At 38.6% G+C, this 64209-nt stretch overlaps 2 protein-coding genes and 2 long non-coding RNA genes across 4 annotated transcripts; all 4 read right to left on the bottom strand.

The window, feature by feature from the left end:
• Nucleotides 1-7512: 7512 nt before the first annotated feature.
• On the bottom strand, nucleotides 7513-16196 carry LOC105443321 (adhesion G-protein coupled receptor G2-like). The gene is made up of 8 exons (XM_030988629.1): nucleotides 15750-16196; nucleotides 14776-15175; nucleotides 14085-14281; nucleotides 11927-12091; nucleotides 10953-11062; nucleotides 9861-10123; nucleotides 9333-9402; nucleotides 7513-8885 (listed from the first exon to the last, which is right to left on the bottom strand). Exons 1-8 carry the CDS (start codon nucleotides 15936-15938, stop codon nucleotides 8375-8377), a joined length of 1905 nt encoding a protein of 634 aa, XP_030844489.1. The 5' UTR covers nucleotides 15939-16196; the 3' UTR covers nucleotides 7513-8374.
• Nucleotides 16197-19854: 3658 nt separating this feature from the next.
• LOC115925018 lies at nucleotides 19855-21919 on the bottom strand (the record flags this gene model as incomplete). Its single annotated transcript, XM_030988153.1, has 2 exons — nucleotides 19855-19889; nucleotides 20503-21919. Coding segments are annotated over 2 exons (1452 nt in total), but the record flags the coding sequence as incomplete, so codon positions are not given.
• Nucleotides 21920-35666: 13747 nt separating this feature from the next.
• LOC115925183 lies at nucleotides 35667-49484 on the bottom strand. Its single transcript, XR_004064586.1, has 5 exons — nucleotides 49414-49484; nucleotides 39416-39506; nucleotides 38810-38946; nucleotides 37374-37490; nucleotides 35667-36621 (listed from the first exon to the last, which is right to left on the bottom strand). It is a non-coding gene; the product is annotated as an uncharacterized LOC115925183 (long non-coding RNA).
• An 8845-nt stretch (nucleotides 49485-58329) lies between these two features.
• On the bottom strand, nucleotides 58330-63411 carry LOC115925182. The gene is made up of 3 exons (XR_004064585.1): nucleotides 63006-63411; nucleotides 60137-60363; nucleotides 58330-58699 (listed from the first exon to the last, which is right to left on the bottom strand). It is a non-coding gene; the product is annotated as an uncharacterized LOC115925182 (long non-coding RNA).
• Nucleotides 63412-64209: the final 798 nt, after the last annotated feature.

Here is a 64209-nt window from a genome sequence, read left to right as displayed (position 1 = left end):
AGTTGTGCTGCAGGCCGGATGACTCCTCATATGGCAACGACTTGGACAATTATCACCAGCTCGATCACTACCAGGCTGAACGTAACAACAGACACTTTCAAGAAAAAAATTGTCGCCCTCTGTGGCAAAGGACATGCAAATCGAAACTCAATTGACTAGCAGCACTAGAGGGCTACCCATCCCCAATTTGAAGAAAACAAAATAATGATAACTCATTTCCCGCACAACAGAGACAACTAGATATCTCTCGAGTGAATACAACACGTATGCCCTTATTTTCCCTGACAATTTTTCTAGGGCATGGACCTAGTTTAACAAGGTAAAATGTAATTCGATAATTTCATTCAGTGAATGTACTTTTTCGTTTTATATGTAATATATTGATAACAATATGGGTATATATATACACAGAGTGGTAGACGTAAGCTTATTCAGCTGGATGGTTGTGCAGGTACAAGGAGATCCGGTTCACCTTTATGGAAAGCTTATAAACAAACAGGCAATATAGCGCACGTTGCCATGTTTGGCAAACTCACAACTAACATGCCCGGCGATTTCTTTTCATGACCGGGGAGGGGGGGGGGGGGGGGGGGAGTGACGTCATGAGCAAAAACGTTTTTTTTTTTTAGGGGGGGGGGAGAAAAACAATCTGAATCATCACTGCTTTTACATGTTAGAGCAGGCCCCTCGGAACGTTTTTCGAAATGAGAAGGGGGGGGGGGGGCTAAAGTATTTACGATCAGATAGGGCAAAGCAAGAGCGTAAATCGGCGTGGGGTCCTGGGGCAAAGCCCCGGCGGGGGTCAGGTTCTTAGGCATTTAATAAGGGTCAGATGAGCATATTTTTATACCTTATCAGATGATCATCCAGGGGCCGCCTTAAAGCCCTTGGTGGGGTGTAGGGGGCGGAGTCCCCGGAAGCTCAGGGTTTTAGGTCTTTAATTATGGTCAGCTGAGCAACCAGGGGGGCTTAGGGCCCTTTGTGGGTCTAAGAGGGCAAAGCTCCCGAAAGCTCAGAGAAAATCATGCCATCACTGGTATCGAATTAGAAATAAACCACGTTTGAATTTTATCGGGGGGGGGGGGGGGGTACTGCCCCAAGCCCGAGTGAGTGAGCATAGTAAACGAGAGGGGTGAAGGTGACGAAAGTGACTACTCCCTCACAGGTTTTGTTGTATTACAAAATTATATTCCTTAGAAAAACTTTATATGAAAACAAACAATATACTTTTTTCACACTTTACTTTCTACAATATTTACTTGAACATTTTAAAGGATTTTTATGTCTAAACGCTTAATTTTTAAGTGTAAACGCTGCACTCTTGGACCCTCCAAAGCCTAATAGTGTGTTGCAGTCTTTAGTCAGTATTTGCTGTACATTATTTGTTTGCACTTTTACCAAATTTGCCGGGGGGGGGGGGACGATCCCCTCTACAAAAATCGAGGGGGGGGGGGGGGACGTGTCCCCCCCCCGGATCGCCGCCCCTGCCCATTACGCTTCTAAATGAAATGGGTTGGCCAAAATAAATGGCTCTTTTTATAGTTTCGTAATACCTCCCTCTGTCGTTCATTTATTTATATTTACTTATTTATTTCATTTATTTGTTATTTATGCGGTTTAAAGATATCAACACGTAAAGTTCAGGAACTCATAGGCCCGAATTCACAAAGGAGGTTTGTCGACAAACCTCCTTTTGTTTTTTTTACAAACCAAAGTTTGTAAAAACGCGTCGAAACGCGTCGTATGACGCACATAAACCTCGGCTTGTCGACAAACTTCCTTTGTGAATTCGGGCCATAATGGTTGACTGATTTACAACGAAATTGAAAAGTTTCAACAAAATTGAACCAAAATTCTCGATCGGTTTGATTTTCGTTATGAAGTTTTTGAATTTAACAACAAATTGTAGACTTTTCCACACAAACAAAAAGCGAGAGAGAGGGAGGTGGGGGGGGGGGGGAGGGCTCCCCTTACCCAAATTTAAGGCACATTTTTGAACAAAAAACGGTTTTGCTAATAACTGTATCCTGCCTATGTTTATACTGTTGCATCGTTTCCTTTACCTATAACACACAAAGCATCATCCTCCTTGGATGGCTCTTTCGAAATATGTCTACTACCTCCTCCAATTTGATGATCATGTCGGAATGAATTTGCATACATGGTGTAGTGTGGCTCAGACATTGGGAGCACCAGTTTTGAGTGTACTAGAGCAGCATTTTTCAACTGCTTTTTATTATAGCCACGGCTCCCTTTAAGGAGTTACAAAGTTAAGCGTCAACCCGATCCGAATTCTATCAGAGAGTACTTTTTTCCAATCCTCGTATACATATTAAACGTACGAGCACATTTTCGCGTGAGGTCCTCTTGCCCGAAAATATAATATCTGAAACCAAAAATTGTGAGCAAGCGAAAAAAGTTATACTTTTATTATTGCAGAAATGTTATTTAGTTATCAACATGCACTTGATAAAATGTAAAGTTATATTGTTGGTCATCTTGTTGCAGGGAATCATCCCGATTTTTTAATTTTGCGAGAAGTGAAGCTAACGGGGAGAAAAAAAAGACAGGTTGTTGTGGTATAAATTCCATTTATATATGCAAATACAATAATTGAGGGTATCGTTAGGTAACATTCCGCCCGAATCATGACGATATTTGGGCATCGAGGTACCCCAATATCGTCATATCATTATATGGGGATATTCATGGACCTCGTTGCCTGAAACTATCCCGTTTCCGAATTTCGCATGGGACCGAAGTGCGCAAGGAAATTTCAACTTGACCATCTCTGAAATGTTATTTCCTTTTCAAATTACCCAAAGTAATATATATTTGGTAATCTTGCGGTTACTGATGCTTTGTTTCTATCATGTTTATTCTATTATTGCAAAATATATTTTGAATGTAACTAAAATACTCTCGCGGCACCCCGGTTGATAAACGCTGTACCAGATGGTCAAAGGGGGCGTAATGACTAGGCCTGGATGGGGATAAGTGCCCCTTTGAAGTGGGAATTTTTTAAAATTGTGAATGTGAAACGGACACACATACATACTCTCTCTCTTTCTGTTTCTTTCCTTGCATGTTTAGTCATATTTTCAGTTTTTTTCTTATCTGCGGTATGCTTTATCAATGACGCAGAACGGATCACCCGAAAGAAATTTGAAGCTATGATTTCATAGCACACCACGTTACTGATTCACATAATATTATAATCTTTGAAGAGCGTCTCCACCAATCTTTGTCATTATATTATCCCGCGTTCTTTTTCCCTTTCCGTCATCTCTTCCCTTACTTTCACTCTTTTTTAGCGGATATCTCGTAACTATCTGGTTGGAAAATTGCTTAGGCACTATGTTTTTTGTTTCTGTTGATAGAATCTTTATTCAGATACAAAGTCATGGATGTAACCATACATAATTATTTACAACAAGCATATCATCTGATATTGAAATTCCTATAAATCTTTAGCTATCTACATACACTTAGTAGTACTCGCATCTATTTCATTTTCTTCAACTTCTAGTCTGTATTATAGCAGAAGAGATCACCTTTTCCTTATTACTTTTGTTGCTACATTTTTATTTAATTTATTTACAGCACTCGCTTTCTAAATCGCAAATAAAGCATAACGAAGTAGTAATTAATATGTGTTACATTTTCCTTTGCGTAATAAAAACCATATACACTGTAAAAAAGAATTTGTTCATTGGTAATTTTTACGTATTTTTTCCATGTAGAATTTACTTGAAAACATTAGTTTTGCCACTTACGCACTAAATTTAAGTCTTGCTAACTCAAACTTTCAATTTAGTAAAACATACGTGGAATATTTAAGTAAAATCAAATACATAAGAACTTTAAGTAATTTCAGCTTGTATTAATTTAGTAATGTTAACTCAAAATCAGAAATTATACGTATTACTCAAACAATTTATGTTGATTATTCTTATCTTTTTAAAGTAAGGACCGATGCAGTGCGTAATAGAAATATGTACATAATTTATGAATATTCATTAAGACCAAATTAAACTCTTTTTTAAATAAAACAATTCTTTTTTGTGGTTGAATGAAAATTTAAGGACTTTAAAACATTTACTAATTCATTTAACATGGCTAAACAAAGACAAGACAATTTTTAATTGTTACCCAGTTCAAAACAAATAAAAACTTGATATTTCAGGAAATTGTCAACCAATTTTCCTTTTAAGATGCTACGATCAAGTATATATAAAATTTGGAGCCTTTCAATGTGTCGAATTGAAGCGTATGTAATAGTTTGTGATGGTGGTAGATATATATATACGGTTAAATCTTAAATAGAAGTAGTGTTAGTAATGGGTACCAAATCGTGCAATATGTAATCCTATCATAGCTTTTTTTTAAATTATCTAAAATGATTACAATACTTAAATTATTTACGTTAATGTAACTCGATTTAACAGTAAAAATTTATTCAGCAAAATAAGTAAATTCTACTTAAGATGCCGTAGGTAATATTTACTTAATAAAAATAAGGCAATTCTTTTCCTCAATTTTATTGAGTTATTTCGACTATTATTTTTTTTACAGTGTACCATACAAATGGGTGAGAATTTAAAATTTCTAAAAAATGAATTACATAATAACATTTCAATAACATTGCAAAATGGATAAAACTTTTTGCGCATTAAAAAAATACATGCATTGTGGTACCAGTTTTGTCACAGTATAAACACATATCGTTTTCTTTGAGATTCCATTTGAATAAATTAACAGGTGTTTGTAAAATATTATACGTAAATTTAAAGCTGAATTAAATCAAGTAATTATCACGAACATATTTCAATTTAGATAACCTCAGAGGATCCCACTTGATAAGAATCAAATACTAAAAAACAATAGTGCATTTTCCTTTTTTTCATGGAGTTTTTTAAAACTCTGGAAACTACACAACAATTTTAACCATCTAAATACATAAAATGTGAAAACACGTCAACCATATTCATACCTCCATTTGATGAGTATTTATCATGTATTCCTTGTTCACTTTCGCTCTATTACCCCATGAAAATTGTAAAATAACTTTTCATACGCTTTCATCATGACAAAACTTGAGCTGTATAACTTAATTTTGAAAATGACAAATTTAAAATTCCTCCTTTTTCCAAGAATTATTTTTTTTCAATCATATTTATTTTCCTTCTATCCGGATTTTACGCCCTGTACATATCGTCATATCATCAGCCTGTTGAGCTATCTTAATTTATGTAGTGTGTTTTCCGATAATAACAATTTTTTGTGTGCTAATACGCAGAATTATATATCATCATAAATGACTACTTTGGAATTAATCATGCCTTAATTAGCAGTCTTTGATGTGTTACAGAGGATGAATACTTGGAATTTGAACGTGAGGCTCCTTGGAATCCCACATTATTTACACAGCAAACATTGAAATTGAGTTCGATCGGGAGGATTTTTCTCGTTCCTACAAAACGATCTCTCACGTCCAAAGAGATTCGATCATACATAGTCAATAAAAACACAATGTCAATTTTGTTCTTCCATCGCGATATTATGCTAACAAGTGGAAAAGAGCTCATTAATATCAAAGACGTCATTATATTTATGGAAAAATGTGTGTATTTCTCTCAATATTCATCAATTTTCTTCTACATTTTAATATATTGTAGTCGAGGCAATTGTCTACAAGATTAATACAAATTTATTTTCATTTTAATGATGTCCTCATAGTACAAACTTCGATTAAAGGCCCATGTCAGAATTTTCTTAGTTTGCGTGTTATGTCTATGGAAGGTGAATTTGTTCACATCATGAATCTACATGACATTCTTCTTTGAGCACTATCTATCTTATTTGTGCTCTGTTTTCTCCCAAATTTGGGTATGTTATAGCTGAGACCATGGGCTATAAAAACGGTTTTTTAGTTTTTTGATCAGATGATGAGATCATGTCACAATTTTCAGTTGAATGTTGAAATGATGAATATGTCACGTATGTCCTATTTGTGAAACTTAAACGTTAGCAGTGTCCTCGTATTCATATTATGTAAGGAAACCCTTTCACTTTCTAGACTTTACTGTCAGACACTATTGAGTGACTGACTAACATCTTTTTTTTTCTCTGGTAATAAAATACATAAAATGAGCGTTATAGGGAACATGAGCATTTGGCTACATTAATAACCCACTCTGTTCTCATTGAACTTCATGCAATATTTGGTAGTAATACTACAGATACTTATACTGATATCAATGATTTAAACTATTTATCCGAAAAAGAATATGAGTTTCATTTCAGTAGGTTTCTGAACTGTAAATATTATATTGATGAGGATTTTACGACTGAATTCAGTAACATTGACTATCATTTTAGTATTTTACATTTTAATTCGCGTAGTTTAAACATACATTATAATGCTTTATCCAATTTCATCTGTACGTTGTGTATAGATTTCTCTGAAACTTGAATCAATGACAGTACGCCACTATTATTCAATGTGTCTAGTTATTCGTTTATACATTCTAATCGCCAAGTAGGAAAGAGTGGAGGTGTTGGTCTATTGGTCGCTGACAATTTTGAATATGAAATACGCAATGATATGTTTATATTATACCCATCATACAATTATGAATCACTGTTTGTTGAAAGCAACTTGCCGAGACATAAGAAAATTATTGTAGGTGTCATATATAGAAAACCCCAATCAAATATCAATGATTTCATCCCTGTCTTTGAAATGTTTTACAGAAAACTTATATTGAACATAAACAGGTTTATATAATGGGAGATTTTAACATAGATCTCGTGAAATTTACTGGCAATGCTGTATGTAATTTCTTGAGCGCAATACATTCAATTTTTTGTATTCCTTTAATTGACAAGCCTTCGAGAAAGACCGACAGATCAATATCCCTCTAATCCACATTCCTTATACAGTGACAGTATATATCCATCCGATATTTCAAGACTTTATTTTCAAGCAACTAGCGAATTTCACGTCAACTCCAAATGATCGCTAATGTATTCCCACATTAATTTTGACTTTTCATTTACGCCGGGACATCGTGACGTCCTACACTATTCACTTTTAATTTTTCAGGCATAAGCTCTTATTTATCAATTACATTTTCATTTCTTTAAATAAGATAAAGTCGTCAAAATGCGTTCGTCATGATGTAAATTAGAGTCAAAGGTGTAACTGGTTACTGCACAGAGTCAATGGTCATATATTGTTTCAATCTATCTTCCCTAGATCCATAATGATCAAGGGATCGACACAATTTAAACTTGACATATGGATAGATCATTGTTGGAGGAGCATTTTATAAAATAATATGATATCGTGTAATGCATTCTTCGTTATGTAAACCAATATCATACGTATCACCTAATTCGTCCAAGTGACGAATTCATTCTATTTTTCTTTTCTTCTCAAGTTCACTCTCCTTGTACGTTTCCAGGATCTCATACTATACTACTCCGTTTTCGCCTTCTATAATACCTTTTAAATTCCGACCTACTATATTGTGTTTTTTAATACTCAGTAGGGGAGCCTATTCGCATACAAGCTATGCTTTTTATTTATGCTCCCCACATTTAACATTGTTTTACCTTGCCTGTCACATCTGTATATTTCAAAACTTTGTACGACCTATTTTCCGTACATTTTACTTCATTTGAAATCTTTAATTTTTTAAAATGTGAAATCTACTCTTATCCGCCTGTATAAAAAATATTTAAAAACTTCAAACTACAAACTGCAAGCGTAAATGTATTAGCTCATCAATATCAGCGCAGCACAATACACGTCATATAGTGTCCTATATAGACACTCAACGATTCAAAGTTAGCTAAAACACGGTAATTAGCTTTGACAATTCTTTAAACTGCACTGAAACCAGCAAACAATCGCTGATGTAACTTGCTTTGTTTTCTTGGTAAGCGCTGGAGCAGGATATATTTTTTCATAAATCTTATTATTCTCTATGCACAATACAACATTTCAATCGTTGAAGCAACTAAATAAATGAAATTGATAGCGGTTAAGTTTCTGGTAAGATTCATGTTTGTTAACGTTCATGTAAGCCTTTAGATTAATTTTAATCTTTTGGCTGAATCATAGACCTAACAAAAATATAGAATTAAATGAGAATTACGTTTTTTAACTATACATAATTTTTCGCTTTCGATAAACAACATTGTATGATTAAATAACATTAATCACTAATGATATGATTATAGAATTTAAAAAGCTCATATAAGGATATTACTAAAAAATACTATCAATCCCATTTTATTCTCGTGTTTTTCACTGGTCAGCTGGTCTAACAATCTATTCATGTCAAATGTATTACTTTCCTGGAAGTCACAATGTGGCATCGGTGCTGACTGTCCCTCTACTTGACAGTTGGATATCTTGCCTGCTCGAAGTCGCCAAGGACGTGCGACCATCCTGCGACCCAGTTTTTTTGTACTTTGCCCTGACGAAATCGTCGCTGCGACGCTGACCGCAGTGCATCCATCGCACCCACTGCTCACGGACCTCCTTCTGCCGGACGCAGAACATGAGGAAGACGAGGAACCCCTGGAGGGAGTTTAAGACGAGAAAGAGGATGTTGAAGACAACACGTGCACCACCAATGGCGAGGAAACCGAACAACCATGTCAGACCGAGCAAGACAGAGATGGCGACGGCGTTCTGGACCCGTCGCCACATCTCACCGCGACTGGCTTGGTTGGTCTTGTTGTCAGCGACGGATTTGCGGCATGACAAGCGTTGCATGACGATACTAAAGATGGTGAAGTTGGCGGCAAGTAAGAGAGCGACGATGAGTAAGACGCCGTAATACAGGGCTGGACCCGGCTTGACAAAGCAACTGTTAAGCGAAGAGAGAAAAACACACCATACTTAAGTTTGAGAACAGAGAGGCCATCTTATCACGGTGTTATTCTCTTCAACAAATATTGACGAATTATAAGATTGATAATAATAACAATAATGCACATATAATGATAGCGATAGTGACAACTCAACAAGAAGCAAATAAATCACAATTCATTATTACTTTGAAATAAGTACATGCTCAAAGGGCCTATACAGTTTCCATGAAAAGACGTAAAATGACGAACTTGTCGACATAGGTTTTTAAGATTAAAACAACTCATCAATAATTGCACATACAATGAAACTACACGGGCCGACACATTTTCCATGAATAATACAAAATGGCGAAATTGGATACCTTCAACATCGTTTTCAAAAATATTATTATGCCTTTAAAACAAGATGACGATTTATGAGAAAATTTAAATATTTAACTTACTAAGTCCCGTCTCCCAAGTAGAGGGAGCTATCAAATGCTACTGTTACGACACACACGAGAAGAGGCAAACCTGTAAACAAAAATATATTATCTGAAAGACTTAAAGATGTCAACAAATCAATATAGGTGAAAGGGTCTAATTTTCTCAAGAAGACTGACTTCCCGCTGCCTGAATGTTAACTTTTTTCAAGTTTTTTCAGATCGTTTGCGCTAGGGAAGTAACCACTAGTTTACATGTCCTTTAAAAATCTGATAATAATGATAATTTTGTTTAAACAGGAAATTTTCATCAGCCTCAATGCTGTTCTTCATGAAGGTCGTGTAATTATTAAATTAGTATCCCCCAGCAATTGCCAGGTACCCATTTACACCTGGGTGGAGAGTGGCAAGTGTTGATTAATGTCTTGCCAAAGGACCATGATGCTGGGATCGGTCTTGAATCCCTAACCCTAGGATTGCGAGTCAAGTAAACAACTCTCTATACCACGACACCCCCACATTATTTTCTTAGTAGACCGAGACACTCACCATAAGCAAAAAGCGCGGCCTTAAGCATAAAATGAGACACGGTGGCGGCTAGGACCTTGACGAAGAGGAGGTACATATTGATAGCTTCCACCAACATCCACGACATCGACGACAGCAGAAAGAAATGGATGAGAAAACCGACCACCACGCAACCCGCGGTCGTGTAACGGCGGTCGATACCGATGACGAACACGAGATAGAGCCCGAGAAGCGCGAAGCAAAGGTTAATCAGGATCCGCTGAGGTTGCTTCGAGCGTAGTTTTCTGTTTATATTAAAAAGGGTGATTATCAATATTCGTTTACAGTTTGTAGAATGATACGGGCCGACATGATGGCAGCATGGTCCCTAAAAAGAACATCTACCTCGTGGATGTTACCTTTCGGGGGTTTGTTCTCGTAATGTCCAGATTGTAATGTCGAAAAGAAAAACATCTAAAGCTTTGGGGATTGGGAACAACTCAATATGATTTTAGCATACATTTCAGGGAGCTGCTTCAGAATTTTGTCCAGTTCCGAAAAGTTTCACAAGCGAAAGATAATAATTATCAAGTATGAAAAGTGCTGTCAAATTCAATTAACGCAGACTTACACCCATATAAATTGTTCTTCTGGCATATGACCTACAAATGCAACATTTTAAAGTCGCAAAATTTCATATACAACTTGAAATTTTGTAGTTTTGTCAATTCCTGCCAAATTGTGTTTGCAGAATAACCATCATTTTTGCTTACGATAATACTGCTATTAATAAAAATCGATCACATTTTATTTACTCATATGAAAGTAATTCAATGAGTAACTTATTCCACATATTAAAAGTTTCGTCATTTCCTGAGTAATAGTAGGCCTGTCTTTTGTTATAGCTTTATCCATTCCTATCCATTTACATGACGACAGATCGGTTAAATAATCTTTGAAATATTATATTTGATAAAAATAATACTTTGTTTTAAAGGAAACGTTTCAAAATACCGCTTCAAACCCGGGTTTAAGCTGTTCTCAAGATTTCCAAATTGTTAGTCAAAGAATACACAAGTATGTAAAATATTGACGTTTGATGAGTCAGAGGGAATATTAGGAAAGATCACTTACTTCATGCTCAGATAGGTAACAAGTGTAATCACTAGGCATATGATGGAGATGATACAGCCGATCATACCTACCACATCTAAAACGTAGAGGCCCACATCTCCTGATACATCCTACAAATAACGAATGAAGCATTGAGGGAGAGAGGGAGAGAGAGACACACACACATTTAATCACTTTAATTTGAATACATGTTTACGGGTACACCAAATGAATGATCCATGTAATATTGAATATTTTACAGCGCTCACATCTACCACGTACTCTATCCAAGCCACTCCAATATTACCCAAGCTCGAACTAGGCGAGGCCTGTCGACTCCGGTACACTCAAGGAATTCCTTCCCATATCAATACCCATTTAACACCTGGGTAAAGAGAAGCAAATAAAGATTTATGTCTAAATTGAACAATAGTGCCGCACGATGGCTCGAACCCACGACCTTCGTATCACTAGTCAAATGTTTAAACAATTTGCTACGCCGCCTCTATTTTCGACATGTCTTAAAGCCCCACTGCACTACTTGTAGATACTTGCTCCCTCTATATAAAAAACAATGCCTGGGCGGTGCCCGTCGGTCCCCCATGACCCTCTTTTTCTTATGTTAATTGAGAGCTGAGTTGAAGAGATAACCACCTGTCAGTGACCATGCTGGGTGGTATAATCCTCCTTGGCCAAACTAGTGCAGACGGGCTTTAGGTTCCTACATCACACTCTGGTGGTGATACTGTTCAATTCTTTACCGCTGTAATGACCCTGAAATCTAAACCCTGTAAGTCCATTCACGGCAGAGAGATGAACAACAGTAACATGGATTGTAATAACCGCGATTCAAGGTATAATATACGATAGCGGTTCTAATACCGAGAAGTGTTCCACGGTGACACTTCTACGAAGATAGCTATTTTTTGCAACTATTTACCATGTGTTTTTTTTAAAAATGAAATTAAAAGACATGAAAAGAAATAATAATGTACCAATAAAACGGCAAAGCTTGTCAGGTGATCACAAAGACATCGTATCCTATTGATGTCGGGGTTGTCTTCTCGTCGACATCCTTCTGACGACCATCGACCTCCTTGATCAAACTTATCCCAGAACACACACGTCCTGTTATCCACCGCCTCACTGTCTCGAGTCACCTGTATGGAGCAGGACGAAGCAGACACACAATCCAAAGGCGGATCGATCCAACAAAAAAATAAAGGGGTAAAATGTTGAACAAAGATACAGTATTTTTTTTAAATATTTTTTTGTTGGGGGAGGGCGCTGTTTATTATTGGGTTTCTGTATGGAGTAAGGTTCCCTAAACCCACTATCGAGCAACGTGCCGTCACTGATTAGTTCCGTATATTTCAGGTTGACAATAGGCGCATGAATAAAAAAAAAGTAAGATCTGGCTCATGATCAGCGGTTGTTCAGCTAAAAGTCAAATTTTGACTTTGTTTGAAATTTGACGCTCAACTGGTCAACAAATTTGACTCGCGGTTTTCTACACAATTAAGCGAATGAGTGCATTTTTGACGTACCACATGCGTGCTTGTCTCTGTTTCTAGGGGCCTATAATGCAATAATAATCGAGGCTTTTCTTATATATATGGCCTCGTGTGGACAGGGGAGTAAACCCGTTACATACGAGTCGTCAGCGAATAGTGCGCGGCCTTGAACGGGCCGCCATGTGAACATGACATCGTACAAAGAGAGATTGTTATTTAAAATGAGCAGTACAAATGTGCAATGACTGCATGTCGTATGTTCAAATTGCTTACATAGGCCCGATTAATTGTCACGTTACACCCCGTTCACATACACGGAATTTTCTTACGAGTCCTTACGGATCGCCAACTCGTAGTCAATCGCAAGCATCCTTAAATAACTCGCTGGTATCCGTAAAGAAGTAGTCACAACTCGCAACAAATCGCAGACACTCTTAAGGATCCGTGAAAAGAGACGCAAATTTGGTGACATGTCGAAAATCTTCTTACGATTGTCCACGGATTGATTTTCCGTAAATAACTCGTAAATAGCTTGTAACAATTCGTAAGCATCGTACACCGCTCGTAACAATTTTGTTAACGATTTGTTACGGTAAGTTTACAGTTTGTTTACGTAATTTTGATTATGATTTCATTCGGGTCGTTCTACGATGGCTTTACGAGTCGTTACGAATTATTACGAGCACTTTACGTGTAGTTACGAGTATTTACGAATAGATACATATACTTTACGAATTCTTACGTATTGTTTACGATTTGGGGAAAGGTATAAAAGCTGCAAATTCCAACACTTAATTTTCACTTGTTATTTTTTGGCTAAAATCGTAGGAACTCATAAAAACTCGTAACTAACTCGTAACTATTCGTTACAACATGTAAACAGGTCGTAACTAACACGTACGTTGCTCTTAATTATCCGTGACATCTCGTAACAAATCGTGTAACTTCGCCATAAATACATCGTGATACCTTATAATAATCCGTAATAAACCATAAATAGCTTGTAAAAACTCGTAACAAATCTTAAATCGGTCGTAAGTGTGGCCAAATCGCAAGGATCCGTGAAAGATCCGTGAATATATGCGATCCGTAAGGACTCGTAAGAAAAATCCGTGTATGTGAAGGGGGTATTAAGGAAATTATGCCATGTGTGCAATGGCCATAATACCTGTTGCACAAAAGTGTCATGTGCCTGACGCACGGGGGTAAAAGTGCAGGTAATGACGTAATCGAAATGACGCCCCGTGTGTAATAATAATAATAATAATAATAATAATAATAATAGCCTAATAGTCCACTTCACGGAAATTCTTTTTGCCCAATTGATCGTGAGCCCGGCAGCCACTGAGCAGCGCCAGATCGACGTTGCTCTATCCCTTATTGTTGAACACCAAACAAGGTAGCAACAACTCTCACCTTTTAACGTCTTTTGGTATGACGCGGCCGGGGGGTTCGAACCCACGACCTTGCATTAGCGTAATATCTTAGCCCTTTGCGTTTTATATTTGAAATAGAAATTGTAGATAGTATTTCATAAATGACTCTCATAAATGACGTGTGGAGAGTAAATAAATCATTTCAGATTGATTAAAGCACGCAGTTTTTCCGCTGCTCTTTTTAATGAATCAAACGAACTCACATCCAGTTCAAGGAAGGCTGTCTCCACTTCACCACCCTGCGGCAAACCTTCAATGACCGCACCCTCCACGGTCGCTGATATTACCCGGGTGCCGACCGCTAGTCGACGACCACAGCCGAGATCGTATTCTTGGTCTGGACTTAAGAAGAGCTTACTGGTCTGGAATATGAAGAAAGTCACTGGAACAGTTCCATTTTCTGAATGGTAGAGAAGATGGGAGAAGAATTGCTTTTCAGGGACTTTCAAGAAAGGGTGTACGCGTTATTCAAACTGGCTATTCCCATTTTCTCACATATTAAAATTACTGATTAATTTAACTTTTTTTGTCTCATATAAAGTTCTCTTAATTTCATCAGAGTTTTATGTATGTTGTTATCGCTGCTGTTGTTGTTATTGTTGTCGTTGTTTAGGCAGTAGACCTGACAGTATCACTATTAATTATCAATACACAAGTTAACATACAGGAACGTGTGTTGCTAAATGGATTCACGCTTTGAAAACAACTGCTCACCTACCACCTAAGCCTCGTGTTTTTTGAATGATTGCAAATAGATTTCATTAATGTTCATTGTATCGAATTGACGGAAACATAATTTAAAGTTCATGATTGTAGTTTACATTCTAGTTTGGTGACGGTTTCATTATGCAATTGTATGTAATGTTTGGGTTTGTAACATGTAGTGTATTGCACCTAATAAATATGGAGGCAAAAGTCCAAGAATGTCTGGTGGCAAAACAATGGTTGCATCGATTGTTGTCATCGGGATGTTGTCCGGATAGAAGTAAACCATCGTTTTATTTTCATTCAGCTCGTTGAGCACGTTGCTTTTCTCTTCACCGCCCGGCGATGCCAGGGTAGCGAACCCGAAACCCTCCAACAGACTGGCCTTTGGGATCTGGAGGGCCACTACAGCTACGCTCCTTCCGACGATGGTGAGGTTGTTGCCGTCGCCTTGGGTCTGGAAGAGGGTGACCTGTTGCTCCAATAAATCGAGAATCCTCCTCGAGGTTTGGAACTCGACGGCGTTAACAAACTCCTCGTCGGGAGCACCGAGAGCATTGTCGACGATCCGGAAGGTGTTGTTGGTGACCTGATAGAAAACAGTTAATTGATTGGTTTTTCCTGACCCGAAATTAATTATTATAAATACCTCACCAAAGGTTACTAGCTCTGATTGGAAATTCTCACAGTATTTATCTTAAAATATTCAAGTGCATTGGACATCCATTAAATACTACTTTTGTCGGGGGTGGGTTGTGTCGCAAAACACAATATAAAATTATAAATTGGTGGACAAAGTCGTAAGAATGGCTTTCACATGGTTTTCGCAATCAGAAAGAGGCATTTGCCGTGAAGTTAACTCTGCAAGTACACCTCTCTGGGTCTGAGTTCGGCGTCAGAAGTATACACATTAAAACCGTAAAATGTGTAATGTGTCATGACAGAACTAATTCATGATAATAGTTTTCCGGCGACAATAGATTGACAGTTAATAATCAAATTCCTAAATTGAACCATGGATCCAAACCAAAACCTACCTTACCCTTATCCTATAACCATTAACCTAATCTAATTCTAATCGTAACCTATGCAAGCCCTAAATAAAAAATATTTGATGTCGCCAACAAATATTTTGTCGGATCACGGAAAATCTGTGTTATTACCTCTGTCGATGAGTTCCCGGCGTTGACGACTTTCTCCAGAGCATCGGAGATGGCTCGGAGACCTTCCGCGTTGATATCGGAGACATTCGCGGTCGCTTCAGCAACGTCGTTAGAATATTTGGTCACATTCTCTGATGTCACAACTGCCTGTAATTGGAGAGAAGCATTTTCACCCAGAAACGGAGTCATATCTTGCAAGAGGGTAAATTCCGAAAATAGAATTGGAGAGACCAATTCTTGATGTGTACTTAAAAAGGTTTGCCACCAGTTGGACACAGGACTAGGGGAACGACCGGCTAATTGTCCCCCCCCCCCCCCTGTCCGTGGAGTACATTTGCGTAAGTGTGCTGATGAACAATGATAAAAATGATAATTATTCGTTGGGGCTTTGATGACGCAAGCAGCTCGATATTGGGACAAAAGGCATCCAGTGCAACATTTTTTAAAGCCGAACTAATGCCCTTTCACTCCATTCCCCTCTCTCTCTTTCTCTCTCTTCTTCTTCTTCTTCTTCTTCTCCACCTCCTCCTTATACTTCTTTTTTCTTTCTCCTCTTCTGCTTCAGCTACTTCCACTACTACTACTACTACTACTACTATTACGAAAGAGTACGAAATTAAAATAACTTAATTTCTTACCCTTGCAATGTTGTCCAAAACCTCATTAGTATCTTCTCCCACATAGCAGTCTTGGAACACGGGATCATCCCAGACAGCTGCCGACAAGAGATCCCCACGACATGTCCGTCTAGCTCTTGGTAGGGGGGCTACAATAAATACATATGTTTGTGTATGACTTTAAGTGACTAATTTACCTAATCGAATGAGAAAAAGGGAGACAAAGAAAGGAGGAAACTAGAAAATGAAGGAACAGGAAACGAAGGGGAAGTAAAATGCAAAGAAGATGATATGCATCACCTATATAAAGACGAATCTGACCCACCCCTACCAAGACACCACATCACTGTCCGAATAATAGTCCTTTCAACATTATCAAAGGGCTGCAACCCCCTCCTTCGCCTTATATGCCCATGCCTTGGAAATTTCTTCAAATTATTAAGATTAATTATGAGAAATTTCATTAAATATCCCTAAATATTATCTGTGATGTGATCAGAGATGTAGCTACAGGAGTACGGTGTCACAGAAAGGGATGCCATGACTCCATTTCAGGCCCTCATCGATGGCCTTGTTACTATACCTAGTAAATTCCCATTGGCCATCCACTACGTAAGGCCGATCGATGCCACCCCTCCCCCTCAATGGCTAACCCATGCTACATAACTGATTGTCGACTTACTGTTGTTACTGTATTCACTACACCGTTCTTGGCTGTCAGCGGTCTGGTCCAGAGGTGTAGCGGGAAAGTTCAGGGTTCCAAAGGTACCCGTGATAACCGATTCTAGGCAGGATGCTAAGCATGTCATTTTAAAAAAGAAAATGGGTCCATTTACTTGGGACAAATTGATGAGATTTACTTGAGGTAAATTGATGAAACTGATTCGTTGGAATTACTCAAAAGAACATTCAGCAGCAGTTATTTCGGGAGTAAGCTGCGTTCCAACAGTACTTCAAGGTCTCTTATTTCAACACTCGTTGCAGTCGAGGCGTCACCTCGATTGCGTCAATATCTGCCCTTATTACCCCTCTGAAGGCAATTAACCCATAATAAACATATAGACCGGTAATACAACGCATTGTTAGCACTGCTAATGTTTCATTCACTTTTTGTACAATGTTCCTCTCACATATGTAACCACGGCAGAGTAAGAGTTGAAACTCCTACGATATAAATGCAAAGGCACAGCATATCTTTAGAGACACACACAATCTCAAGGAATCATTTCACGGGCTCATTTTTTGGTACTAATCAGTCAAGTCACTGATAATTGTGAAATGTGTATAAACCTATTCATTTACAAAGTTGTGAGATGCTACTAGGTGTTGTTATTGGCTGCATAGTTGTGGTCATTGATAAAACTGGAAAAGAAACAAAGAAAGTATACTTATTCTACATAATACAACACTATGTATTAACATGATCAACATCTGAATTTTGCACAATCGTATTCCACGATAAATACTTTTTTTTTGTTTCGCTCACCAGTCAATTGAAGGCTCAGACAAAGTTTACAAAGAAAAGAATTATGATACAAAACGTAAACAATGGACATTCATAGGCTCTTATATGTGTGACCTCGGCATTTCAAAAGTTGAAACTCCTACGATGTTACTGCAAGGCACAACAGATCACCAGAGACCAAAACAATCTCAAAGAATCTAAACAAATATATTGTATTTCTTTATTTTCTTAATGCAAAAGAGAATCCGTGGTGGCCTCAGGGTCACACTAGGGCATATCCCCTTCTTTACAGGCTGTACGGGTCGCCGTGGGATTATAACGTGGAGTTATAATTTTTTTCATTCTAGGTTCGCCGTAGCAATTATACAATTATACACACCGTAGTCATGCCGTAGAGTAGTTCCACGGCGACCATACGTCTGGGGTACGGTGACCTTGCGGCTACCTTGCGTCTGCCTTAAATATTTTGTCGAAAACCTACGGCCGTCGCAGGGACGCCTTAAGCCCCTATCACACCGAACTAGTTCTCACTACGTTCTGGAAAAAGTTGCCAAGCGGGCTTAAACTGTGTGCGAACGGAGTTGAACGTAGTAGCAACTGTTCACGATCTGTTTAAAAACTTAATTTACGGGCTTAGGACTCAGACTGGGGGGGGGGGGTGCTCTAGAACTCAACATTTTCCTCCTCCTGCAATTAGACGGATTGGCAACGTACGTAAAACGAGGAGGACGTACTACAAACGGACTGATTGCCGTTCTACGAACGGAATTGCCGTAGTTCGATCCTACTTGGAACGCGTTACAATGTGCTGTGGTCGAGCATTGATTAGCAGCAGTTTAAGCCCCTATCACACAAAAGGAGTCTTCACTACGTTCTGGAACCGTCCTAGAAAATCGTAAACACGGGTTATGGTCGGGGTAGAATGTGTTAAAAATGCCTTTAATACGATCCTAGATCGTTCATAAACAGTTCTCGATACATCCATCTCGTCTGTACCCCGTTCACAGTGAGTTACTATCAAGTTCAGATCGGGTAAATTTGCCATTGCTCAGCAGTCCATGCCCGTCCTTTATCAGTTTAAACCAGTTTTTACCTCGTTCCCAATACGTCCAAACCTTTCTAACTAGGTCACAACTTGTTCTAACTAGATTGTAACCCGACCATCCCGTTCAGGGACAGTTCAACTCGTCCTAATCTCGATCTTAGTGCGTTCGAACGCGCCCCTATAGGCTCGAGGGCTATAAAACCCAGCGCGTTTTTGCCATCCTTAATTTTCGTTAAATTATACTGCTGATAATTGATGCTCGACCATTACACGTTGTAACACGTTCCTAGTAGGATCTAAGTACGGCAATCCCGTTGGTAGTACGTCCATCTCGTTTGAAGTACGTTGTCACTCCGTCTAATTGCAGTACGGGAAAATTTTGAACAGGCTCAAAGTTTTAGAGCACCCTTCCCGTCCAAGCCAGTCCGATCCCGACCATGAAGTTCTTAAACAGATCGTAAACAGTTGATCCAACGTTAACTCCGTTCCCACACAGTTTGAGCCCGTTTGGCAACATTTTACAGAACGTAGGAAGAACTAGTTTGGTGTGATGGGTGTTTCACTTGAATGTCTTGATTTGCAGAGCTTGACGCGTTGAAGTTGAACGGGAATAAGGAATGGCAAGAACGCGCTGGGGTTTTATAACCATTGAGCCAGGACGCGATTCCACATGCTCTAGGAGCGCGTCCGAACGCACGAAGAACGAGCTGAAAAAAGGCGGAACTGTCTCTGGACTTGGTAGAACTAGTTAATAACGGGTATAGACTGACTACGGACTGGCTTGAACTGCCTGGAAACGGCAAATTTACGCGATCTGAACTTGATATGAACTGACTGTGGACGGGGTACAAACGAGATGGACGTATTGAGGACTGTTTATGAACGAACTAGGGTCGTATTATAGACATTATTTACAAATCTACTCCGACCACAACCCGTTTTACGATTTTCTAGGACGGTTCCAAAACGTAGTGAGAACTAATTTGGTGTGATGGGGGCTTTAGTGAACCGGTCTCATGGAAAGAAAACAAAAGAGTCAAAAGAGACCTGGAAAAAACAAAATGCACTAATGCACTAACATTTTGTCTATCATATTGGACAGAGTTAACGACATAATTAGGCAGTCTTTGAAGCATCAGCGACATAGTTATGCAATCTTTGATGCATACATGCAGTTGTTGCTGGTTTTATTTGTGGTGTTCAGTCAGCTTTGACTATTTACGCCTGATCTAGTTTTCTAAGTCTTGTCGAGGTAGTTGAGTCGTAATGTAATTTCTTGCTAGTTGTTTCGACCGATGTTGCTCTCTTAGAACAAGCGGAGAAACTGTAAACACCCTTTTCCCTCTTTTTTCAAACGAGACAAAAACAAAACAAATAGAACAGAAGCATGCATTGGACATATAGACGGATAGATATGTATAAGGTGACCTAAGCAGTTTTGGAAGCTTCAGCCACCTATGTAGTCTTGAAAGCGTCATCAGCGATCTATGTAGTTTTTAAAGCGTCAGCGACATAGTTGTGCAATCCTTGAAGCGAAGGCGACCTATGCAGTTTTTTGAGCAACGTATTTCCAAGAGATATTTTATTCTTATTCTGTACAAGAAAAGGAGTTAAGACGATACTTACCTGGAGTAACGTTTAGAATTTCAGGTTCTTGGAATGACAAATCTGCCAGCATTGCTCCCCCAAGTGTAATTGTTTGCGCATAAAGTCGAACAAGAAACTTCTCTGATTGGTCGCTTTGCGTCACATGGTACACGCCATTGTCCAACATTTTATAAAAGTAGCAATAACCTTTGACCGGCAATTCTTCGGTAAGATTGAAGCAGTATCCAGTGAAGTCGCTGACTGCAGTTCCGTTCAATTTCAGACTATCTTTCCCGCGCTTCGTGGTAATAAAATCTACAAATTGCAAAATACCACGATTTGTATTTTCAACGCGCAATGTGGTATTCCCGTGAAAATCTTGCGTTGGTGGAATCAAAGTCATACTAGGATCACCGTATTGAGACGTAGAAGAACTTGCCATGTACTGCATAACCTGGACCGGCATATCTGAGATTATCATGCAAACGGATTCGGTCACGTTTTCAGCGACTTTGACATCAATATATGTTTGGCTACTAAGCATCTCGTGTTGTAGAGTGTCGTTTCCGCATTGTGATAATGTCACGTTGGTGTTTGAGTAAAACGCCGAAACGCGGATTATCCATCCGTTTGTCGCATTCTGGAAGGGTGGGACAAAATGGACACGCCCCCACTTTGAGACAGGAATCAATTGTTCTATGATGACGCCGTAGTCTAGACCCCCCTTCATCGGTATTACTACACTCGTCGATCCAACAACAACCGAGATTGGTTTATCAGCGAGGACCAGTGTCCCGGTAAGGTTTGCTAGGGCATCTGTTGACAACAGAACTGAGGTATTCGTGTTTAAAGTAATGTTTCCATCAATTGTTTGTCCATCTATGGTGCAGGAACTAACACAATAGATCGTCACGCTAGTATTGTCGCTAATGGCCGTTATTGCAGCTTGGGGACGAGCATTCAGTGGTAGAGCATCTTTGTGTGGTGTGTAGACATCTATCAAGTATTCCTTGCCGAGATAGTCGTTTGGGAGAGCGAGAAAACCTCCAGTGATGGCACCACCAACGACTATTCCATGAACGATGATGTCCGCAGTGGAAAACACTGTAATAGTGCTGCATATCTTCTTGTCTATTTCTACACTTATATTTTCGTCGTCAGGTTCTTCGAACCATCCTTTTATTTCCAGGCATGGTACCCAGATAAAGGTCCTCTCCTTGGAATTTAGGGTTATTCTCAGGCTGGTCTTGAAGCCATTCAAGTCTATGAACCGAAAGGTATAATTTCTGATGAACGTCAGGTTTTGTGGAAAAGCTGCAGGAATGAGAACAAAATCAAGAACAGGGGTAAAACATGGATGAGAAAACTCTGCGGAATACTTCCCGGGGAGTGCAGCGTGTGCACTAATATGTAACGATGAGCAATTGGATTCAATGACCAGGGTGATAAATGTACAATGTCAAGCCCGTATAAACGTAGTATTAAGGGCTATATACAGCTATACACAACTATTACTATCACAACGTATTAGTGTTAGTAGCGAGTTTTCGCTCAGCAACGAACAGACCTTCGCGGACGCAGAGCACTCAGGTTTACGGCCGTCGCACACAGACCGTCCTCGATACAATACGTGGTTTCGTTTTTCGGTGAATGCTTACGTATCTCTACGGAGGTATGGCATTTGCAATGCCATTAGACAATTTTCGCAATGTAACCAAATGTAATGCATACGTCTTTGTGAAGTGCCTCGATACAAAATATTTCATTCACCTGATAAGGATAATAGTATTTCAATAGACAGAATCCAAACAGCATACATTAGTTGTTGCCAGTTCGACAAACATTAGGGGTATTTCGCAATCTCATTGCGGACAGAGAATCTGCGGTTCGTGTGCAAAATCAAGAAGGGTGATCGCTGAGGTACTGAAATCCAGAACGGGTTTTGGCCAAATCTACGGGCGTTCTCAATGACGCCCCAAGTGAATAAACAGCCAATCAGCGAGCTTGTACCAAAGATGGTGATGAGAATTTCGTCGTCTAATAACGAAAGATGACGAATTTTAACGGGCGGATCTAGCTTTTCTCTATGGCGTGGGAGGGGGGGGGGGTTGACATTTGAAAAATCGCGACGACCAATATTTCGCTTAGTGAGGGGTAGGGAGCACTAAAATTTGTTTTCAATTTGAAAAAAGTGCCAACCAATATTTCGGGGGGGGGGGGGTAGAAAGCACCTTGGCCAGCCCAAGGGGGGATTTAAACCTCCTAACCCCCCTTGATCCACCCCTGACACGAATGACTCTTCGGTGAGTTATTTTTCTTCCGATTATTGTTTCTGAACAATCACAACATGAATATGAATATAACATGAATTGTTTTAAAACTTGATGATAAATTGTTGAAATTTGATAAAAAGCCGTTTTGTGGCTTGGTCGAGACAAGTTGTGCTAGTCGTGTAGTTCCGTCTGTACTGTATTGCGTGGAAGGGAACAGGCCATTTTCGTAATGTAATCAAATTTAATACATACGTCTTTGTGAAGTTCCTTAATACAAATTATTTCATTCACCTGTCTAGGATTCGCAATAGTCAGAATGCAAACTGCATGTATTAGGTGTGGCAACAACTAATGTATGCATATTGGATTCTGTCTATTTAAATACTATTATTATGATCAGGTGAATGAAATAGTTTGTATCGAGGCACTTGATTCACTTGGGGCGTCATTGAGAACGCCCGTAGATTTGGCCAAAACCCGTTCTAGATTTCAGGGCCTCAGCGGTCATCCAACTGTTACTATAGTAACTTTTCGATTTTGCACACGAACCGCAGATTCTAATTCCGCAATGAGTTTGCGAAAATTGCCTATTATAGAACGAAGGAGGTAGACGTGAAGTTATATAAACACAACGCTTAAAGATACTACGTCCCTTTTGCAGCCGACATCACATCATGTAGAACTTTGCAGGACAAATGAAAATGTCATGTTTGTCCTATCTGCGAAATTTTAACATAAGCAGTGTCCTAGTATTCGAATTATGCAAGGAAACCTGTTTATCTTCTAGACTTCACTGTCAGACACTATTGAGTGACTGACTGACATCCTTTTTTTTTGGTGGTAATAACCCTACATAAAATGAGCTGTAACAGGTACATGAGCATTTGTCTGCATCAATAACCCACTACTTGTAATGGCCAAAATTAAACTGATTGAATCTTGTTCAGCACAAAACGTACGGCTATTGGGCAAAAGGGTCTAAAAATCAGACTATTACTCAGGTGATTGCAATGACTTAAGTCGATTCGACAACTACTGGTCGTTATTTTCCCATTAAAAGTCACTTTCAAGCCCATTCGTTTTGAGGGAAGTTCTTTCAAATGCTGGTGGAATTTAACCTTTTCTTATTGTTGGCATGCAAATGGGACATAGTACCTTTAACTCACCAAATTCCCACATTTTTCTTTCGCCCCTTAATTTTCATTTTCTCTTTACCAATGTCTTGACTTCGTCTTAATTTCAACTACCATATTTTTGGGGTGGCCATCTCCATATTAATGGTAGATGGTTTCCTTAGAGAACGATTAGTTTAGAATCCACATCATAGAAATTCTATTCAAAAAGAATTATGAGGCAAAGTCTGTTAAATTTCTGGTGTGTTATGGAAATGGATTCGTTATATGATTAAAACATAAATGAATAAGAAATAAAAACTTAGCATCTGTTTTTTTCTTCTTAACGTATTCTCTTTTTTTACAAAGCCTCGCCTCTCTCGACCTGGTGGAAAAATAGATTTGATAATGGCAGTCCACCCCTAAGCCAAGAGCGATTTAGATGATATACGGTAGAATGATCAAGTCAGGTAACAATTTGGATAATTCTTTATATCTCACAAGTGTCTCAAAATGGTACAAAAAAATAATACAAAAATTGAGGCAATTTCAATCATGTCCCTTATCATTCTACTTGCAGCGAAAGCTGAACCTCGCTGGGGGGGGGGGGGGGCAAATAGACAACCCCAAACGTTTAAGGTGAGACAAAGGCCAAACTCACCACAACAGCAAGAATAACAGCAAGGAAAACAATAACCACCACCACGAGAACAACAAAACAAATGCAAATTATCAGAATGATACCAAAACGTTGCAGTTAATAAAGCATAACCTGATGAGGAAGAGAGTAAGCCTCTAGCTGGTATATTTGGAAATAATTGTTTAAACGATAGTTTTACATTTGGTCAGTTCTTTTGAATTACGATGCTGGATCGTGGAGAGGAGCCAAGACTGTTGGAAAGACAATCATATCATTCAAAACGTGGGTGTATAAGTATGATAGAAAAAGGAAGAGAAAATCATGGAACCAAACCATGACAAACAATAAAGAAGTATTAAAAAGAGCAAGACAAACTACTTCGATCATCTACAAACAAAATAGTGAAAGACATGCGAGCTGAAAGGGTACAAGGAACTGTATCGAGAGAGAAACCAAGTACCAAGAGAACGGTTTAATAACATATTCAAATATAATGCATAATTTTTCAAACAAAGGTAATTGTTCTTGACAACTTAAAAGCTTCCTTGTGGCTTGCCTATCATAGCAACAAGTAATATATGCTGACTGGATTACAAATATTGTAGTTCATTCATTAATAAGAGGTTAACGGAAAAAGTCGTCCCACGGCCTAAGGAAAGAAACATAAACAAATGTGAATATGAAAGCCCCCATCACACCGAACTAGTTCTCAATACGTTCTGTAAAATGTTGTCAAACGTGCTCAAACTGTGTGCAAACGGAGATTAATCTAGTAGCAACTGTTAACGATCTGTTTAAGAACTTCATGGACGGGCTCGGACTGGCTATAAGGGAGAGTGCTCTAGAACTTTGAATCTGTTCAAAATTATCCTCGTCCTGCAAATAGACGGAGTGACAACGTACTTAAAACGAGGAGGACGTACTACAAACGGACTGATTGTCGTACTTCGATCCTACTAGGAACGTATTACAACGTGCTGTTGTCGATAATCAATTACCAGCAGCTAAGCCCCCATCACACCAAACTAGTTCTCACTACGTGAGGGTTGCGAAAGGGGTCATGAGCCATGATCGTTGGGGGCAGCCCGAGTCACCGAGGAGAACTCCCTCCAATTCTCCACGCTGGAAATCCTGCCCAACATAAGAATTCTCCAATACTCTGCAGCCATGGACAGACCCTGGCCAGCGTGCACTGACGTTGATTATGTTGTAATTTGCATCGGTGACAAATTGCACATAGATGCTATGCCACCCCTTCCTATTGACGTACGCATATTCGGTTGTCTTTAGTGGACTGCCGTCAAGCCATACATGAGTACAGTCGATGGCTCCGACGACCATCGGGAAGCCACTCAACTCCAAAAATTCCATTTGCTTCTCACCCGCCGGCCTCCGTGTTACTACCTGTTCTTTCAAACTAGCAAGCACCTTTGTCACACGAGAAATTATTCTACAAACAGTTGAAATTGAAACACCATGATCTTTCAGTACACTGGAATAAAAATCTGAGGTTGCGTAAAAGTTTAAAGCAACGAAAATCTGCAACCTCGCATCAATAGAATGACTCCTCTGAGTCAACGGCGCAATTCTCTCCTCCAACAAGTCAATAACTCTCATCACACCCTGTCGCGTAAACCTATAATATTTGTGCATCTTTTTATCGTTTAATGTATCCAATGGATTAGTCCTATCCCTAAAAACACGCTCTCTATTAAGTGCTCTCGCGTTATTTATGTAAAGAAGGCGAGCCATGATTAAAATACCTTGCAAAACAACCGAAATCCTCCATACACCGTACCGGTGTACACAAACTTATAAAAGTTTTCGCGCCAGTATTTGACCTTGAGACAGGAAGTTACGTTTTCGAACTCATCGCAGCTCTGCGAGCACCCTTTGAGCATCCGCTAAGCTGCGATGAGTTAGCGACGGGTTAACCCGTCGCAGGCGCTTAGTGAAATCCATAAGCAACTCATCGTCCATGTGCGATGGGTTCGGTGAGGTTGCGATGGGTTCAAGCCCCTGCGCAGGGTTAGCGATGCATTGCGCGCGTTAGTGAAATCCTCCTACAAACATAGTCATCACGATTTTTCATTTTGACAAGTGCATCATGGCGTATGTTTTGCGATTAAAGGAGGCATGTCTATTTTTCACATTTTGCGTGTATTCTCTATGGGACACGACTTTTTCTCAAAACTGGATTCTACATTTCCGTCTTTCGCGAGCAATATCTCCGTTGTTTTAGCTTTTTTTTCTCTCTGAGCTTAGGGTATGTTGTAGCTGAGACAATAAGCTATCTCCAGTGTACCATTTATTTTTCGATCAGATGCCGGGGTCATGCTCATATTTCATTTCATTTCAGGCGAAAATTTGAGCTTGTTTAGTAAATTAATAGTTTATTCATATAACAATTCTCTTTCGAATACCTGAAGGGGGCGCTATACCACTTTTAAAACCCCAAAATCATCATCATCAATATCGTCATTATCGTATTCATTAATATTATCATTAGATCATCATCGGCACACTTTCATGATACAAAAATAGCTTACGTATCACCTAATCCGTCAAAGTGACGAATTAAAGTCTAGTTTATGATTTATAGTTCTTTGATACTCCCATACTTGAACTATGGTATCTTAGTTTGGGGATAACAAACATCATTAGATAAAGTGTTATTATTACAAAAGAAGACCATTCGTAATATTTGCAATTCCCCCTTTCTCTCCCATTCAGACTCTTTATTTTTTGAAAATAAGATATTAAAGGTAAATGACTTATATTTTGTCCAACTAGGTCAATTTATGTATAATTATAGAAATGATATGTTGCCATCTGCTTTTCGAGAATTTTCGTTTTAATAGCTCAGTTTATAGTTACCCAACAAGACATTCGGACGATTTTCATTTACCTCTCTTGCGGACCCTCTTAGCTCACAAAAAAAAATTATATATGAAGTTCCAAAGTTTTGAAATTCTTTAAGTAATAACAAAAACAAAATGCTCCATCGATTAATACTTTTAGGGGATTTTTTTTTACAAATAATTTGTATTACAATCATATAAACCTGATTGATGTATTTTTTTTTTGTATTTGTTGTTTTTGTCGAATACAAGATCATTCTCCACTCGCTGACTCAAAATCTAATTCGATATATTATTATTGTGCATTCTCCTGCTTGTCTCCTTTCTAATGCGCATTTCTCTTTCCTCATCTTCTTCTCAACGCCACATGCAGCTCATCATTTTTTTTCTTCTGTACCCCCGAGCTATCACTTCTTTTTTGGCATTGTCTACTCTTTGTATTATGACCTTGTCTCGTTCTCGTCTCTGTTGGCATCCCCCTTTCCCCCTATTTTCTAGATTCTTTCGTAGTTACGGACATGTTAAAATAATTACTCATTATTCTTAAGTATCATTTGACACCCGATACCAATACAGTAACAGTAAGGTATCGAAGCAGGTTACCCAAAGTCGCTCAGAGCAGAATATATAATCCGATTCCAGGTGACAAAGTTGCAATAGTAATGTACTGGAACTATTGTAACCTGGATTTGAGTTATAGAACAGTAGTGAACTGTAGGATTGTGTAATTTTTGCGCCCTGATAGTACACTGGTCTGATGAGTTTTCTTTACTCCAGACTTTACCTATTTTTAATCGCATGAGCAATGAAACTTATAAATGATATAAAATAAAACGTGTGCATGCTCCTCTGTGTAGGCTTTTCATTTGTTTCATGTTCACTTATTAATTTAGATTTGTTGGCACTGACATAACTTTTTTTAATTCAATTGTTTATATTTTAGGGGGGTAGGGGCAATGCTTCATGCATGCATAAACAACGAGTTAAGCATGATCATGAAAGAACCTAACGGTAAAGAGTACCGATTAATCACAAAAACAAAGGTTGTAGTGAAGTTAGGAGTTTCATTTGTTCATAGGCCGATTGTATGAAATTTTAAAAGAGCTATACATTGAAATTACCCCTATTTATAGACCCTCGATTAACATAAAAGCGTCTTGTGAGTAGACTATTACCTCTTACATTAATGTTTTCCAGATTACAAAGTTGCCACAGTAACGTACTGTTCCTCTTTATCACCTGAGTATTATAGTGTCTCTCCTTCTTTCCTCGTCCCTTTCTATTCTCTCGATTCCTCATCCCCATTCTCCTTTGATTTCCCCTGCCCCCCCCCCCATGCACCCCTTCAGCCATTTCCCTCTCTTCACCGTAAACCCAATCATCTTTCCCCCATCCTCTTTAAACTCGTTCTTCCGCCTGCTTGCTCATCCCTCCCCTTCTCCCCTTGCCTTACCGCTTCCCCTCTCTAGCTCTCTGTTTACCACTTTCTCCTTCTTTCTTCTCTCCCCTTTCATTCTCTCCTTCCTCATTCACCTCCAACTTTCCTCTTCTACCTTCTTTTCCACCTCCTTTAATTCGCTCTTATCCGTTTATCCCAGTTTATCCAATCCTTTCCCCTACAGTTCCTTCACTCCCTTTTCCCAAACCTTCATCAACTCATTCTCCGGTCGACCTGCTTATTCCCCCCTCCCCAATCCTCCTTCCCTCCACCCCGCACACGCTCTTTCTCCCTTTCTCTTTCCCTTCACTATCCTGCGCTAGCTCTTCTTTTTTCCCCTCATTTCCTAAACGCTCCACGGAGTATACGTCCTTATTCCCTTACCCGGCCGGCCGCCCTCTTAAATCCAAAGAATGCCCCCTTTCGCCTTCTCCCCTACCCCATCTCCGCTCCCTTTTCTCCGCGTCTCATTAATGTTGGTCCCTCTCTCGATCCCCTGCTTTCCCTCTCCTTGCACGGATCCAGGATTTCTTAGGGGTGGGGGCCCAATTTTTTAATTTTTGCTCCCGGAAATTTGAAAATCGCACCAGCCGAAAATGCGCTCAGTGGGGGGGGGGGGGGGGGGGGGGGGGGGGGGGGGGGGGGGGGGGGTGGCGGGGTAGTGAGCAATTTTTTTTTGGGAGGCCCTCTAAAATTTGCATCCCCCCTACCCCTTGAGCGCCAGGGGGGGGGGGGGTATCTCCCCCAAAAGGTAAAATTAACATGCTTTTACACGCTTTATTTTTAAAGGGGGGACGGCCCCCCCCCGGATCCGCCACTGCCCCTCTCTTACCTTGCTCTCTCAGCTCCACCATTCCTCTCTGTTTCCTCTACTTTTTGTTTCCTCTTTAATCTCCCCACAGTGGGTAGTGAGCACACTTTATTTGGGGGGCCCTCTAAAATTTGCACCCCCCCTCCCCTTGAGCGCCAGGGAGGGAGTCGGGGGGGGGGCATCTCCCCAAAAAGGTAAAATTAACGTGTTTTTACATGTTTTATTTTTGAAGGGGGGACGGCCCACCCCCCCCCCCCCCCGGATCCGCCACTGCCCCTCTCTAACCTCGCTCTCTCAGCTCCATCGTTCCTCTCTGTTTCCTCTACTTTTTGTTCCCTCTTTAATCTCCCCTTAGTGGGGTAGTGAGCACACTTTATTTGGGGGGGGGGGGGCTCTAAAATTTGCATCCCCCCCCCTTGAGCGCCACGGGGGGGGGGGGGCATCTCCCCAAAAAGGTAAAATTAATGTGTTATTTTCAATGGGGGGAGGGGAACCCCCCGGATCCGCCACTGCCCCTCTCTACCTCGCTCTCTCAGCTCCACTGTTCCTCTCTGTTTCCTCTACTGTTTGTTCCCCTTTAACCTCCCCTTAGTGGGGTAGTGAGCACATTTTTTTTTTTTTTTTGGGGGGGGCCTCTAAAATTTGCATCCCCCCTCTCCCTTGAACGCCAGGGGGGGGGGGGCATCTCCCCCCAAAAATTAATGTGTTTTTACACGTCTTATTTTTGAAGGGGGACGCCCCCCCCCCCCCTCGGATCCGCCACTGCCCCTCTCTAACCTCGCTCTCTCAGCTCCACCGTTCCTTTCTGTTTCTTCTACTTTTTGTTCCCCCTTTAACCCCCCCCCCCCATTAATTCCTCTTTCTCTCCCTGCTTTCACAGAGTCTCCTCATTGTATATAATATCACCTCCCATCTCTTTGCCTTTCTCCTCTTTCAGCCTCAAATCATATATCGGGCATATATCATTATTGTCCCACTCATTTCTAGCCCTTCCTCCATTTTCTTCCCCATTTCATCCTCTTTTTCCTCACTCGATCCATCTCCTCCCTTCTACCCTATTCCACTCTATATACCTCTCTCTTCTTCATCCTACCCCTCCCCCTCTGTTTTCCACACTCAGTCTCCTTCTCGCTTCGTCCCCTGCTATTCTCTCGATCCTCCTTCCCCACCCTCTCTAAACTCATTCTATTGCCTCATTCGCCGTCTTGCTCATCGTGTTCCTTCTCCCTCTCTAATTGCCTCCAACCCTCTCTCTCTTGTTCCTTACTGAAATACTAGTGTTAATGTTTGTCACACAATAGTATACATGGATACATGGAGACACAATGTAAATCAAGAGGCTATGTAGAGCGGTCCAATGATGGTTAGACCTGTATGGGAGGGGGAATGAAATGTTTCCCCGACATCACTGTTTTGGGGAAAATATATCGGGAATCCAACCCGCCCACCTTCAGGCAAGAGAAACAAATTAAAATGATATAAACTTGAATAAAAGTAAACGATATAGGTGATGGAAAAATGTTACTTAGGACCTAGCAATTATAATTTTCTGCTATATTAATATATTATCCTCGTCTCCTCAAGTAGAAAACAAAACCCGTTACAATACAAAATATGGGGCACTTATCCCTCTTCACCAACCCCTCCCCGAATCAAAGAATATGTACAACTCATGGTTGGGAGGAACAAAAATTGATATTCCTCATAAAAGGAAAGATTCTCTCGTAGGAATAACGTCAGGATCGTCGGCATCCCCGAGTCTCCAACAGAGAATTGCGTCACGGTAGTTGAGGAGATCTTGAAGGAAAAGTTTGGGATGGCGGTCAAAGTAGAAAGGGCCCATAGAGATGGGAAAAGCGTCCAGGACCGGTCACGGCATATTATGTTCAAGACCTTGTCCTATCGCGACAAGATTGACGTCATGAGAAACTAGCGCCTGAAACTCGCCAAGGAATCATATTACATGACGGATGATCTCACACGCGAAGATTTAACAGAGAAGAGGAAATGGTCCAAGGCTGCACAAGACTTGTATAAGAACAATGTCAAACTTCGATTCTTCGCCGGCAAGTGGCGAAGCACAGGTGGTGCTCCGTATGACTTCACAACCTTGGAATAGACACTTTATTTCTCCCAAGCATACTGGTAACGTTATTCCTGTTTTCTATGATTTTACTGACAATGTTATATAAGACTGATAATACATGTTATACAATGTATTACTATAATACCGTGTATGTACTGCATCTACAGTGTTATATCTCTTACGAACCTCCTTCCATCCTCCTATCTTTCATCTTCTCTTCTTTATCGTTACTTCTCCGTATCCTCCCTCTACCTGTTTTCCCAGTTTAAGAGAGAATATTTTGCGTGTATATTATAACGTTACGGAGAGACTGTAGTTCACTCTACTATAGATTAAACAAACTCGGCCTGATATTTCGTATGTTTAAATTTGAATGTATCTGTATATCAGATATGTGCTTCCTTATGTATTTTTTTTGGATTTCTAGACATCGTAGGGTGCATGCTTATATATTTATTACTTCATACCAGGTCATGGATTCATTCATTACTTGTACTCTTAAATGATTAACGTTAACGACGTAACTATTAACGAACAGCAATCTGTCGATTGTCAATATTACTTACCAGAAGAATTTAATTCTACACTTACGGATAATTATTGTACAAATTTTGGTCTATTTTACTCTAATGCCAGAAGCTTGGTTAAAAATTACGATAAAATTTGTTCATTGTTGTCTGATATTACATTTCCATTCTCTGTAATTGGAATTACTGAAACCTGGTTGACTGATAACTCTCCGAACTTATTTGAAATTCATAATTATTCATTTTTCCACCATGACAGACAAACTAAAAGAGGAGGTGGAGTCGCCCTTTATATTTTACAAACATTATCATATAAAGCTAGGCTAGATGTTCACCTTCTGAATAATAGTGCAGAATTACTTTGTGTCGAAATCGATATGGGAAAAAAAAAAATATTATTATATGTGTAATTTACCGACCTCCAAACAATAATAATATAGACCTATTCCTCTCTGACATTGATACTTTATTACATAACCTTAATGACGAAAATAAAGTTATATGTTTAATGGGCGACTACAATATTGACCTTATGAAGGATAATAATAACACCAACCGATTACGTACACTCATGTACTCTAATGCACTTTTCCCAACAATTGATAAACCTACACGGATAGATACCCGCTCATCATCCTTAATAGACAATATATTTATTAATATAGATATCGGATTACTTAGGTCAGGTTTAATATACTCTGAGATCTCAGATCATCTACCACTGTTTCTAATACTTGAAAAAATACTTAAACCTCCAAAAACGAACAAAAAAGTTAAAGTCCGAAGATTTACTGAGCGGAATATATCTCGACTAATCGAAAACTTAGAATCCGAAAATTGGGAAGATGTTTTATCGTGCAATAATACAGATGATGCATATTGCTTATTTTGGACAAAATTTGAATCGTACTTTAATACATGTCTCCCAAAGCTTAATAATAGAGGTAAATATAAACAGCCTATTAACCCATGGGTTACGAAGGGAATTCTCACATCAATGAGGAAAAGAAACAAACTATATAAACTTAGTTTAAACCACCCTACCCCTTCACATATAAGAAGTTATAGGAAATATAGAAATAAGCTTACCAGTACCATAAGGCTATCCAAAAAATTATATTTTTCAAACAAACTAAAAAATGCTGAAGGTAACATATCATCTACATGGAATGTCATTAAAGAACTGCTTAATAAGAAAAGTCGTACACCTACTCAACAAACCTTTAATATAAATGGTCACAAAGTAGATGAGCCAGATGAAATAGCAAATTTGTTTAATGAATATTTTGTTAACATAGGCCCTGACCAGGCTTCCAAAATCGATAGACATAACTATGACTTTAAGGAATTTCTCCCAGAATCAACTTACCCTTCGCTCTTTTTATATCCGACAGATTTTATTGAAATATTAAGTATTGTTCGCTCATTAAAATCCAGTCATTCTCATAGCTATGATGAAGTTAGCACCCATTTGCTTAAAAAATTATAGGCAGTATCTTATCACCTCTAGTTCACATTTTCAATCTTTCGATGTCTTCTGGTGTTGTTCCAGCCTCTTTTAAGACGGCTAAAGTCATACCAATCTATAAAAAAAAAGACCCCTCTTCTATGTCGAACTATCGACCAATATCCATATTACCAAGTTTCTCTAAAATCCTCGAAAGAATTGTTTACAACAGATTATATAAATTTTAACTCAAAACGACTCGCTGAACCCAGATCAGTTTGGTTTCAGGAAGTTCCATTCAACTGATTTAGCACTACTCCAACTATTCGATAGAGTATCAAATGCCTTGGCTGATCATAAACATGTCATAGGCATATTCATGGATCTCAGCAAGGCATTTGATACTCTTGATCACACTATATTATTGTATAAATTAAAGCATTACGGTGTACGAGGTAAAGCACTTGATTGGTTCGAAAATTACTTGTCATCAAGAAAACAATATACTTTATTCAATTCAGTTTCTTCTAACGTATCATCTATTAAATGTGGAGTTCCGCAAGGCTCCATACTTGGGCCACTATTATTTTTGATATATGTCAACGATATTTCTAATGTTTCACCAATTCTACAGTATATATTATTTGCCGATGATACAAATGTATTTTATTCACATTCCGATTTAAATTCGATGATCGCAACCATGAACACTGAATTACCTAAGTTATCGAAATGGTTCAAAAGCAACATATTATCATTGAACCTAAAGAAGACCAATTTTATTCACTTTAGAAACTCAAGAAATCACAATATTTATAACTTTGAGCTGCTTGTCGATAATGTTCCAATAGAAAAAAAGTCATCAACGAAATTCTTAGGTGTATATATAAATGAAAAATGTAACTGGAATGATCATGTGAATTATATCTCTACCCCTATTTCTCGCAATATTGGTATACTATTTAAGCTAAAATACTTTTTGCCAACACATGTGCTTAGTATGCTATATAATACACTGGTTTTACCATATATTTCTTACTGCAATATCATATGGGCTACTCATAAGTGCAATACTAATCGTATATTACTGTTACAGAAAAAAGCAATTCGAGTTTGTACCGATGCAGGTTATCGCGACCACACTGACCCTTTATTTGCCACATTAAAAACTCTAAAAATAAGTGATATACACTACATGCAAAAATCTGTGTTCATGTTTCGACTTAAATCCGGCAATCTTCCCCCATCACTAGTCATTTTATTCCAACATAATTTTAATTTTCATCCTACCCAACCAGGCATTCCAATGACTATCACCTATTTAACGCCAAAACAGCCTTAGCTCAAAACTCAATTAGACATTCTGGCCCTGATACCTGGAATGCACTACCCCCTGAAATAAAAACGATGAATACAATGCTATCCTTTAAAAGAGCGGTGAAAAAGTTTCTTATTGCTCATTATCTTTAAATCCATCAACAAAATAAATTCTCCTCGTTTACCCATCGTTACAAAACTCGATAATTTTCTGTACTGTTTACTTTTTTTTGCTTCCATTTATTGAAACGTTGATTATAACCTTCCATGACCTGGTATGAATACACGTATGAATAAAGAGTGGCCTACTTGGGATACTGAATAAACACTGTCTTCTATACAAACATTTCAAGGCTCTGACTCGCAGGCCCAGGTTTAAAACCAGCTGGCTGATCTTACTTTCACATTCTTACTGTCCGAACCTTGAGAGTCTTCTCATTCTATTGTATCCCAAGTTGGCCACTCAGTATTCAAATTTGCATTTCTTTTCTTATTTAAAATCTTTATATATCAATTTGAAATCCAACTACCACATAAGTCTGTGAATATTGATGTGCATCCCCTCTTTCTTTTCTCTTCTTTTTTCTGTCTTTTCCCCCTTTTACCAATATTTTGTTCTTCCATATTTGTATTATTATGTATCCTTTGAGGGTAGTCATACTATCAAGCTTTGCTTATTTTGTCAACCCTCCTGTTTGATGTTCTCGATTAGTTACACCCAGCCTTACCTTATTCTACATACATTCTTTTGTCATGTGTAAATTTGCAATATTTGTTTGTTATATATTTGTAAAAATGCAAAAGAAAAAGAAAATCAAACAGAAATAAATAAATCAAATCAAATCAAATCAAACGATGACTTGAATTCTCTCAAAAATGTTACTGATCATGCTGAGCTTATAATGCAGTCGCTTGTCTTCAAACATTTTTTATACATGAAAAAGCCCCGGCTACTGAGTGGCCGGTGGCCTTCGATCACCCTGCCCAATTCGCGTTCCAGAGAAGAACAAAGTCCACACGAAGAAATAAAATTCTCGACAAGAGTCAAGTGTTGAAGTGGATAGTAACTTTATTACAATTTATTACATACAATCACGAAAAGTCACATCTATGGGCTGGACGCCCCGAACTCTGCTAAAACTTTAGCACCTCATGGCGGCAAAGGAAATGGAGTATGAAACAAAATGAGGAAGTCATCCGAAAAGTAAAAGCTTGCGCCAATTCAGAAACTGCTTCCCATTTTATACTTTCTGAGACGTGTTGCCCCTTAAATGGGCGTGTCACTACAAGGCATTGCGTCAAATTAATCCCTGGAACCATATACACCCATATTAAAAGGAACTTCATTAATTTTGCTAAATTAACCTCCAAAGTTGAGCTCACCGGACCCACCATTACTCCTCTACAATCCATTGATTGAGTTTATGTGTATTGCAAGTAGTCCACAGTCAGGAGGGTCACAAACCCCTCTACATGTACATCCACTATCACACCTTGATTCTTGAAGAGCCATGTTATTTGAGATGAACTCGGTAGAGGTATCCACATTGTTTTCGAGTTGCACGATCCTTTTGGTGACTGCTCCCCTTCAGCTACAAGTACAGCAAAGTCCAATGGCATCCTTGTACGCAATTCTGACAAGCCGGCTATTCATGAATAAAATATAAACTATTTTCAAATAGTATACAACTTTAAGAAGTAAAGCTGACATCATCAGTGTATTTCTTCTTTGTTTTCTTCTTGTTCTACACCTTCTAGTAAGTAATCTTCAAGGGCTATTAGTTTTATATAAACATATTGTTCGCTCGACAGGAGTACATTCCTTATTTTCCATGCTTATCAGCCCAACGACAGATCCCAGATTATTATAATAATACATGGTCTTCATGGTCTGAAATGAAATTACTGTATTACCAAACATGCCTTTCGTTACTAACATACTACGTTTGTGTAAAAGATCTAATTAAACATTCAGACCATTGTTTTAAAATGGCATTCACAGAGAAATCATAGAATTGAATTCCAAAAATACTTGACATCTGCAACTTTACAGTGTAAAAATCTCATTCTGATCTGAGTTGTAACAACCAAAGGTGTCCAATCATTTTTTTAATTTTTTTTACTATTAGTATGCAAACATATTTTTCTTTATCACACTTCTCGGGCAACTACCTCCAGGTCATCCAAGATACAGCCATATGACATATTTAGATCTTGTACTGCTAGGCTGACCGCCCTACCACCCCCATTTTTGTTTAAAATCACCAATCCAGACGTTGAACTTGGGTTACTGTTGTTAAGAGAATATATTGTGAAAGTGGGATGGGTTGCATGTGGTAAGGATGTGTTGGTTAACAATTGCAACAGAAAGTTCTCGCTCTTCTATGGGGCGACTTACTTCAGACACTGTCATCTGGCCTCCAAGCTTTAGACAGCAAGGTCCTTGTCTACCATATCATCGTGAGCTTGTCATTCTACCGTTCATTTGCATGAAATACATTACATGTACAGGCACCTGTTTGTATAGAGACATAAAATAAACTCACTTTTATGGCATGTTCATGAAAGCAATGTACAGTACTAATTATAAAGTGAACAGCAGGGTAGGGTTCTTGCAGAATTTCTAGAACTCGCAGTAAGGGTGTAATAAAATATAAACTTTGAACAATACTGGTATGTAGAAAGGGATTTAGGGTAGCCCGAAATTGTGTCCGGCAATGTTTAAAGAGCTACACAAAGAAAATTCACTAACAACTGATAATTAGAACAAATTACATATGGATGGAAAGATTTTCTCTTGAAAAACACGAATAATTTGCTGAGAAATCATATAGATATCATGGAAAGGCGTAAAATGCAATTTTTCAACACACTTCTTAGACCCCAAGCGCCCCCGAACGTAAGCCAAACACACGAGCGTAGCGAGCTCTGAATAGTGACGTCACACACTGGACAAACAGCTCAGTGCCGTGGAGCAGTATGTAGCTAGCCAGCCATGTCCCGTATGTGACGTCACAAATATTGACGCTCTATAAAGGACCGTTGATTAAGGCAGAAAATCTGGATCTCAAAACTAACATTTTTGAGAGTTGATTACTGCGGGCCCCAAAGATATTTTGAAGAAAAGAGTTGTTGTATTTGATCAGCAAGGCTTCCCCTTCGCAATAATATGAGTTGTGCATCAATTCAAAACACTTTTGATTCTTCGTGTGGCTACTTTAATACATTTAGGTTTGACAATATGTTTAGCAATGGATCCAGGATTAAAGTTAAGAATTCATTTTGTGTTACAACATGACCAGTAAATAAATGCCAATAGAGCACGTTGTAAAAATTGCTGAATTCTTTTAACTGGTAATACAGTGCTACATGTTTCACAAACTGCAGGCCAGTGTGTTTTTACTTTATAAAATCTATTGTAAATGATACTGTGTTGTATACTTTTTTCCCTTCCACTCTTCATCATGTTGCTGCTTTCACAATACAGAGGAAGATTTTAAAACTACCATTGATGAGTAAGAGATACATGCAGCTCCACCAGCACCTGGAAAATCCAGTTGTACGACACCTTCTCCTGAGACAATTGCTTCACATAAATTTTCTACACTATTAAACTTCATCCCTAGGCCTAACCCTCAACCTAAACCACCTTAATCCCAATTCCAACCCTCAGTCTAACCCTACACCTTTGACAAAATAAAGCCTAGAGTAGTTGTTGCAGGAGCAAATGTTGAGTTACTAAAAATGCCATGACAGACTCATATGCTATGAATTTATCTCTGTTTCTTTCCCTTATTTGTTTAAAAAAACATTGTAATATACATTATGAATTACCAGTCCATTGTGCTTCGCTCATATATTGCCAGGCACAAGAGTCCATCGCTTTGAGGTAAGGGGTAGAACATCAAGACTGGAAGTGGAACCTCAAGGCACCCCATGATCTCTCAACAGCAAGGCCTTCCTCTCAATCCCTGGAACAGAATTATACAAATATTCAATAAATATTAACCAAATATGTAAGAATACACAAAAATTGCATTATTTTTTTTTCTTTCAGTTGTCTTCAATGTTTACTTTCTTTTTCAGCAAAATTGGATAGTCAATTATTTTCTTTTTGCTTGTCATTCTGTTTCGTGTATAGGACTCTCCCCCCATCCCTTCTTCATGGCCTTCAAATGTTAATTATAAAAAAATATATTGTTAAAGTTAAAATACACTTAAATAAACACTACAGCAACTTTTTAGTAGACATCTTGTTGCACACATACATGTAGCCACCCCTGAATGGATACTTCTCAAACCAGCCCTTGCATACCCCTCCAACTTGGCCTTATTTAATGCCCTCACCCATTTACAAATTTCCTTTTACTTGACAAACTAAACAGATCAAGTTTTAAAAAGTCCAAGAATTTTTTTTTTTTTAAATAAAAATAGGTTTACCTTCTCGTGGTGGTCTGTTTTCTCCAAGACATTCTTGTTTCAGGCACATACTCAAAGAAGCAAGCATTTGGTAATACACTCTGTATATTTCCTGTAAAAGAGAGGGGGAAAATTTATTCTTAAAATAGCTTGGTTCACATTCAGACTCAGTGACTGAAAACAACAGTCACTGCTACAATGTTTGCAGTCTAAAGACTAAGAGTAGAGACAGAGTCTTGACGTAAACTAAGAGACATAGAGTCAAGACTGCGCCAAAACAAGATCAATACTCTAGAGTAAATTTAGAAACCACTAGCATGACTAGGCACGAGACTGCACTACACTGCAGAGTGCAGTATACTTCTTCTCCTTCTTGAAGATAATCTGCCTCCTATCCTTCAGTACCGGTACTGAAGATTCTTGCAGATGCCGTATATTTATATATATATTTGGCCTGAGTGGGCTGTGCAGGTAGACCACTACATCAGGTTTTCCCCTATTCTTATACGAATAGTGCCGTGGGTTCTTAAGTTGCAAGGGTGATGACTATCCTGTACATGGGGTCTCTTTTTAACATCCTATCCGAGAGATGGATTGTTTTCCACGTAACATAGCCTGCGTTTATGAAACAACAAGGAGAGGGGCATGGTAACGCACAATGCTTGCTTCAGTCATCCGCCTGGGTGAGATTCGAACCCAAGATCTTTGGGCCGACAGGCAGACGCTTCACCGACTGAGCCAATTTGCTCCTAGTCCTCCTACTGTCTACCGACTAGACTCTAGATTACTTACATTTTTATTAGGTGGTCTGTTATCAACAGATCACCTATTGATTTCGTTAGAATTTTCTTTCTTTCTTTATTTATTCTTTATTCTTTATTAGGTGGTCTGTCAACGACAGATCACCTATTGATTTCGCTAGAATTTTCTTTATTCTTTCTTTCTTTATTTTTATTTCTTCCGTACACTTTTTTGTACACACGTTTACTCGAAATTGACATGGTCAATTTCCTTCAAATTTCTGTCAGTTATCAAGCCCTATGATTTCAAGTATAATTAACTTTTTCAAGTTCATGGGGTCATCGTGACGTCATCCAGGCGCCATTTTGTAAAAATCAGGTCATTATCATATCTCGATAACGAGTCATCAAAAATCAACCATATTTGGTATACATCAACTTCAGGTCAAAGGTCAACGAAAAATGTCAAAAAATTCTGAGCGCGCACCTCGACGCGCACGTACGCGCGCATTAAAGTTAAAAATGGTCAAATTCGTTCAAAATTAATTTTGCATAGGTTTCAGACCATTTTAAGCATTTTCAAAATTTGCGCGCGCGTAATTATGCGCGCGCGTTTCCGCGCGTATCCGCGCGTCCTGGCATTTTGCAACATAGAATCGCCAAATTTTTTCTGTTATCATATTTATTACATTTTTCCAAGCATTTTGATACCTTGTTTACCTGTTTCCGACCAGTAATACCGCAATTAGCGGCTGTCAAAGTTGAACGCACGCGCCGACCTGCGCTATCTGTATCCACAATACATGGGCAAAAACATGCCTATACAAAATTCATTTTAACTCTTCAGAATTGATAGATAACCCCCAATTTCTTTCATATTTAAATAGATTATGAGTTGGAGGTATGATTTCATGTCTCATTTGACCCTCAATTAACTCATGACGTCATCATAATGGCCTCCGAACTCAAAATTTCAATTTGCATATTATGACGTCAGCAGATTTTTGGAAAAATTGATTGTATCTCTGTAAATATTGATCAATTTTGTTTCAAATTTTGATATGTTCTACCTGAGAATATTCTCTACAAATACAGTCACCACGAATTTTCATTTTGACAATGGTATCATGGCGTATTTTTGCGATTAAAGGAGGCATGTCAATTTTTACATTTTGCGTGTATTCTCTATGGGACATGACTTTTTCTCAAAACTGGATTCTACATTCTCGTCTTTTGCGAGCAATATCTCCGTCGTTGTATCTTTGTTTACGCTGAGCTTTGAGTATGTTGTAGCTGAGACAATAAGCTATCACAAATGTGCCCTTTATTTTTCGATCAGATGCCGGGATCATGCTCATATTTCACTTACAAAGTGGGATTTGAGAATACAGTTTTCAGTTTACGTGTAATCTCTATTGGAAATGTTTTGGTATATCGGTAACGCACTTGACTTCCGACCTCGAGGTCCCTGGTTCGTGTCCGGGCGTTTCCAACAATTTTTTTTCTTCACTTTTTTTTCTTTTTGACCTTTCACTGTACCATCTCCTTTGAATATTAAAACACGTACAATCGCAAATAATGTAATAAACAACCATATTTACTTTAATATTACCCTATTATCACTTGATCCATTACTTTTGGCGTGTAATCCTTATGGGAGATAATAATAATAATAATAATAGCCTAATAGTCCACTCCAAATTTTATTAAACCGAAACGGAAATTCTTTTTGCCCAATTGATCGTGAGCCCGGCAGCCACTGAGCAGCGCCAGATCGACGTTGCTCTATCCCTTATTGTTGAACGCCAAACAAGGTAGCAACAACTCCCATCTTTTAACGTCTTTTGGTATGACGCGGCCGGGGTTCGAACCCATGACCTCCCGGTTGTGAGGCGGACGCTCTACTGACTGAGCCAACACTCCGGTACAATGACTTTTTCTCAAATCTGGATTCTACATTCTTGTCTTTTGCGAGCAATATCGCCGTTATTTCGGCTTGATTTTTGTTGATTTTGGAGTATGTTGTAGCTGAGACTATATACTATCTAAATGTTCTCTCATTTTTTTTCAGTCTGATGTCATCGTGGTCTGTTGATGATAATCATCAACATCATCATGATCATCATCATCATCATCGTCATCCCCATTACTATCAAGATCATCATCATCATGATCATCATCATGATCATCATTGTTTACATGTCTATATAACTTCTCCCTTTCTCAATATAGTAAATATTATAATCTATCATAAGACTTGAAGACAGACCACCTAATTCGTCCCTATGACGAATTAAATTTCTAGTTTATTTTATTTCTTCCGTACACTTTTTTGTACACACGTTCACTCGAAATCGACATGGTCAATTTCTTTCAAATTTCTGTCAGTCATCAAGCCTTATGATTTCAAGTTAAATCAACTTTTTCAAGGTCATTAGGTCATCGTGACGTCATCCAGGCGCCATTTTGTAAAAATCAGGTCATTATCATATCTCAATAACGAGTCATCAAAAATCAACCATATTTGGTATACATCAACTTAAGGTCAAAGGTCAACTATAAATTTCATCAAATTTTGCGCGCGCACCTCGACGCGCACGTACGCGCGCATTAAAATTTTAAAATGCTCAAATTCGTTCCAAATTAATTTTCTATACGTTTCAGGCCATTTTAAGCATTTTGCAAAAAAACGCGCGCACGCACATGCGCGCGCGTTTTCGCGCGTAATTGCATCTTCCAACATAGAATCGCCAAATTTTTTCTTTCATCATATTTGGCACATTTTTTCAAGCATTTTGATACCTTGTTCAACTTTTTCTGCCCATTAATAACGGAATGAGCGTCCGTTTAAGATAATTACCGTGCGCGCGAGCTTTTGTAATACATAGCATACATGGGCAAAAACATGCCTGTACAAAATCCATTGTAGCGCTTTAGGATGTAAGGTGACCCCAAGTTTTTTTTTCATATTTTGATAGAGTATGAATCGGAAATATGATTTCATGTTTCATTTGACCCTCAATTAACTCATGACGTCATCATAATGGCCTCCGAACTCAAAATTTCAATTTTCATATTATGACGTCAGCAGATTTTTGGAAAATTGATTGTATCTCTGCAAATGTTGATCAATTTTCCTTCAAATTTTGATATGTTCTACCTTATAATATTCTCTACAAATGCAGTCACCACGATATTTCATTTTGACAAAGGCATCATGGCGTATTTTTGCGATTAAAGGAGGCATGTCAATTTTTCACATTTTGCGTGTATTCTCTATGGGACATGACTTTTTCTCAAAACTGGATTCTACATTTTCGTCTTTCGCGAGCCATATCTCCGTTGTTTTATCTTTGTTTACGCTGAGCTTTGAGTATGTTGTCGCTGAGACAATAAGCTATCACGAGTGTGCCCTTTATTTCTCGATCAGATGCCGGGACCATGCTCATATCTCACTTACAATGTGGGATTTGATAATTCCATTTTCCGTTTACGTGTAATCTCTATGGGAAATGTTTTGGTATATCGGTAACGCACTTGACTTCCGACCTCGAGGTCCCTGGTTCGAGTCCGGGCGTCTCCAATAATTTTTTTTCTTCACTTTTTTTCTTTTTGACCTTTCACTGTACTATCTCCTTTGAATATTAAAACACATAGAATCGCAAATAATGTAATAAACAACCATATTTACTTTATTATTACCCTATTATCACTTGATCTATTACTTTTTGCGTGTAATCCTTAAGGGAGATGACTTTTTCTCAATCTGGATTCTACATTCATGTCTTTTGCGAGCAATATCACCGTTATTTCAGCTCGATTTTTGTTGATTTTTGAGTATGTTGTAGCTGAGACTATACACTATCTAAATGTCCCCTCATTTTTTTCAATCAGATGTCATCATGGTCTGTTGATGATCATCAACATCACCATGATCATCATCATCGTCATCACCATTACTATCAAGATCATCATCATCATGATCATCATCATGATCATCATTGTTTACATGTCTATATAACTTCTACCTTTTTCAATATAGTACATATTATAATCTATCATTAGACTTGAAGACAGACCACCTTATTCGTCCTCGTGACGAATTAAATTCTAGTTTTAATTCTAATTTAACTAAAGTCTAGTGAAATCTTTACTCCAGGGAGCTCCATCACCGAAGCCCTTCGGTGGCCGTAGGCGGAGCTCTCTGAAGCATAAACATGGAGTTAGTGAAATCTAAACACTGTTTGGGGTTTTGCAGTTTATTGCAGGAGTTGTTGTTTTGGCTGCTTACAGCTTAGCCTGCCCTTGAAATAAAAATGAAATTTTCAATTCTAAATTTATTAAATCCGACAGCCAAGTCCAAATAACCAAATTCACTACAGTATTTCACTCCAGCAAAGCATAGACTGATATAGACCGAAAGCTTCAGTCTCTGATATCGACGGTTGTTCTGCTGAAATTGCATCTGGCTCCTCTGACCGCCTCTATACATAGACTGCAGTACGTCCGATGGTGACTGAGTGGAACAAATGGTTCAGTTTGACAGGACCGCGATGAATGAGATATGCAACAAAATTTTTACTCTTTACATCCTCATATATTCACTTTGGCTGTAAAATTACATTTGATTATATTAAAAAGTAAAAAATAACACAGAAATATCTACTTTGACTAACGATAGCTTGCTCATTTAGATCCTAAATTAACAAGTCAACGCAAAGCGTAGCATCCCCTCGCAGGGTACAAATGACCTTTATACAAATGTGCATCAGGACAAGTTACCTCCATTGGACTATACTATTATATTACTAGGCAAGGAAGTTAACCACATTTTCACATATATAATTAGGTGTTTTTGCATATTTAATGAGCTATGACCTTTCACCTTTGACTTACATACTTGGAAATTGAACTTAGACTGTCTTTTGATACTATGTACCTTAATATCAAATTTCATTAAAATCTGTCAAACATTACTCAAGTTATCGAATGGAAACCAGATTCGCATATTTAATCATAATGAGCTATGACCTTTGACCTCCATACTCCGAAATCGAACTTGGGCTGTGTTTTGATACCATGAACCTTCATATCAAATTTCATTAAAATACGTCAAACATTACCAAAGTTATTGATCGGAATCCAAAATTGTTATGGACGGACGGACGCATGGTAGGACGGACGGCAGTGTTTCTATATCCCCTCCGACTTCGTTGGCGAGGGGATAATGATTAATCCGAGAAAGTCTCGTAGTCAACATGATTCGTTGTCAGCCATCTTGGTTTTAGTTGATCAATATTCATTTTTTCATTTCGAACGTCCAATAGCTACGTACGAGTCAGCCCGGCTTGACCAGGTGACATATGAATATTCATAAACCCAATATTAAACGAGTGCTCTAATTGGCCATTGGCTATGTTTTGGTAGGTTGACCCGGAAATATATCGGCCGGGTCATGTCATAGATTACCAGAATGAATGCATGAACGTACCGTTTCACGGTTCTGAAATAAAAATGGATAACTCATACACGTAATTCCGTAAATTTCACATTTGAAAATAAGTCATAAAAACTGTGAATAGGAGAAAAATATAGGGTCTAAAAAAATTTTCTATTTGCTTTATAAATCAGAAAATTAGATCTTAATATCGAAAATCGGGGGAGCAGATTTCAGAGTAAAAAGAGGTACAGAATGGACGTGTGCTGTAAATCAGACGCTATGTTCGTGTTCGGTTCGGTTCGGCAGAGTTCAGCAATTTTTCACCCGAACTTGGTTCGGTTCGGGGTTTGGTAATATGATAGCAAGCAGCGTTATAGCCACGGCGGTCGGCACCCGGCGGGCCGGCCGGCCAGGCCCGTCCAGCACGGGGGACTTCTTCCCACTCGAATTTCACATTAAAAAACTGCTCTTAACGTCATTATTTGTGAAGAATAGTACTACTTACATTCGTATTTCCGTCTTGAATCGTGTTTTGTTTTCAATTTGTCAATAAATAATATTTTTTAAAGATTTTCGGAGACGGTTGTTGTCTAATGTCATGAAAGCTGCCATCTTGAATAGAGACTCAGGCTCGTCGATCACTGTTTTTTTATAAGTGTTTATTTTCGATAGGAAAAATATAAAATCCCTATTTTTCCTGAATAAATAAATACCATACTATAATATACATTTATTTCATTATTCATATTGTGAAATTTGTCCGATATTGTTACAATTAAAATATTATTTTTTTTGTTGAATGGGTTTGAGCTGAACTTTTTTTGATCACGCACATGTATTCTTGTTTATGGCTTTTTTGAACTTCAGTTCGGTTCGGCGGTTCGGCTACAGCACTAGAAAAGGCTCAATCTATCCCCCCCCCCCCCCCCCCCCCCCCTGTGTGAGTCGTCTGGGTTACCATCTGTGTATGGGGAATGTCAACAAATGTCAGTTTTATTAAAGAAATGACCCATATCAGACGGTTATTTCTGTCTAAGACTGATAGAGAGCCCCCCCCCCCCCCCCCACTCAGTGTTATTTAGGGTACACATATGCTTGTTCCCTCTTTTTGAAAGCACCCCCTATCTGAGGACTGCCGAAATTTATGGATGCCCCTTATGTGGGCTTTTCCTGCCCTGTCTCAGCAGACCAACCCCCCCCCCCCCCTTACTCAGATAAGCTGTCATTACTGGTTGGCTCACACACCCAGAGAATACCCTCAAAGAACTCGGCCTGCATTACATACATTTAGCACATGAAATACATACAAATTTCTGTGCTCGTGTTTTCATTCATACCTTGTAAGAATAAACAAAGTCTGCAAATTAGTTCTATGCTCACTTATCTGCATAATATATCACCACCGAATAATTACTTTAGTGCCTGATATTGAGACTTAGTTAGAAATAAACCTTCCATTATTCTTAACTGACATCACCTGTGCCTGCATGACTGTGTCCTTTCACATACTAATGTACCTGTCATGATCAATGACTTATGTAATCAAACTCTGTAACTAAGTACTTTATCCTCGTAGAGATACTCTTTAGATTTAATGAATCAGTAATTACTGCTATTTAATTTTAGGTGTCATCAATTGTCACTAAACTAAAGTACCGATTTTTAGTTAAATCAGTTGAGTTTTGTACAGTGGTGTTTGAAATGTTGAGAATATAGGTTCAATACACAGGACACAGCCAGGATAGTAATGCAGCTGTGTGTGAATTAGACTACAGTATAAAAATAGTCTACATCAGTCCCTGGATTTGATTGATTTTTCTATGTTCAAGATATTTTATAATCCCCTTTTTTAATTTCTCAGGAGTCCAAAGAGATGAGAGAAACAAGAAAAAACACCCCCTTCTTAAAGAAATCTCCAGGTGAAAAGTCAAATACACCCCCTATTTTTAGAATTCTCAGGCCGGACTTTGTCGTACGAAAAGTACCCCTTTACCGGACATTTTGGTAACACGCATGGTGTCCCTCCGTTTTCGGAATGGGGGGGGGGGGGGGAGCAGGATAGAGAGTCAATGCTAATGCGTATTGACCTTGGCTATTTAGCACTGCTATGTGTTAATACTTTAATAGGCAGAATTGCACACACAAATAGTCCATACACACCTAACAAATGAATGCACGCAATAAAGACGATGCGAAGTGGCTGATTGGCAATTTGACAGTAAGCCCAAGCTTAAAAGTTTTAAATTATTCTTTCTAACATAGATCTGCAAGTTGAAAAAATTGTATTTTACTGCTATTTTAGACTAGTAGTAGGTGTCATCAATTGTCACTAGTCTAGATCTAAAGTAAAGTACCAATTTTGAGTGAAATTGGCTGAGCTTTGTACAGTGCTGTGTGAAATGTTGAGAATCAATAGCACAACTTTTAATACACAGCCAGGAGGCGAGTTTGCTCAGTTAGTAAAGTGTCTGCTTGTCGAACCAAGCATGGAGATATATAGGTCTAGTCTAGATCTAAGAAGGGAGATCCCGGGTTCGACCCCCACCCAGGCAGATGACTGAAGTGTGTTAACGTTCCCCTTCCCTTGTTCATAGGCGCAGCGCACAGGTTATGTCAAGTGGAAAACACTACGTCCCTCGGATAGGACGTTAAATGGAGGCCCCGTGTACAGGAGAGTCACCACCCTTGCAAAGAACCCATTCATTGCACTATTTGTAGCTATAAATTATAGCTAGAGGTCTAGTAAGTAGTATAATCTAGACCCTAGTTTAATGGTCCACATGCACAGCCCAATCACTCAGGCCTAGTACTGGTATAAGGCATCTGCAAGAATCTTCAGTATTGAAGGAGCTAGGAGTAGATCTAGGAGGCAGATTATCTTGAAGACGAAGAAGGATAGTAGCCCTAGCCCTAGTCTAGTCTATATTTGTAAACTTGTAAAGCGCTTAGCCTTAGCGACATTTTTGTAAAGCGCTCAGAGACATTTGTATTAAGCGCTAGACCCTCTATATAAAAATTGAAGGCGCCAGTGTAGTTCCGTGTCCATTTTTTAAGCAGTTTAATAATCCATTCTTAGGCTTAGCAAAGGAATTTTAGCCCAATTTTTTACTAATTTGAATCATAATCACATTTCTCGCATGCACGATACAATAAACCATACGAGAAGTTTGCATAATTTTGGACTGATAGCTTCAGTTTGAGTTGCAAAGCTATAGCGTAGAGACGGTACTGAGCGACAACATCGACATCGAAGCCTTGTTAAACGGAGGTTTCCCGATGTCGGATGTGATTCAAATTCAGGTGGAAAATGTGATATAGATCTAGATCTAGGTCTAGATCTATGTCTAGGTCTAGAGTCTAGACCTAGACCTAGACCTATGAATTAAAATTAGACTCTAACAAGTTAGACCTAAACTAGAGACTTGTTAGAGTCAAAAATTGGGCTAAATTTCCTTTGCTAAGAATGGATATGAAACTGCTAAAAAAAATGGATACGGAACTACACTAGCGCCAAATTAAATATTATTTATTGTAATTAATGCAGCTAGAATCTACATGTAGAGGTCTATGTGTGTGCAGTATACATCAGCTCAGTACTGACAGTACTCAGTAGGCCGTAGGGACTGTTGCGAAAATGCCCGGGAGTTCTAGGGCGGACGCTGCCCGTAGCTTCCGCTCTCGGCTCGCGCCTGTGCGTACCCACCCCGGCTACTCGAGCTCTCACTCTCAGAATCAATCTTTGTTTAACCTCCGGAAAAGTATTCAAACATCGAAAACCACATAAATATGACCTTATGAGATGAATACGAAAGTACGGAATAAATATGACATGTACTTACATGATTTCTACAGAAAACCGTGTCAAGCACCAAAGTTGGGTTCATCGTCACAGATAAAGTTGGGTTCATCGTCACAGATAAAGTCTATAAATATAGCGTTGTAGTTGTTTTAGTTGTATATATGCGCGCAGCTCAGAGCACGACAGTGCAATTAGACTCGTTCGCGAACTATCAATTAATTATTGACTATATCAACTTGTTATTTGTTTTATGAAACGGATTTTTTGTACTTCTATCGCAGATTGAATTCTTAATTAGATGTGTTATAGATATCAAATTTGTTATATTAATTTGATTCTGAGTTCAATGCTGCGGATATATTCCAGTCTCGTAAGACTTCTGGTGCGTTTGAGTCTTGAACAAGACTACCGCTTAGAAGCCGTTCTTAAAGAAAAAATCCGCAATTGCCAATGACTGCTTTGTGTCGATCACGTTGTCATTTAAGTACATAGGCAGTTTTTTGGTTAAAGTTCTATTTCAAAGGGAAACAATTATCTTCATAAGCCAAGTCGAATTCAGAAGAATGTTAGATGGTGCAGAGGTACAGCTCAATTAGACTATACAGTGATACTAACAAGAAGGTCAGTATAGCTAGAGAAACATAGACGAACATACTAGTACTGGTCATGATATAAATACTGATAATGAATATGATAATGATGACGATAAAAATAATAATAGTAATGATAATGATAATAATAACAACAATAACAACTTACAATAATGATAATAAACCATATGTTTGAGGCTTGTAGCTTTTCTGATGTCACTTCAATTCACGTACATTTGACAGTTTTGATTAAATTATATGCTCGATCTCGCCAGATCAGACATTGAATATACATTCTTCAAATTGAAAGGCTATTTATGTATTTGAAAACAAAATTGAATAGCGGAACTACAATTCCGATCGCCCCAAAATTAATACTGCTTGAACACTCATGCTGAGGATCATTTACAAGAAACATGATAGCATATATACCTCAAAGTTAATTGTGCTGAAAATAAAGTTTATTGAGGGGGTGCATTAAAAGAAAACGTATGGAGATAATGAATAATTATGCAAGGTAAACCAAATAAGCCCATATCTATACCATAGATAAATACCAAGGTTTGATTGTTCTAAAACGACTGCAGGAAATTCCTATTATTCGAATGATTTATTTAACATGAAATGGGTTTACATAAAAATCGTTAACATCGTGATATCCAATAATCATACGATTTGAATAGTTTCATATTATACACACTAAGCAGTGACAAACCCTACGCACACAACAGCTCTTACATCTATCTGTCACATATTGCAGCTATAATCTTCTATAGATTTCTTGTGTTAGAATATTCACCACATAATGTGTATAATTTTGTTAGTTTTACACTAAGTATTATGGAAAGACATAAGAACGTATTAGGTTCAACTTTGCATATGAACTGCATAATAAATAAATGGCAGGGGAAAAAAAATCTGAATTCGTCTAATTGCTACGCAAATTCTACCTTTAATTAAACGGAATTAAACGGCGTGATACACCCTTTCCTGCATGTAAAATACACGACGTGTAAATCGATTTCCACACAATCTGTCACGAATGGGATCCATCCTGAAAGGCAAAATGTGTATGTACGAAGGTTTATAGTTCGAGATGGTGTTATTGTCCTGTTTAGGTAGTTTGTTCAACTTTTTGTCTTGCGCTTTAAATTGATGATTCAAACTTTGTAGAGTGATAGTTCATGCCATTACATATTTTTAGAATCAATTTTTGAAACACGGTTACATTAAAAACATATTTTAAAAATTAATTAACCTAATCTATTTTGAAGAGCGCCCTCGCTTTTATCCTCGTATCGACGTACCTAATAATATTGCACTTTACTTTTGTCAGCCTTTTTTCTGGTCAATATAGAGGTTTCTTTCAGCTAGATTACTTTCGTGTGCATTCAACCTTCTTTTAAATTGGTCTTACAGCTGATTGGATTCAAATGTTTGTCCCTAAACGGAAAATGTGCTTAGATAGCGCATTGTTCTTAATGTTTGCCATGTTTTGTCAATGGAGGCTTCTTGTAGCCACTGCCCCCCTTTTAAATATAAGACGGATTATCTACAAACTATATTAAAACCGTGTAACAATTTAGGAAATTTATCAAGGAGAATTACAAAAAATGATTATAGATTATTGAAAATAAAATGTAGCCATGCCCATACATTCAGTAGAATTGCCTTAGTAAGATATATTGAATGTCTTAAATCATAGATGTAATTTTAATTTTAACGGGGCATTGCAGGAAAATGTGAAAAATAGTCTTTGACAAAATATTGTGCATCAGTTTATAAAATGTACATTGTATGAGGGATGAGGGGCAGCATTGTAATGAAAAGCTTGACAATTTTGGTCCTGGAATATAGTTTTTGATTTTGTTGTGGTTTTCATGACATGCAGTGAAATCACAGGGTTATATCAATGCCCTTCTAGTTCCCAATTTGCGACATATAGAGTAGAGAACACCGATGTGTTTTGAACAGCTATCATGTTTCTGTGGAGATCCAGAATATAATCTAGCTCTGAGCAGATGTTTTACTTTTCTCGGAATCTCTCAGCCCTTAGTCCAAATATTTTTACTTTACTTTAGCGGCGTCCTACCGGTTTCTCGTAATATGATGGACCAGGACTTCCCTCTCCAAATCTCAACAACCCATTTCACATCAAGTCTCTCTAAATCACACCAAGGCACAGCTGGCAGCCATTATACTTAAAGTATGTGGCGTCTACACTTAGGATCCAGCTGGCGAAAAGAGTTGGGGGGGGGGGGCAAATCTTGAGAAAACAATTTAGCGCCGACTAAGCCGGCCGGTGAAAAATGAAAAAACGGGGGGGGGGGGGGGGCTGGGTGTAGAAGCACATTTTTTTTTTTTGGTACAGTTTTAGAGGGAAAATTTAGCGCCGACTCAGTCGGCTGTTAATAAGCGGGAGGGGGGGGGGGGGGGGGGGGGTAAGAGCACATATATATATATATATATTTTTTAATATATTTTTTTTTGGCCCTATTCGTGAGAAAATATTTAGCAGCGATTCATCCAGTGGGTGAATACGCAGGGGGGGGGGGGGGTGTAATATTTGTTTTGATGTGGGCGCAATTCTTTTTTTTGGGGGGCGCCGCTTTTGTGTTTGTTTAAAAAAAGGGTTAAATTTACGTTATTATCCTATTTTTTTAAACATTTTTTTAGACTAGGGGTGGGGGGGGGGGGAGCCGGGCCCGAAAAAATCGCCACGTGGATCCGCGTCTGTCTACACTGACTTAATGGCACAAACGAACAATTCAAAGACATGAAATTGCAAAAGAATAAATCTCATCCAGTTTGAAGTACATCTAGTACAATACTGATAAAATCGTTTATTAAAGATATAATTCTTCTGTCAATATTGTTAGAAGAAACAAATTCTTGGTAATAATATAACGTCGGGTATTTAGGGTAGCTGAACAACAACAAATGTAAAAACACATAGATGTTTATACAGGCAAATAAAGTACAAAATGTACTCGTTATTACACATCACATGATTGGAATTAATATAAAGATGTCAATACAAGTTGATACTATGAAAGAGAGAAAAGACTAATGCACATGCCTCTCAAAAAAGACATACAAAAGACATAACCTCGCACTCATCAGAGCGAAACTGGAGAACATAGAGCCAAAATAACTATACTACTTTAACCCTAATAAGGCCGGGCTATTTGAGGTCTTAGTACGGCTGGGGGGGCATTATGGCCCCCTTAAGATCTCGGCCGCGAAGCGGCCGATCGCCGCGAAAATTGCACGCCTGTCAAGTGAAGTATATAGAATAATATGATAATTTCAATTTTTTTGAAAAATTCACTCATTTGCATATTTATGGTAATTTATGCAAATAAAGTCATACAAATCACATTTTTACCCATAAATCATATATTTATTCATATTAAGGTATTCTTTTTCACTACATATATTCATTAGACCATTCTGAATAATAATACGACAAAAATATTCGGAAGAGCCAGCTTATTCCTTATTTTATCCCTTGTTTTGATAATTTCTTATGTATTTCATTGTTTTTTAACTTATGTATTTCATTGTTTCTGTTCTTCTATTTCATTTCTTACTACAATTCAACTATTTTGACTCCCAAACAACCACCTTAACTTTAAACAAGACCCAATAACCCATGTCTGATCTGTTTTTTTTTTTAGGAAAAATGACTTTTCCATATGTTTTGTACACAAATCACGAAAATGAGCGATTTTCGGGCTGACATGCAAAGACAAAAGGTCATGTGACCTTGTAACCGTAGGTCCGGTTTTCAAAAAAATTCTTTTAAAAGTTGCGCAAGACTTGAAAGAAAAAAGTCAGCGAGCGGCGGGGCGCCATCCATATGCGTTCACGAGCAATTGGAAAAATCGTGGAGGGGGGGGGGGGGGCATAATGCCCCCCCGGCCTTATTAGGGTTAAGATCCTTTCCTATCCAATCCAACAAGTCTGAAAATTTGAGACAAAAGGCATCATTATGTAATTGCTGAACTAACCCAATTACACATTCCTCTATCGATTGATTTGCTTGAGAGGAATACCTATGGGGGGGGGGGGAGGGGTATCTGAAATGATATGTGACATCCCGTCAAGGAGTAAAAAGAAAAGTAAAGGAATGCAACATGACCCCTCCCACATATGCTCCAACTTGAGATTCCAGTTATCTGTCTAAACAATTAATTCAATTAATAAGAGCAGCAGCCCTCCCCCATGACATCAGTGCCCTCTCAGTAACTCAACCCATGCTAAACTATTAACACTACCGATTAATTATCAAAAACTAAGATCATGACAAGATATCAGTTGAAAAGTCTTAAACTGCCTATAACAGGAATATCAATTATTTAAGTTAAACATACACTGTACATGCACAATGTATTTTCTGAGAAGACTGTAGGTACTTGTTTAACCTTTTCCCTCATAAAAGATAGAGAGATTATATAAAACTTGCACACCAGAGAATTCGAAAATTTACCAGCAATTACCCTTAGCTTAATTACCTAATGTGATGGGTGTATTTTTGCTACCAAAGAATACATGCCAAAATAAAATCAATATGATTTTAAAGAATTATATACATTTGAATGTGGGCAATTCAACTAAAATTGACCATGAGCCGAACTCATGAAAATTGGCAATGACTTCAAAAATATATATTTCCTATAATGACAAATTTAGTACCAAACACAGGGAAAAGGGTATAAAAAAGGAAAAAAATCACCCCGTTCTTTTCTTTGAGTAAAATAATAATATTGAAAATTGTTTACGCATGACTTTTCATTGGGTTAACATCTAGCAAGAACTTTAGTAACCCAAAAATGCTCCAAATAGAAATTGTATAGCAATTGTAAATAGTATAACCTTATGTTTAAACAATTATGTTCAGAGTATAAGCTTTTGTTGATACCTAAATAAGACATTACTTATTGAGCTCTAAAACTCATACAGTTTTGAATTAAACCGACAATGGGTAATGAAAGAAATGAAATCCCATCGCAAACACAAATAAAAGCAGTCACAAAAAGTCAACACCACCCTCTCAGAAAATACATGCCTATAATTGTGATTTAAAATTCTGTAATAACCGATACATTGGTTAATTGGTGTGAAAAACCTAAATACAAGCTAAACATAATGAATAAAAAGATTGATTAAAGGTAGAGACCAGTAATGGTCATGCGATTGCATTGTGAAAGAAACGTGGTGGAATCGATCAGAAAAGGTTGATCATCTAGCATCTAGCATCTGCAAAGTTCTGGAATCATCAAAATGATAAGAAATTTGGCCCATTCTTCGTAAAGTTACAAGCACTATACACAGAAAGATGTATATGGGACTACCCTATATCTCTCACACGACCACGAGAGAAACAAATTTACCAAATATATGAATTAGTAGGCGGTTCCCGGCAAATTTTTTATCATCATGTACATGTATTAGTCAAAACATATTCTCTCACATGATTGGTAATGAGAGCTTCCATTTCATTTTTTGAAATTGGGGCGTGTCCAATGCTGGTCTTTACCTTTAAAAAGATACTTCATTCTGAGATGACTCTTTTGTAATTAATCAAAATTGTAATAATAATCATAATGCATGTAAGTACTTTAATTGCTGATTTAGAGAGAAGGAGAAAAAGTACATGAGAGGGGAGGATAAAATAATGAAGAATGGAAAAGAGAAGAATGAAAAACAATAATATGGTAAGCAAAAATAAATAAATACAAACATGACAAAGATAATTAAAATCACAGTTAGTTGTTAAGGAGTCGTACGATAAAGGGAATAATTGAAGTGCGGTGTCTCTCAGTTCTACAATGGGGTACAGTTATGTGTAGAGAGTTTCAGAGTTCATGGCAAGAGGTTTGGCGACGAGTTGGCGGTAGAACATAATTCGATCTCGTGATGACTTAAACAGTTTGAGAGAAAAGGATTCAAGAAGGGCAAGACGGCAAGAAGTTAGACTCTGGAGAGAAACGAGTGGTTTCATACAACTGTTCTTATCCAAGGATAATACAGCAGACACGTTTCTGCACTTTCTTCAGACTGCAAGATAACTGTTCGGGAAATTGATGTGGACCAGTGGCGTAATGAGCAAAAACGTTTGGGGGTGCTGACAAAAAGAATCCGCAGCACCCTACTCTAACATGCAGGCCCCGGTGAACGTTTCGCAAAGTGGGGTCTAGGGGCAAAGCCCCGGCGGGGGTCAAGGAGTGGAGCCCCCAAAGCTCAAGGGGTATGGGCATCAGTGGCGGATCCAGGAATTTCTTACCGGGGGGGGGGGGGGCACAAAATGGCATGGCGTTAAATATTATGTAAAACGATGAAGCGACAGAACGGGGCTTTAGCGGCGAGGGAGCGGAGCGACCAAGCGGGGGTGGGTCTGGGAGGGGGTTCTGGCCCCCTCCCAGAGTAAGAAGCATTTGCAATTTCAGAACCAAATTAGACGCATTTTCAGTCACTTCCTGGAGTAATATGACGTAAAATTGCTTTCTCCTACCCCTTCCAAGAGTAGGGATCTTTTGCAATATGACAACCACATTTGGCGCATTAATGTCCACCTGCACTTCCTGGAAAAAAACGAGGCCTTTTGATTGGTTACAAGTTAGAGAAAAGTGATCTGTCACGTCTTGAGACGTTGTATATGCTTTGATGCCGCACAATGCACAAAGTCGGTGGTCCGGTACTTCATCAGTGAAGTACTTGCATACATGTTCTCGAGTGTATAAACTGTGTCGTTATCAGGGGCGTCGCTAGATCTTTGTCAGCGGGGGAGTGGGGAGGGTGTAGAGGCCACCGATAACCGACAAAACGAGCACCCAATTACCGACAAATATATTAATGCTAATGTCCAAATGTCTACAAATTTAACCCTATACACCCGGGGCCAGGAACTAAGTTAATTTTCGGTCTCCATCCTCTCACGCGAAGCGCGGAAACTTTGACACTTCATTAAATTATTAGAGAAAGAAGACGACCTGTTGTACCGTTCTCGACTCTGAATTCTTGTTTGGATCCAGTTCCCCCACCCCCCTCCCAGCCGAAGCGCGGAAGCTTTGACGTTTCAATAAATCATTACTCTCAATCCTTGTCTGAATTCGTTTTGGCCCATCCCGCGCAAAGCGCGGAAGCTTTCACGTTTCATTAAATTATTAGAGAAAGAAGACGATTCGTTGTATCGTGTTTTTGTCTGAATTCAGTTCCCCCCCCCCCCTCCCGCGCGCAGCGCGGAAGCTTTGGCACTTCATTAAATTATTAGAGAAAGAAGACGATTCATTGTACCGGTTTCCACTATTAATCCTTGTCTGAATTGATTTTCGCCCATCTCGCGTAAAGCGCGAAAACTCTGACGTTTCATTAAACTATTACTCTTAATCCTTGTCTGCATTCATATTCTCCCATTCCGCGCGATGCGCGGTAGCTTTCACGTTGCATTAAATTATCAGAGAAAGAAGACAATTCGTTGTATCGTGTTCTTGTCTGAATTCAGTTTCCCACCCCCCTCACGCGTAAAGTGAGGAAGCTTTGGCACTTCATTAAATTATTAAAGAAGGAAGACGATTCGTTGTACCCATCTCGACTCTTAATCCTAGTCTGAATTCAGTTGCTCCCTCCTCCCCCCCCCCCTCCCCCGAAGCACGGAAGCTTTGCCGTTTCATTAAATTATTAAAGAAGACGATTCGTTGTACCAACTCTTAATCTTGTCTGAATTCAATTTCCCCACTGGGCCCTATTAACGGTACATAATGCAGTGTTACATGATATGTCAGTATGGAACGCCCGGCAGTGCTTGTCACAGTTGCTTCTGTAAAGGATTTTTTTCTTCTTCTAGTGTTACTGTTAGTGGCCACGGCCCCTTAGTGACTGTAAAAAACATATGCTTTTCCTGGCCATTTGTGAATGTGTCAGTTTGCAACAGAAATGGAGAAATGGGCATTTTGTTGAAAATCATGTGATATCACCAACATTTATACATGACTTGTAGATCTATATGGAATTGAAAATAAGTCATGGTTCAATTTTATTTGGGGGGGCTGGCGCCCCCCCTAGCTCCCCCACCAGTACGCCAGTGATGTGGACCAAACTGAAGAAGCGTATTCTAGCGAAGATCGGATATATGTCGAGAAGATGTCTGCTAGATCTTCACATGATACTCTGAGATGTCGTAAATGTATAGTCGCTTGCCGGCACTTGATATCGTATCAAACACTTGGAAATTCCATTTGAGATCTGACTGTAATATAACTCCCAGAATTGTCGGAGTGGTGCAGTTTTGGATGGCCTTGTGGTCTAGGTGCAGCATTTGAAGGGCTGGTTGGATACACTTGAGGAAAACTTACTTGGATTCGGTTTTGAACTGCTCACGTGAGTAAAATTCCTTGTCCATTACTAGCTAGTACTTCTGTACTTGTCATGTCTAGTATAGTTGCACAGAGTCCAGTTTCTCTCCAACTATTCAGTTACATACTGTGCAATGCAGTGAATGCTCCTGATGGTAAAATGTATCTAAATCACTGACTGTTCTTGCCCCTGTTAATTCTCCCGCAAGATGTCTGAAATGACCATGGTTATTTCAGAATCGCATGTCTTTTCAACTGGAGTTCACCATTCTTTGGGATGTGCTGTTTTGTTTTGGGGAAACCAGGTGAATATTGTTCCACTGATAACTTTGGTCGAGCCATTTGATGCAGTGTTGAAGTTGTTCCTTTGCTAGTAGCTCTATCAAATAAAAGAAACAAAAGAGAAAAGAAAAAATTCATTAAATTTTGATAAAAAGTGAAGGAATAATGTAATAATGGATGCTGAGCTTGAGCAAAGCTGCAAAGGAGATAAAAAAAAGGGACACCAATCAGACTACTGTAAGATAATTTTTCATTTCAACACTTCGACACACATTTCCTAACGTGCTTGAGGCTCTATTTTGTTTCCTTTGCAGGACTTTATCTGTTTCAAAGTATTGCAGACTGCTAGCCTCAACTTATCTTCACATTACTGATTTTTTTATAAATAAATAGTGTATAATATAGGCTTAAACACTATCATTTTAATCTTGAATAAATATCCTTTTTACTTTGTACAGATTAATGTGGCACATTTAAACATTAATATGAATATCATAAGTACGTGTTTCTTCTAAATGATCCAACAGATGCAATACTAATTGGTAAAGATTGAAAATTACAGATCTTGAAAACAGTCCAACATGAAGAAAACTGCACGTTCTCGCAAAACAGTTAATGTTATGCCTCAACAATAACGTTTGCTGTAAAAAGTGTGTGACTCTTTCAACACTCTATGCTAGTGGGAGGTGGGTCCGCCAAAACATACAGTATATCTTGAGATCAAAGTATCATTAGATTAAATTTTCATTCCTGGATTTTGAACAGTTTTGGGTTTCAGAGATTAAAAAATAAAAAATGAAATCCCTCCATTGTGTAAATTCTATAACGTTATCTGTATTAAACAATGTGAGAGTTTTTTCTATTGGCATAAAGAGAAATCCTTATGTGACCTTTGACCTACTTACCCCAAAATATAATCAGATTGTTTTCCTAAAGTGATACATACTATTAGCAGGTTTGAAGTTCATACCTCAAATGATTACTAAGATATCGCAATTACAAGGCTTAAAACGCATTCATTAAAAAAAAAGTGGCAACAACCAAAGGAAATTGGAAATGCCCTTTAGGCTCCCTGCACCAAAAGCAGGCATGGTGTTAGGACTTGTATGTGACAGAAGTAATTGTGAGGCAAAAGAAGCTGTGAAGGTGGAAGGATAGCGAGGATATCGTACATGTTCAAGAATGTCAAATGCAATCAAATCTATAGACGAAACTTAAAACAGAATTGGGTGTACAGAATCATGCTACTTGTATGACATCAAAGTATGACCCCCCCCCCCCATGCCCCATGCTAAAACAAAATACACTCAAGTGTGAAGATGCAAGGAAATTTATAAAATTGACTTAATCTCTGGGAAAATCACAAATGATTGGAACACTGGATGTAGAATCAGGTGTATAGGATCATGCTACTTGTATAGCGTCAACGTATGACCCCCGCCCCTGATGATTATATGACTGAGAGTACGTCAACTGTGGTCACTGCTGTCAGTGAGACAGCCCCACATTCCCATTGCTGCTTTAATGTACTTACCACAATATGTAATTTCTTTCATAGCAGGTAATTAGGAGGCAAGTGGTTGTGTCTAAGGGTTGAATAACAGCTTCAATTGAGGCGAAGTGTCCCCAGTGCTGTCAGCTGCACCAGAATCGGGCACGGTGTTTAATGGGACTTGTGACAGAGGTAATTGTGAGGCAAAAGAAGCTGCGAAGGTGGATGGATAGCGAGGATCTTCTACATCTTCAAGCATGTTAGGTTTTCTGTTTGTATTAAAAAGATGCAATATGAAAATAAAATTAAAATATTGCTAAAACGGCATTCGATCACTCCAATTTGAAGATGCAAGCGAATTTATAAAATTGACTTAAATAATGTTTGGAAAAATCACAAATGATAGGAACCACTGGATGCAAAATTGGGTGTATACGATCACCCTACTTGTAGGTGCAAAGTATAACCCCCCCCCCCCCTCCCCCTTATGGCTTATATTCATGACTGAGAGGTCAACCTTGATCACTGTTGTCAGTTTAAGGGTTGAATAACAGCTTCAATTGAGGGTTAGGGGGGGGGGGCTAAGTTTTCAGAGGGGGGGGGGGAGGGGTGTAAAATGTCCTTTTGCGGTAATTTTCAGGGGTGATTGTCCGGGGGGGGGTAATAGTCTATAGAACCCTATAACAACATTCACTCCAATGTGAAGATGCAAGCAAATTTATAACACGACTGGGGAAATCGCAAATGATGGGAACTACGTACTACACCAATGCAGAATTAGGTGCATAGGATCATTACCCCCCCCCTCCCTCCCACTATAAATAGCTTTCCCTGAATTGTTCAACTCAGTACTACTGTATACGCCCTTTGCTTGTTCGTATTGTTAGATTACAACAGTAATTACCAAAACAATAACATTTTTTTTCTTCAAAAATAAAGTTGGGCCAGTGTATGATCCTAAGAAACAATTTTACCCCCAAAAAATTACATTGATAACTCATTTCAATGAAAACGTATAAAATCTGATTGATTAAAATATAATGAAATTATAACATAAAGAACAATTAATATATTCCATCTAAAAAATATTCAGTGAAAAATCCTGGTAATTATGTGTTAATGGCCAAGAACATGCTGCCTGCACCATAATGCATCATCATTCCATTTTGCCATTTAATTGAAAAATAGATAGTTTTTTTTTCAAATCATGTGATGTGTATTTCTAACAATGAGTTATTCCTATTATTCTCTATCTTTATGAAAAAGAAAAATAATAATTGCAAATTACAATGGATGTGGCTCTTTTACTTGTCCTTGCATGGCCCTAGCTTGATTTCCTGCAGGGTACTTTGTGCCAAGTTATTTCTCAAAGAGTGGAATTGATGTGAGGAATATTGCCATTTTCAGTAGGGGCACTGCATGGTCTGAGAATGAAGATTGTCCGCATAAACGAGAATATCCTGGTAAACGCGGACAAGTCTCGCCCTAAGAAATAAGGATAGTCTGCAATTTTCACAGACGTTTTTTCTTCTTCGGTGCTCTGTGGGTACAGGGTTCCTGATCCGCGTGCTGGCAATTAATGCGAAAAACGGATTCCGCGTAATAAAATACCCCAGTTCACCGTCTACTTTCTATGGGTTGTCCGTCTTCCCTAGGATTTATTGTTCATCAAAGTGAAAGTCTCTGCGTAAGTGTAAAATGCATTATGGAGCATCATCGCGGAATTTGTTTTTCGCATCACCAACGCACGGATCAGGAATCCGGATCCTTCACGAAAATGTGAATAATCCTTATTTTTCTGAATGCGAATGGTCTGCGTTTACGAGGGTATTGTCGTTTATGCGGACGATGCTTATTCTCGTACCAGCACGGCCCCTACTGATTTTGTGAATTAACCATTGTTGTTGTTTTTTATCGTGTAGGCCTATATAATCTACAGACATGTGCAAGCATTGCGCACAATGAACCGTTAGGCTATACTGTGCAGAGTCCTTGAATGAGTGGTGGAATATTTCACAAGCATGCCAAGAATTGTAGACAATATAGTCATCTTGACTTTAAAATAATTATTTTTAAATGAAATACCTACATAGTACATTGGCTATATAGCGCCAAACATGCCAAATGAGGAGAGTGAGCAGCACAAATAGCCGCAGTATCATCAAGTTTTGCCCAAAATTTCGTTGAATTTTCTGTTAATCTAGACTAGACAGAGTCTATCATAAAGTCTATCGATGCGCAAACGCTAGTGAAACAAAGTGCAATGGAATAAAATCAAGCTTTCAAGGGGCATTTTTTCAGTTTTTCGACGCGATTTTGAGCTGTGAGTGTGAATCAGATGAAATTAAATAAGAGAACTGATTTTTTTAAGGTTATTTAAACTGTAGTATGATTTTGAAGCATCATAATGATTTAGATCTATATTCAATATTCAATTGAACAATAATTTACATTTTCTCCTAGACCTATTTATAATTTAGTAGGCCTAGATCTAGATCTAGGCTACCGGTATTTGTTTTGTAGACCTAGAAAGTAGAAATCTACATGCATGTGTGGAAAAGTAATATAGGAAATCCAATGAGTTTTATGACGTCGATACCGGTTAATTAATGGCTAGACCTTATGCATTGAAATTATGGGAGTGTGAAGTGGAATTTGGTATGCTCAAGTTGGATGAATTTTGATTGTACAACACTTTTTCGTAGAAAAATTGCCAACGCACACACACAAATAACGATAGAATCACACACAGAAAAGTTTATATTTGGGACTATAGATAGGTCTAGAAAAATCTATTCATGAAATACAAAGGCAAATGGTTTTCAAACAATATTAATCCTTATAATTAGACTCCCCTATTATCGATTATTCCTCTGACTATAAGATGAATATCTATATATTTAAAACTTACGGTATACATTGTAGATATTTTTGGAGTGAAGACAATTAAGGAACCACCAGCAGGGCAAGGCTAGCTGCGCCGACCAGCTGAAACTGTAGCTGATGCTAGCCGCAGGTATACGGTATGCGAGCTCTGGCGCAGGCGGGTCTAGCGGCGACGCCGGCGGTCGACGCCAGTCCTGGGCGTACTGCAGAGAGCTAGCTAGCCCTGCCAGCTAGGCCGGACCCAAGGGGAGCGTTGGGGTTCATGCCCCCTTTTCCTTCCGAAAAAAGCCAAGAATTTTCAAATAAATGTTCAGTTTACGCATTCAGAAATGCCTCAGAATGTACCATAAAGTACCCTTTGGCCCCGGACCCCACGCCGATTTAACACTTCATGCCCCTCCTTTAAAAAAAAAACTCTTGGATCCGCCGCTACAGCGGGTCGAGCATGCAGGATGTATTTCGCATGGGCTGCCTGATAATACGCACGCGTATTCCGCACAAGCATTCCCAGCAACTTACTGTTACAGAATATAATCTAAAGGCGGCGATCTACAGTAGCTGAGTAGCGCGCGCGCGCTGGAAGACTTGTTTCCTCAGTATCTTACTGGGTCATCACTATATTCTAGGTGACAATATAGTTCCAGTACATGACTATTGCAACTATATCACCTAGGTTATCAGATTATATTCTGCTCTGATATTAATCAACCACATTGGGTAATCCGCTACGGTACTTTGCTGGCTCGATTATTGGTATCAGGTGTCTTTACAGAGTATTATTATGGTACTATACTGGGGGTGTGTGCAGGTGGACCACTACACCGGGGTTTTCCCCTACTCTTATACGAATAGTGCAGTGGATTCTTAACGTGCAAAGGAAGTGACTCTTCTATACGCGGGGCCTCCATTTAACGTCCTATCCGAGGGACAGAGTGTTTTCCATTTGACATAACCTGCGTCTATGAACAAGGGAAGGGGCACGTTAACACACAACGCAGGCTTCAGTCATCCGCCTGGGTGGGAGTCCAACCCGGGATCTTTGGTTCGACAGACGGACGCTTTACCGACTGAGCCAACTGGCCTCTTTATACATGTCTAAATACTTATACTTATTTCGCTTTTTATATGTAAATCATTCAATCATTTAATTCGAATGGTTCACAAATTACTTATTTCTTCTCACATATCGTTCACTTTCTTTCATAATATAAAAATATTCAGGTAAACAA

The sequence above is a fragment of the Strongylocentrotus purpuratus genome, unplaced genomic scaffold (assembly GCF_000002235.5).
Source record: "Strongylocentrotus purpuratus isolate Spur 01 unplaced genomic scaffold, Spur_5.0 spur5_scaffold_17, whole genome shotgun sequence".
Taxonomy (NCBI): domain Eukaryota; kingdom Metazoa; phylum Echinodermata; class Echinoidea; order Camarodonta; family Strongylocentrotidae; genus Strongylocentrotus; species Strongylocentrotus purpuratus.
The sequence above is the reverse complement of the archived record's forward strand: the minus strand, read 5'-3'. Positions and strand labels throughout refer to the sequence as shown.

Coding starts and splice junctions, on each gene's coding strand:
- LOC105443321 (XM_030988629.1), bottom strand. CDS start 15,938: ATGACTCCGTTTCTGGGTGAAAATGCTTCTCTCCAATTACAGGCAGTT. Junction 15,176..15,749: donor CCGGGAACTCATCGACAGAG/GTAATAACACAG, acceptor GTTTTCTATCAG/GTCACCAACAACACCTTCCG. Junction 9,403..9,860: donor GGCCGCGCTTTTTGCTTATG/GTGAGTGTCTCG, acceptor TTTTGTTTACAG/GTTTGCCTCTTCTCGTGTGT.